The sequence below is a fragment of the Quercus lobata genome, chromosome 6 (assembly GCF_001633185.2).
Source record: "Quercus lobata isolate SW786 chromosome 6, ValleyOak3.0 Primary Assembly, whole genome shotgun sequence".
NCBI lineage: Eukaryota > Viridiplantae > Streptophyta > Magnoliopsida > Fagales > Fagaceae > Quercus > Quercus lobata.
Window position 1 is genome coordinate 40,940,844 of NC_044909.1, and position 65,986 is coordinate 41,006,829.

Here is a 65,986-nt window from a genome sequence, read left to right on the forward strand (position 1 = left end):
TCAACATCCTTTCCGAGCTCAAACTTAGTAAGGAAAAAATCAAACCCCAAGTCAATGCAATCCATACCTCCTTTCAAGTTCCACATGCTCCTAAGCTTTGAAACCAAGAAAGAGTAAGCTATCTTTCTCCCAAAAGGTTTGATAATGAGAGTTTGGTACCATGGTGCTCGCATGCGGGTTTTTTCTTTTCTGGAAAAACACACTTTGATGTTATCATCTTGAGCATCCTCATCTTCTTGATCGGATTCAACTTCTTCCTGCATAGCACTGTGAGAGTGCTTCTTTTCGTAACACTCAAGCCCAAGGATCCCGGGCCGAATAGTTGTTGTTTGGTGAACCGGGCTTTGATTCACCGCAGCTAACGGGCTATTTAAGAATCAAGTGGTGCACAGGGCATGCTTCCTACAATACATATAAACTGACAAACAAGGATATTTTTATTGAACAACAAATCAAAAACAGCAAAGTAAATGCACAGAACAAAATAATAAAGGCACAAAGTAATGTTTAGGGATCCTTAAATCAGTGGAAAGTGTTTCATTGAATTTTCTCTATTATGATTACAGTATGCTCACTAAGATGTGATACAAGGTTCAAGCAAGCTCAAAAATTACAGTCTTAAATGGTTATTCTAACCTTTAAGACTTGCAAAGTTTGATTCCTTTTGAATCCGAGTATGTGCTATAGTGGCTTTTTTTAAGATACCAGGAAGTAATTTTACTAATTTTCTCTGAGTTTTCTCTCCTTGATAGAATTTTATCAATGGTTCTCCCATTTTCAAATTCTCTGCCCCTCTTGGCTATCCTTCTCCCCTTTTTATAGTGATATTTTGGAGTCCCAAGGGAACTATTGATTCCCCTATTTTGCCCTCTGGTCACCAGGGCATGTATTGTGCCCATCGCTTAGTAGGCTTAGTTTCCCTGTTCTTCATCCTTTCCTTCCTTTTAGTTTTATTTCTTTGAAAGTCCATGGCTGACTACCTATTTCGGAACATGCTGAAGTCACGCCTTTCCCGATCCAACTTTTGGCAGCTCTTCTTCTTTATCTTTTTTCTCAAACGGGCGGAATCCCATTCTGCTGGTTTGAAAGTTTTCTGCTGCTATTCTCTTTTTTATACCTCTTCATTCTGGTTTCTCGAGGTACTACCCACTTGCGCCATGAGAGGTCGCAGATTCTCTCCCCTTTTCTTGCTGGGTCGTTTGGCGCTTGAGAAGGACGTGGCTTCTCCTCTGTTTCTTATGTTTCTTTTTTGTCTTTTTCTTTCAAACTGTCTTAATCTTTTGTTGACTGTGCTTACACATCTAGGGGGATTCAAGCCTTTTGGTGGTCTCTGAGGATCCCGGCTCAGCTTTCTTCTTCAATCCTCTGACATGGGCTTCTTTTCCTTTTCTTTCTTCTTTTCTCATAAACTTCTGGGCTTCCCTTTTTCTTCTTGATGCTTTTTCTTTGGACTTCAAGCCTCTTGGGCTTACCATTTCTTCTTTTTTTTGTGGCCCCCTTGCGCTTATTTCTTTGGGCTTGGGTACTGTGACTTTTTAGACCTCAACAAGCACTATCAAAACCAAAGGCTTTTTCAAAGGCTCCAGGGAAAGAACCCACAAGTTTGTCTCTGTAACTTCCTATCCTTGCCATGTGATTTTCATTCCTATCCCCTGTATTTTGATGACTCTCCTTAAATTTCTTGGTACTACACGATAAAGTGTCTTCTTCCTCTTCAGAATGTTCCAACCTTTCTCTCTCCATAATACAATGTATTTGACTATGAGGGCCTAGACATTACTTCCCTTTATGTGTAAATTGTAATAGTTAAAATTTATATACAGTATCTTATATGCAGTACATTAGGTATCCCAATTAAATTTAAATACTTGGATGCATTGACATATAAATTACAAATTGTGGGTTTTTTTTTTTTTTTTTTGAAGAATAGTTACAATCAATCCTTCTAAGTGTTTCAATTTAATTGAAAAATCTAACATGCTTTATCTACGTAATTGAAACTCTCTTAAAAAAAAATTGTACCTAATTTTATCCTATTGTAACTGTTTTTTACTTTAAATGACCATCAAGTTAACCAAATGTGTAATTATTGATATCATTATCATACCTACAATTGTCCCCAATCCTCATGTTGTGGGTTCAACTCATCTCCCCCTCCCACCACCGCACACCCTTGGTGCGATGGTCACTCCACAAGTATAAGTGCTTGTAGAATGTGGGGGGTAAGAGCATTAGCATGCCAAATCTAAGGACAATTTGGCATTTTAAGTCTTAAAACCGTTTGCATCAGAGAATGGTAAAGCCAACTATTGCAAATTTTTTTGCAATAGTGCTACAGTACAATTCTAAAGTTTGAATTGTACTGTAGCAGTATTCTAAAAAATATATATATATATATTTTATTCTGCTCTGACTCTCCCACTCTCTCAACTCTGTCCTCCTCGTCTCTCTCTCTTTCTCCCTCTCCCTTTCTTCTCTCCTAATGTTGTTTGCTTCGATGGGTTCGATATGGCTTCGATGGGGCTTTGATGGGGCTTCGATGGGTTTGTTCCGACGTGGGTGTGGTTTGCTCCGATCGGTGTATCATGGGTCAAGTGGTGGATCGACATAGTGGGCTGTGGGTTATGGGTTATGGGTTTTGGATTTGGGTTGATCTGGGCATTTTTCTCGGTTGATTATGTGGCTTAGATGTTTTCTGGGTATTTTCTAGGTTGATCGGTGTATCATGGGTCAAGCTCCAATCGAAGTGGCTTCGACGTTTTTCTGGGTTGATCAGTGTATCATGGGTCAAGCTCCGATCGATGTGGCTTCGACGTTTTTCTGGGTTGATCATCGGCGTTTTTCTGGGTATTTTCGACAGCCTAGGTTTCAAATCGACGGCGTGGGTTTCTGATCGGTGGCTTGGGTTTGCTGATTGGTGGCTTGGGTGGTGGGTCTGGTGGCCATTGTTGGCTCCAATTGCTTTGATGGTTTGTGTGTGTGTGGCTCTATTGATGGTTTGGTGGTTTGTGTTTATGTGTGTGGCTTTGTTGATGGTTTGTGTGTGTGTGTGTGTGTGTATGGCTCTGTGTGTGTGGTGATGGGTTTGGATAGGTTGATCGGTGCATCATGGGTCTCCGTGTGTGTGTGGCTTTATGTGTTGAACCAGTGCTAGAGGTTAAGGGAGAAAGAGAGGAAAAAAAATGACTGTTGGAAAGCCCAGAAAAATGTGATTCAATCACGCCTAGTCTGAAAAAAAGTAATGGTTAGAAATAAATAATAAAGAAAAATTAAAAAATAATATTTTAATAAAAATAAAGTTTTGGGATGCTGAAAGTATTGTAAAATGGTATGGTATAAGTAATAAAGTGGCTTTTTGAGATGGTAAAATAGAATATGATAGAATTCTCTAATGCTGATGCTCTAACGGTCGGGGTTCAAGTCTCGAGGAGGGAGTTTCACATACATATTCATATAGATTAGGTTAGAGTAATATTTCTATCTTGTATATATATAAAATAAAAAAAAAAATTAAAAAAAAAACTCGTCTCCCCTTCCCCTCTGACCCAAATAATAATAATATCAATAAAGACATCGTTGTTATAAACCATTGAAAAACATTTGAATCACATACAAATGATACCATAACCTTTTTCATACCTTAAATTGCATATAAGGGAAAGGAAAATATAAAAAAATAAGAAGATAGAAAGGGGAAGTATACTTCGTAAGATACCATCATGACTCCAATATTAAAATGAAAAGATACATTAAGATAAACTATTCTTTCGTTTCAACTTAAATATGCTGTTTATTTGTCTATTAATTTATTTTTTGGAATGTCTAAAAGTTATTTCCATTCTTTAAAAAGTGGAAGTTCTTATTTATTTAATTTTAGAAAAAGATATTCTTACTTTTTAAAATAAAAAATAAGGGCTTTTTTTTTTTTTTTTTTTTTTTTTTAAGGATGAAGTTTTTCTCAAATCTAATTTGAAAAATGGTAATACTACATAGACAAGCCTTTTTTACAACATTCTTCACACTTGTGAAGTGGAAGACACATTTTTTTACATAGACTCACTACATTTTCGTCCCACCACTTATAATTGATCACTACAGCAATTGTGGAAAAAGTCACTATGGAAGCATTTTTGCTTGATAAATCTCTTTCAAGCTACTAACACGACAATTCTAATAATCATTTGTATGTATTTTAATCATATAACTTATTATTAAGTTATATAAATAAATCACAACCCTATTAAATAAGTTATATGATAAAAATATACGTGTATGATCATCAAATTGCCATGTAAAATTTTAAGGGTTCTGAATTGGTTTGAAAGAAAATTTTATTGATATTATTAAGAAATAAGATAGTTTTCAATATTGTTTATTAGTAGTATATTTTCACCGAATACATTTTTGCAAGACAAAATGAAAATTTAAACATTTTCTAAGTTTATAACTTTAACAAATAAAATATACTAAAGTACACTTTTGGTACTTAATGTTTCTATTTAGACATTTATGTTTCAAAATTTTCATTTTAACTTTTCGTGTTTAATTTTGTTTTCATATTGGCTATTTATATTTTAAAGCTTTCATATTGGCCATTTAGTTAAACATTTTCTAAGTTTGTAACTTTAATTTCATTTTTTATTTTGCCATTATAAAAATAAAAAATTTGAAATATTAAAAGGCAATATGAAATGAATTAAAGTAGCTTATGACTTTTAATTAATAATGATCATTCTTTAATGTTAGTTAGTTAAGAGATTAATTGGTTTCTTTTGAAGTGCCTTTAATAGGTGTAAAAAAAAAGTTTATCAAACTCAACAAACCAGAACCCGCTTATCAATTTCAAACTTGGAACAAAATCTCTTTATTTAGTACGGATTCCATGAAAATATGAAGCAAATACTCTTTATGACGATGTAAACATAGTTAGAAAATGGTACGGATTACTGAGGAAGGGTCAAACCTCCAAAAATGTAGTTAAAGAATAAAGCTTACTGGCACAGCAAAAAATGCTGGTTGTGGCCTCACGTGCGACATGGGAGTGGACTCCTCTGACAAAAAAGCAATCAGAGCTTTTGTTAAGAAATATAAATAATATACAATTTTTATCACAAAGCATCACCAAGATATATGAAAAATAAATAAAGAAAAAGCAGTAGTTTTGCTTGAATTCACACTTTTATTATTTATAATTTGTCACGTTTATGACAAAAATTATATAATTAATTGTATTCTCGCATTTGCTTTTGTTAATTGTTTACCTATGTAATCATTTTTAATAATCTTCAGTGTTTTTTTTTTAACATTTTGACAGTCCCAACCTCAGACCCAACCATCCATTCCATCCCGTAAAAGAGCACTGTCAGAATTTTGGTTCGAATCTCCAACACTCCTTCTCTTTCCTCACCCTCTCTAATGGCGCGTGGTTTTTGCCTCTCATCATTTTCAATTGTAAACTATAAACCCCGCCCACAATTTCCTAAGTCATACACAGTACAAACTCTCTCTCTCTCTCTCTCTCTCTCTCTCTCTCTCAGTTTCAAAGCCAAAGTACTACATCACTTTGGTTCTATAAAGACACGCAACAGATGCAACAAACCCAATAAAGGAAAAAACTGAAACAAGCCCATAACCTTAAGCAATTCTCTCTCTCTCTCTCTCTCTCTATCTCTCTGTAAAGTAATAATGGGGGATATGTACGAGTATGACAAAAAGTCTTCCTGTTCATCTTCAACTTCAGCTCCTCAGCCTCATCTTCAGCAGCTTCCTTCAACTTCTGCAAGTGCTCCAGATGAAATCTCGCTTTTTCTTCATCAAATCCTTCTTCGTTCATCTCCTTCTTCTTCATCTTCTCTCATGGCCAACGCAGTTAAACAAGGGACATCGAATGTAAATCCTGACCGTACTTGCCGATCAGCTCTTCTCCAAGATGGGATCTCGGCCGTTGAGTCTCTAAGTGGTATCAGCGCTGGCTCTGGTGGTGTTTTCCTCTCCAATGTGTCAACCTCTTCACTTGGAGGAGCGAGTGAGAATGAGACTGATGAGTATGATTGTGAAAGCGAGGTATGGTACTTTACTTTGTACTTCTTAAAGTTTGGAGCTTTCTGTCTGTCTGTCTGTTTTTTGTTTGGTTGCTCAGAAAAAATTTGATGTGTCTCTTTCTTTGGCGGGCTTGAGGAAAAGAAAAAAGTTGACTCTTTGATCGCTTAAACATGTGTTTTGCGTGTTATTGTAATTGGGTTTTGTAGAGTTTCTCAACTTTCTAGGAATACCATGTTGTCGTGGTGATGGAGTTTGCATTTCGGTTAGTCCTCCGTTTGGTCTCTGGGAAAATATGTGAAAAGCAAAGGAATTAGAAATTCTTGTTCTTTTTTTATATTTTGGGACCCGGGAAAAGTGTATAGCTCAAAATTGGTATAGTTGACCAAGGTTTTTAGTTTGTAGAAAATTTTAACCAAGAGATCATAAAATTCATAGTGTTAGATATAGAACTTTACTTGGGTTCCTCTGCTATCAGACAGTGAACTAAAATTAATTTTTGTTCTAAGCCAATGGTGATTTCTGAGCGCAGGAGGGTCTTGAAGCGTTGGTGGAAGATGTGCCTGACAAACCAGTTTATCCTCGTGGTTCATCAAAGAGAAGCAGAGCTGCAGAAGTTCATAATTTGTCTGAAAAGGTTGTCTTGCATTTTGAGCATTTTTTTTTTTTCCTTTTAAATTTGCGATAGGGTGTAGTTTTAATTTTGTTCATTTTCCCTATGTTTATGTTTTTTGGTTTTTATGTGTGGGGTTGTTGGGCAGAGGAGGAGGAGCAGGATTAATGAGAAAATGAAGGCATTGCAAAATCTGATTCCAAATTCTAATAAGGTACACAAATACATACGCTACCAACTTTGGTCTTTACAAAGTTTGATTGGTTCCAATTTATTAGGATTGATTTTTTTCTTTTTTAAATGTCGGCAGACAGATAAGGCTTCGATGCTTGATGAAGCTATTGAATACCTAAAGCAGCTTCAGCTCCAAGTACAGGTTTGTGGCGCTCTCTCTAAAACTTGCATCCTTTGTCAACAAAAGGATTCATATTGTCTTTCTAGCTTTCTTATTGTTTCATGGATATCTTATAATTTAATGTCGAGCACATATGTGAATTGGTGCATACCGGTTTGCACCCATTTCATATGATTTTATAGTGGAAAAATTTCTGTGTAACTTTCTTAATGTAAGGGTCATAATCTAAGATTTTTATGGGAAAAAAAATGTAATCTGATCTCAAAAGCTTCAAATAATAGTATAATTATAAGAGTGATGCTAGAAGATTTTACAACCGCCAGGGGAGGATGCAAATTTTTTTTACCTCAGATACAGAGGGTAACTGTACCATGAGAACTTTGAATGCTGGAAGCCTGTAGCACCTTTGTTAATTAATATATTTTATCCTTTTTTTAATAAAAAAATTTGTGATGTATTTTGTGGTACTAATAAATCCAGTAAGTGTGTTATTGTGACTTGACAATTCAGCAGCCCCATCAATTTGTAGGTCTTTTGCAGTATCTGAACCATTAGTTGAAATAAGTCATACAACAACACAAGTGACATTATTTATGTTCTTACGCCCTTAGAAGGGCGTAAAAGAACCCATATACAAGTGAAACGGGTCACACTGTCACAGACACTCACTGCTCAGTTTTTTATAACCCAATTTAAAAGTTTCCAATAGCATTAAGGACATCTGCTAAAGAAGATAAGCATTTAACCTGGCGATATTCAAGTCTTCATCACTCTCAAATCTCCTTACTTGAATTGGAAAGACTGGGGGCTAATCGTTTTCAAAGAGTTTTTGTTGAAGCTGAAAGAATGGAGTCCATGTGAGAAGCTCTTGCATGCCACCCCTCTCTCTCGGTAATAAATTTTTAATTATCTGTACCAATTTCTTCAGAGGGTTGATAAGGACAACATCTAGACTATTGCCCCTTGTTGCTAGGTTGGATGATGTAGTCAATTGATGATCAACTTTGAAAGTGATGAAATCTCAGACAATGAATCCTTACATCCAATTGCAGTATCACAAACTCTTTGATTCCCTATTTCAGCCCTGTTGGCATAGCACTTAATTATCTTCCTCTCGTAAGCTGAGTACATTCCTAGTCCTGCCACTTATTTCCATCCGAAGCGTAAATAGATTGAATTTTTTAGGCTCTGTGATATGTCCAACGCAGTTCTTTCAATAGCTTGCAGATTTCTACACCAAAATAGTTTTTTCTTCATTGTAAAAAATATCAATAATTACATCTGGAAGTTATTTATGCATTATGCAGTTTTTCCAATTTTACAATAACTGAAGCCGACTGAGAAATCTGTGTTAAAAAATTATCAGAGGAAGCCATTGGGAAAAAGGTTGTAACCCAGTGCACCAGGCTCCCAATTCTGTGGGGTCTGTATCAAAAGACATGTATGCTTAATTGCTGAGCTCAAATGCTGTTTGAGTTAGGTGTTGTTTTGTTTCTTACCTTGAATGTTGAATATCTCAGTTAAGGCTTGTTCCTCTGCATAGAAATGCCAAAACAAACACGCTTTTGACAACATACTAAGTTAATTCTAATTTGTTTTCATTGTGATTCACATTTCAGATGTTATCAATGAGAAACGGGTTGAGTTTGCATCCTATGTGCTTACCAGGAGCACTGCAGCCCATCCAGTTCCCCCAGATGAGAATGGACTTTGGTGAGGAATATAGGCCCCTGCATTTGGACATGACAGGCACAAATCCTTTGAACAAAGAAACCCCATTGCATGATGCATTCACTCTACCCAACCAATGCACTGCATCAAACCAGCCATCAGTATCTAATATGTCAAATATAATAAATTCAGAAACCTCATTTGGGCCTATTCAGGCTCCTTTAGGACCCTTTCAACTGCACACCTCATCTGAGGTAAGTTAAAACCTCCTTGAATAGAGCATGCGATCAGGGAAATGATGCTAGCCATCTTACATTTGTTAAATGTGAAGGATCTTTGCAGGGAAGACATTTTGCAGCATCAGCAATCAATTGTGAACCATCCCGATACCAATCCAGTAGGTGGGTCTCCAGGTCTCATTTCTTTTGTGTAGTTGAAAGATATGCTTGCTGCATATAGGAGCTAGATCCAAGGGGTGACATATATATTTTGATGCTTGCAGTATTCTTATGCCCTTGGTCTGACATGTAAACTTTTTGGGTGTCTGAAATGTGTTTGTTTGTTGAAAGAAATTGACATGGGAGCCCCAGCATCAGTATCACTTCCCTTTAATACACAAGCATCTAATCTAAAGGACAGTGGCTCTCTCCAAACATGCATTTCGGGAAGAGAGCGGTCAGAAGGTTTGCTTCTAAGGAATATAGAGCACAACCTTATACTTACACCACATTTGAGGTAAGTATACTTTGAAGCATGGTTTCTTATGTTTTCTTCATGATATGCATGCCTTAACTTTTATTCATGTGTACTTTTTACCAGCATGAACACAGGAAGAAGTGCCTCCAATGACGATGCGAAGATGGAAAAATGAGAGTTTTGAAGTTTGCTAAACTGTTTGTCACTCCTTAACTTTTTGAATATGGTTTAGCTAGCCTAGCTTTTGTAATTCTTCATATTTGCTTAAGATAGACTGGTATTTTTAACTTATCTTAAGTTGAGCTGCGATTGAGCAGAATTTGTCTGTCTCTTCAATGCATTGGGGTTGGGCAATGCTTGTAGAACTAATGGTACAAAATGGGAGATGAGCCATATATAAAGTTATCCTCAAGCTGAGAATTGTGTCCATCTATGAGGATATAGGTATATGAAAAAATGTTAAAGTTATTGGTTTTAGCCTTTAAGCTGAAAATGATGCATGATTATTGCCATTCAGTTGTACGTGTAGTTGGGTAAACCTGTCAATGACAATGGCAAAAACCTAACTAGGTGTCATCAAGGCACCAACTACCCCATGCTATTGCCATTATCAGTGTGATGATTTTCTAAGACCGTGTGTGTATTGAATTTGTATTACTAATCTTTTATGGCCTTTCTTGGATGTGTTTGGGGATTCTTAAATTTGCATGATTAATCTTTTTAATTTTTATTTGTTGAAGACATGGTTCACTGGATCTTAAGACGAATGCAGCCCTATTGAGGCTATGTTGCCATGGGTTACATAGGTGGTCCAATTGGTATTCTTAACTTTTGTCAGAGGTTGGGAGTGGAATAATAAGAGGCTGTTTGGATGGTTTGTTTCCATAACTCATAACTCAAAAATGGTGAAACTCATAGCTCAATATCCGTTTGACTGCACAATAACTTTGTTTTCATAACTCTATTTCCATAATTCTATTTCTATCACTCAATTATCTGATTTTTGAGTTATGACTTATGAAAATTAAAAACGCATTTTAGCTATTTTCAGTTTCCATAAATCATAATTCAATGACATTTCTGTAAATAACACTACATGGAGGGACCTATTGTCAGTTACAGTCGTAACTTTTGGCCATTTTTTTTTTCACACTGGGATCGGTGCGTGCGTTTCTTCATATTCTTTTTTTCCTTTTTCCTTTCACACTAGGTGGCTTCTTCATCCTCTTGCTTGCGGTTTTTTTTTTTTTTTTTTCTTCTTCTTCTTCTTTCACTGGGTTCGGTTTTTTGGTTTTTATTTTTTTGTTCTTTCACTGGGTTCTTTTTTTGGTTGGGTTTTTTTGTTCTTCATCGGGTTTTTGGGTTCAGTTCTTTCACTTTTTTTTTCTTTTTTTTGTTCTTTCATTGGGTTCTTTTTTTGGTTGGATTTTTCTGGGTTCAGTGTTTTTTTTTTTTTTTGGGTTTGGTGAGTTTGGATACCAAAAAAGAAAAAAAAAAAAAAAAACTGCACCAAGTGACAGGTATGGGACTCACAAATAGTGTGAAAAATATTGAGTGATGATGCCAAATGGGTGTAAAAAATTAAGTGATGAATGATGGAAATTAAATGACGGAAATTGAATGATGAAATTTTTGCATCCAAACAGCCTCTACCTGCTTTCCCTTACACTTTCAAGATCAATTGTTTTAGAGGTCATATAACCAGTGTAGGAGCTAGAAATTTAATTTCCTTATAAAGGGCCCAGCTAAAATATAACAAAAATCTTTGAGTGAAAAAAAAAAATTTATTAAATTGTGTGTAAGTATGCCTTTTAACACAATTCAACGTGTTAATTATGAATAATTTTCTGGTATCTTTATGATTTGTTTTAGAGATAATGACACTTGACAATAATTTATAATTTGTTATAGGGTCTGGTACTTTGGCTTATCTCCAGTATTTTTTTTAACTGAAATCTCATTTTGTTTTAATGATAAACTATCACATCACCTACTAACTAAATAAAATATAGAGATTAAAATTCACAATCACTTGCTAATGTATATTTAAAACAACAGGAGATGTCAAATTTAAAAAATACTGAAAGTAAATCAAATCCATTGTTATATATGTTAGTAAGTTATGTTACACTGAGCAGTAATCTCATGGTTTTGTTTCATTTTTATTTCACGTCAAATTCAATGAGTTTTTTAATTTTCATTTGTTTTTTGTCAGGCAGTACTAGGTTCACGGATATTTTGTTATATTCATTCATAACTTCATGTCACATTAAACAGTAACTCCATGATTCAATCAATCTTTTAATTATATTTTTTTTTTCATGTGGATTTCGCATGTTGCATGAACACGCATTTTTTGTTTTTTTATTTCCATTTATTGTCATTTTGGACAACTAGTAACATGGTTATATATGATTGTAACTTTTTCACATTTGTTGATAACTAATGTCATATAAAACAATAATTCCATGTATCATACCCTTAAAAACATTAGAGGCTACCATGAAAGAACCCATGTTAATATTTCATATATATAGTAAAATTTATATCAAAATAATCTTTTTATGACTTTTACAATAGATATAATCTTTTATAAATTAACTTTATGGCACAAGTGTGTCATGTTAAGCAACAGACAAACAAACTAGCACATATATTATCTCAATATATCAAGGGTGTTGTTAATTTTGTAACTTAGATAGAGGAAAATCTTAACATGATCCAGCTCTTTGCTCAAGATGTATTGAATTTCTCTTCTTCTAAATGAAAGTTAAAAAAAAAGGGGGTAAGCACACGCCTAAAAAGGAAAGTGGCGGCTTTTGCTTTTATAAGAGTTTTTAGAAGGGATAGGCTAATATATTTGTAGGGGCACATGTTTTTTCATGCACCTTCTTGGAGTGATGTGCATATGGCACAACAGAATATTAAAAATGCAACTAAGGGGTGGTTTGGATCCCATGTTTCTGCATTGCGTTTTCTGCTACGCGCGTTTTCCTTTCTTTTTTTTTTTTTTTCTTTTTTTTTTTTTTCACTTCAGCCACACCTTTTGACTAAGTCAACAGTGAACGGTGCACTCGTGTACTGTTCACAGGTCCTACAAATTACATTTTTCAGTAACTTTTTCATTAAAAATGAGTCCCATAATACTATTCACACATTTAAAAATTATTTTGTTATAGTGTTTTCAATTTTCGGTTTCAACAAAATAAGTTTTATCCAAACAGACCCTAAGGCCTATTTGGATATTACTTATTTACTGAAAACTGAAAATTTATTACTGAAAATATTATAATAAAATAATTTTTAAAATTGTGAATAGTATTGTAAGACCAAAAAATGTATGAGTATATTTTTTTTTTTTTTGCTGAATTTGGTAGTCTCACGAAGAGTGATATGGGACAAAAAAACGCCAAAAGCAGCACGCAGTTCGGTGCCATCCAAACTTTTGTGGAATATGCTTGTGATTCTTGTCACATTGGATTTATAAATCATTGACTTGGAAGTTGACCCTTGACTGGGTAGCTTTGCCAAATTTAATGTTGAGAATGGCATGGCAAGCAGGTCTTGTAGTGTTTCACTTTTCAATTTCATGGAGTTTAAAAAAGACACAATTATTGGTGCTTGAAAATGAAGTCAGTGAGGCACAAATGGAAGAATTTGTATCAGTTTTTTTTTAGAATCCTTAAAAGATAGCCAAGTACAATTATAATACATAGAAGACAGCATGAGCATTTTATAGTGCATGAGCCACTAAAACAAGAATAAAGCTGAAAAAGAATATGGTTTTTGTCTTAAATGTTAGTGGTTGCTGCTATGCTATGTGGCGAATATATCCATTATTTTCAGCTAAGCACAGCTCTGAGCAAGAGGGTATATACCCTTTGTTCAATGCAAGATCAGTAAATTCCTTGACAATAAATTGAAAGATTGCTTCTGAGATATTGACCATTTTTTGTGTTTCAACTTTCATCCCAAGAGACAACCATTACTTCCAACTCGTCTATCTCTATCAGACCAGAGGATAAATAAAATAATTAAAAAAGAAAATTGAAAAACAATCAACTTCTCTAAAATTTAGTCTCTTCGTCACGATGAAAGGTTACCGATTCATTGGTTTCGTTTTGTTCAATTTTAGCATAATGATGTAGCGGAATAAATTGTGAAACAAGAGTCAGTGATACAGCTCTATTCTGATCTATGGGTTATCAAGCCACGATCAAGACGAAGAGAATGGAATAAAAGAGTACTACAACAATTCCTAATGAAAACTTACAAGTTTCATTATAATAATCAAAGGGATAATACAAAACTCAATGTCATCCCAAGGTCCCCTTACACACTTCTATGGTAAAAGCCCATTTATCGTCAGTGAGCCGTACAGTCTTCATGTACTCTAGACAAAACCTGCGAAACAGTAACAAAGAAGACCGGTCAAATACCCTCTGAAGGTTAAGTTAGAAAACTTTCACAACTCTAGGGTGCCAGAACTGAGATAAATTATGTGTACCTTGATTTGTGAGAGTTTTGGAGGTTTTTATAGTGGTGTAGAGTTGATCTTCATTTCTTGGTAGAGAAGATCTTTCCTTGTAGGGAAAATCCTCATTAATGTACGTACTTTGCGAGATCCTTTCCTTGTAGGGATTCCTTCGATTAGGGTTAACTGTGGGATACAAGAAATTTCCTTACATAGATATCCGTGGGGGTTAAGTTAAGCCAGGCTGGACCCGTCGACCTCTTTAATCCTGTCAGCCTCTCCACATCTATCAGCCATCTGCTCCGTCCTAGCATTCCTGTCGGCCTATGGAGACGCCTGTCGAGTCTCCTTTGTGGGGTCGTCTCGTATGGTGTCGTCGGCCTAACTCTTCCGTTAGTTTTCGTGAAGCTGACGAGTATGTGGGTGCCGACGACCTTCTTGCGCGATGTTTTAGGGGTATTAAATTTATGGCTAAAATATCCCTATCAGCTGCCCCTTACTTCGTGGTACTGTCAGCTTTGGCTAACAGGCCACGAAGTATTAGAGTATTTATGACCATTAATTAGGTGTTTTATCTATGAGTGTGTCATTAAATGGTGTAGGCATCCTTGAGCTTAAATGCCAGGAGACTCGTGGCACTCATTGGTTGGCCTCGTTTCCAATCATAAGCGTCACTTCGTTTGTCGTGACTCTTTGCTCTATAAATAGTTCATCACCTCTTTTCATTTTCCTTATTTCATCTTTGCAAATCTTGAGAGAGAGAGCTGTCATTTCGTCATTTTTGCTGAAGTCTATTTGCTGATCCCATCACCTCTACAAACTCGTCTATTAAGGCTGTGTTTGGTTCGCGTAAAACCATTTCCAGAAAATATTCTATTTTCCGGAAATGCTATTTTCCGGAAAGGAAAACGTTTTCATGTGTTTAGCTGTCACAAAATTCATTTTACGGAAAATTAATTTTGGTGTTTGGTTCATTTAAACATTTTACCAGAAAATGTATCAAATCCGGCAAAACACTCGCAATCGACGATCGCAATCGCGCTGCTCGTCGATCGACAAGCGCGCTCGTCGGACGCGCACCGCTCGTCGATCGACGAGCGGTGCGATCGTCCGACGAGTGTGCTCGTCAATCGACGAGAGACGAGCGCGCTCGTCGATCACGATCGTCGATCGCGCCGCTCGATTGACGATCGCACAGTGCGATCTCATCGATCGCAATCGTGCACCGCACCGCTCGTCGGCGCGGCGCAACGCGATCTGGGCTCTCTCTCTCTGATCTTCTCTCTCTCTCTCTCTCTCTCTCTCTCTCTCTCTCTCTCTCTCTCTCTCTCTCTCTCTCTCTTTCTGAAAGTGATTTGAAGTGAAAATGAGGGGAGAAAATGATTTCCGGGTCAAGGGTGAAAATATTGGTCAACCGGAAGTCATTTTCCGGAAAACGATATTTTCCGTGATAGCCAAACACTCTAGTTTTACGGAAAATGATTTCCGGAAACAGTTTTCACCTAATTCAAACACACCCTAACCTTGTAAGTCTTCTTCTCTTTTTCATTCCTTTTTTATTTTCGTTTTTCTAGTTGGTCGTTATTTATGTAGAAAGACCCATCAACTAGGTTCTTAGAATACCTATGTCGCTTATAGGTGAATAGATATCAGGAGATAATGAAGCGATGAGTGAGTAGTTGTCATCAGTCCGTGAGGGAGCGGGCTACGACGAAGTCTTCCTGTTAGGTCATGGGCCCAAGGAAGGCTTGTTGTGGTCGTCAGAGAGGGAATCGTCTGCCCATTCTCCTGTTAACGAGGAGGGAGACTTTGACGAAGAAGAAGTAGAGGAAAAAGAAGGAGATGAGGATGAGTACGACGAGGGTAAAGGAGAGAATGAAGGGGAGTTCAAGGGAGAAGATGACGAAGATGAGAATGAGAATGACGAGGGAGCTTCTATGGGGGAAAGTTCAGGAAGCCCAAGGGATGGTCATAACCGTCCCTTCATCTTTCCCGCAATATGGACCGTCAATGATTTTAAGCCAACGATGACGACCAAAACTTTTAATAACTTAAGGGATCGTTACCAAATCCCTGATAAGATTCCAATCCGTCTGCCTGGGAAGTATGAAAAGCGCTACTCTGGGAAGACCGCGGACGTCGGCATGTATGACGCCATGTTTGGGGCAGGATTGAGATTGCCTTTGACGGCGCTACATCGTCAGTTGGCTATTTTCCTTGGTTTATCCATCAATCAAATTTCCACAAATGCTTGGAGGATATTCATAGGGGCTGAAATCCTCTAGGGTCGTCTTAGTGGGGGGAACCATCAGCTTACTCTGGACAAGTTCTTTTGGTGCTACAAACCCCAACATATCTCCTCGTCTCAGGGGATATACCATTTTGCAACGAGGAAGAAGACACTTAGGCTAGTTCCGGACATGCCAGACTCCAATAGAAATTAGAAGGGTAGATACTTTTTGTTCAATGGATGGACTAGGTATGCCGTCGGAAAGAGTGGGTGATGATGCCTCATGATTTTGACAATACTTGGGGTATTGTCAAGGATTCAGGTCTAGCACCGTCCGTCCTTTCACTTTTTCTTTATTTATTTGTCTAAGTTTTTAACGCCGTCTGCCTTTTCTCTTTTCAACTAGCATTTTTCCACGTATAATCGACGAGCAGGAGGCTTTCTTCCATTAGGTTCTTGAGATACCCTTTGACGAAAGGAAGTGCAGGGACCTGATCACCCTGATACACCACACGCCTATTGTGATGGTCCTATGCCGACGCCTGCAGCTCTTAAATTAAACACATACTCCCGACGGCGTAAGTTTCTATTCCCTAGCTTCTTTCTTCCCTTTTTTCTTATTTTCGTCTACTAATCTATCGTTCGTCTCTTACCCTTGGTAGAAATGGAGGCAGCGAGGCAAAAAGCCTTGGTAAGGGCGTCAGTTGTGGCGCACAAGAAAGAGGGGCCTCCTTGTTAGCTCTTAAGGGCGTCGGCAAAGGAACGTCCAAGTGGAAGAGCAACGAGAAGGATGACCGTCCGCTCAAGAAAGGATCAGGCGTTCCTACTGTTGAAAAACAGCCAAAGTAGTGGTCACCCCCCAAGTCCAGCCATGGAGCTGGTAAAGGTCTAATGATTTTGGCTGGTCCCGTCACCTAGGGAAGTGAACGTCTTCTTCTCACGCATAAGGAACATGTTGTTGAGATGATTGAGTCAATCATCAAGGAGACGAACTTGGACCTTTGTGTTGAGTAGTTGACGGAGGACCTAGGGGCATCAGGTCTCTTCAACCTAACCAATGAATGTTTTTCTCATACTTTGTTCTATTTCGTATTTTCTTCTCTTGCTGACGGTTGTTTTTGCTTCTAGGCATCGGTGCGCATGAAGGCGCTCTAAGACAGGTGTGTCACCGGTGAGGGAGTGATCTGTCGGCTCTGAGAGCGTTAAGATATCCAAAATAAGGAAATGGATCAATACAAGGAGGCCATCCACACCCTTAACAAGGAGCTGACGGTCGTTACTGAAAAACTGAAGTAAGAATCCATTCTTTGAGAAAAGGCGTAGAAGGCCAAGGTGAATCTAGAGGCGGAGCTGACGACCATTTACGGGTAGGTCGAGAAGGCCAGGGCTGATGCCATAGAAGAGTTCAAGGCTTCCCAGCCTTTTATCGATGCATGCGCGGTGTACTATGGTGACAGGTTTGAAGATTGCCTAAAGCAGGTGGGGTCCATCTACCCAAACTTGGACTTATCTAAGGTCACCATGGATGACTCGATGCCGATGACTCCGGCATTTGGCGATGACAATTCCATTCATACAGAGCAGGACTCGAAAGACGACGGCGTGGTCCTTGCTCAACCTACCTTTGAGAAGCTCGTCACTCCTTTGGTCTTGTTTGCTAAGGATCCTTCTGCTCATGACGCCCTGAATTTTGCTGCACAGGACGCCCCGAACTCCTCTACTCAAGACACCCAGAACCCAACTGCCCAGGATGCCTCGAACGTTTAGCTTTAATTCTTAGTTTTTTATGTGTCCACTCTTATTTCCAAACAATAGTAACGCCCTTGTTTTTGGACTTTGTTGTAAACACTTTTTATTTATGGTGTCTATTTAAGATTTTACATCCGTCACTTTTAGTATTTTTTTACTATGTGTTGATCTTTACTTTGAGATATGCGTATGTCCGTTCATCTTTTAGGATGTACTTGTCCCCTAAAGGACTTGGTGAATAATTAGGATGAACCAGTCCACTTTGGCGTACTCGTCCACCTATAGACTTAACGATGAACTCGTCCACTTGTAGACCTAATGATAAACTCATCCACTTGGGCATCTAATGATGGACTTGTCCACTTGGGGACTTGATGATAAATTCATCCTTTAGTGGACTTAATAATAAACACGTCCAATTGTGGACTTAATAATGAATTCATCCTTTGGTGGACTTTATAATAAACTCGTCCACTTGTAGACTTAATAATTTCAAGACATCCCTATAGGATGAACTTGTCCCCTTGTGGACTTAATAATGAACTCGTCCACTTATGAACTTGATAATTTCAAGGTATCCCTATGGGATGAATTTGTCCACTTGTGGACTTAATAATAAACTCATCCACTTGTAGACTTAATAATTCAAGGTATCCCTATAGGACGAACTCGTCCACTTGTGGATTTAATAATTTCAAGGTAACCCTATGAGATGAATTCGTCCACTTGTGGACTTAATAATAAACTCGTCCATTTGTAGACTTACTAATTTCAAGGTATCCCTATGGGATGAACTCGTCCATTTGTGGACTTAATAATAAACTCGTCCACTTGTGGACTTAATAATTTCAAGGCATCCTCATGGGATGAACTCGTCTACTTGTAGACTTAATAATGAATTCGTCCATTTGTGGACTAGATAATTTCAAGGTATCCCTATGGGATGAGCTCGTCCATTTATGGACTTTAGTCACAGATATAGTTTCGTATACACATACACACAGGTCATATCTGAATAACTCCTCCTATTATGATAGATGTGTGCATAAGTGAAAATTTGTTCTTGAAAGAATAAAAAGCTGCCTTTTGGGCTTAGAAAGTACTATAGATAGTAAAAATTAACTAAAAGGAAGTAAACTGGAAATGAAGAGTGTTATTCTTTGTGTCGTTGTCTACTAGTAGTGTTTCTTCAAGTGCTCTGTGTTCCACAGATAGTACAACTTTTGTCCGTCTAGCGTTTTCAGGTGGTAGGTTCCCTTCCTTTACCATGAAGCGATTCTGTAAGGTCCTTCCCAATTAGGTCCTACCTTTCCCTAGGAGGGATCTCTTGTAGTGTCTGTCACTTTTCTCAAGACGAGATTTCCAACCTGAAAGTCTATGTGCTTGACTCTCGAGTTGTAGTGCTTGGCCATGAGGTTCTAGTACCACGCTAATCTTTATTCAGCCGCTGCTCTAACCTCATCCACCCAGTCAAGTTGCAAATGCATAGCTTCATCATTCTTGCTCTCATCATGATTTCCCACTCTGTAGCTTGTAAGTTCGACCTCAGTTGGGATGGCAGCCTCGCTTCTGTATGCTAGTCGAAACGGTGTCTCTTCTTGACCCCCAATTGCGAGTAAAAATCTCTAAACTAGTCGTTGTCAAATTGCTTCCCGTTGTCTGAGACCAGTACTCTAGGTATGCCATACCTACAAATAATGTTCCTCCATACAAAGTTTCGTATATTCTTCTTTGTGATAATGGCCAGGGCTTCAGTTTCCACCCATTTGGTAAAGTAATCTATGCTAACCATTAGGAACTTCAGCTGTCTCATCGCTATTGGAAATGAGCCCATGATGTCCAAATCTCATTAAGCAAAAGGCCACGGGGCCGTCATTGGAGTGAGCTCTTCTAAGGGTTGTCTGATGACGTGGTTGAACCTTTAACATTTATCGCATGCTTTGACATAGGCTTGGGCATCCTTCTGCATGGTAAGCCAATAATATCTAGCCTGAATCAACTTGTGCACTAACGACCGTGACCCGAAATGGTTCTCGCAAATCCGTTCATGGACTTCTTTCATGACATAGTCTGCTTCTTCGAGGCCTAAGCACCTTAGGTACAGGTGGGAGAAGCCTCTTTTGTACAAGACATCCTTTATCAAGACGAAACATGCTGCTTGGACCTTCAACTTTCTTGCGGCCTCCTTACCGTCAGGTAGTGTGCCGTCTTTCAAATAAGAAACTATCAGTGTGGTCCAATTGCTTCTTAAGTCTATTTCCTGCACTTCGACGCCATCTATCAAACGTAAGAGCTGAACAAAAGAAAGTACTTTATTAGGGATGATCATGTGTTCTGCTGATGCGGCTTTCACAAGACGGTCGGCCTGCTCGTTCAAAAGAAAGCTTGCCTATCTGTTTCCTTACTTGCTCCAAGTATTTCTTCATTCTTTTCCCTTTGCATTCGTAGTCACCATTCACTTGGCTTGTGACCACCTAAGAATTGCAGTATAGAACCACACTTGTGGCCCCTGCTGCTTTGGTGAGATCCAGTCTTGCCACTAGGGCCTCGTATTTTGCTTCATTATTGATCGCAGGGAAGTCGAGATGAACCATACACTCGATCTCATTGCCTTCTAGAGAACGAAGCACTATACCTACTCCATCAACCTGCATGTTAGACGATCCATCCGTGTGAATACTTCATTGGGATGTTCTCCTGCCCCCTGGCCTTCCATGTTGGTGAATTCCATAATGAAGTTAGTGACCACCTGTACCTTTATGGCAATACGCGGGCAATACTGCACGTCGAATTTGCTCAACTCTATTGCCCATAGTGTCATCCGTCCAGCCACTTTAGGGTTACTCATTGCCCACCATAAAGGCTTGTTTGTCAAAACGACCACAATATGGGCCTGGAATTATGGTTTGAGTTTACGGGCTGCTATAACTAAAGCGAAGGCGAGCTTTTCCATTGAAGGGTACCTCTCCTCTGTGCCACGGAGTGCCCAGCTAGTGTAGTACACGGGCTTCTGCAACTTGTCTTCTTCACTAACTAAGATCGCACTGACAGCTGCTGGGGATACAACCAAGTAGAAGAATAGTTATTCCCCTAGTTTGGAGGGACTTAGCAACGGCGGGGAAGAGAGGTAGGCCTTTAGATCTTCAAATGCTTGTTGACACTCAGCTATCTATTCAAAAGACCTCTTTAGCATGTGGAAGAAAGGTAGGCACTTGTCTATTGCCCTTGATACGAACCTATTCAGCGCAACCACCTTGCCGTTGAGGTTTTGTACTTCTTTCATGTTCCTTGGTGGTGCCATCTCCATTATGGCCCGGATCTTGTTTGGGTTGACTTCGATACCTTTCTGAGACACCATGAACCCCAGGAACTTTCCAGCCGACACCCCGAATGCTCACTTGCTTGGGTTGAGCTTCATTTTGTAAAAGCAGAGGGTGTCGAAGGTCTCATTGAAGTCGTCCAAATGGTCGTCCTCCCTTCGGCTTTTTACCAGCATGTCGTCTACGTAAACTTGGACGTTTCTTTCAATTTGATGCGCAAACATTTTTTTCATGAGCCTCTGATACGTCGCGCCCGCGTTCTTGAGACTGAACGACATCACCTTATAGCAAAAGAGGACTTAACTGGTGACAAATAAAGTTTTCTCTTGATTAGCTTCATCCAATTTGATCTGATTGTAATAAAAAAATGCGTACATGAAGCTCAATAACTGGTGTCTTGCCATCGAGTCTACTAGGATGTCAATCCGCGGGAGGGAGTAGTTATCCTTGGGGCATGCCTTGTTCAAGTCCGTGAAATCTACACGCATCCTCCAATTCCCGTTGGCTTTCTTAACCATTACTACATTGGCCAGTCTGTCGAGGTAGTACATCTCCCTGATGAACTCTGCATCTTGTAATTTGCGAACTTCTTCCGCTATAGCCCTATCTTGCTCTTAGGCGAACACTCGTTTCTTTTGAGGGATAGGTGGAAAAGAGTGTGACACATTCAACCTGTACATCATGACTGAAGGGTCGATCCCTAACATGTCTTCATGACTCCAAGCAAAGACATTCTGGTTTTCTCTTAGGAATGCTGTGAGCGCCTGATGGACTAGCGGATTGGCGAAGGTGCTAATCCTAGTTGTTTGCTCGGGCCTAGAGTTATCGAGAAGTATTTCCTCCAATCCTTCAACGGGCTCAGCGAGCGCCCTCTGTTCTTCAATGTTCATGGTTTGCAAATGGTCATCCATCTCCATCATTGCTATATAGCACTCTTGTGCTACCACTTGATCCCCACGTACGTTTCCTACTCCATACTCGATGGGGAATTTGATCATCAAGTGATAGTTTGAAGTCACAGCCTTCCATGAGTTGAGAGTAGGTCAGCCCAGTATGGCATTGTAAACAGACAAGCAGTCGACAACAAGGAATGTAACGACCTTAGTAATTTGCTGAGGGTAGTCACCAACCGTCACGAGCAATGTGACCATGATGAGGGGGTATACCCTTGTTCCTCCGAACCCAACGAGCGGCGCGTTGGCTGGTATGAGTTGCTCTCTCTTAATCCTTATCTGTTAGAATGCCGGGTAGTAAAGGATATCAACAAAGCTTCCATTATTAACCAAGACCCGATGAGTGTTATAGTCCCTTACCCGAATACTAACAACGAGTGCATCATCATGTAAGTGGTGGAGGCGTTGAGCGTCTTCTTCCGAGAATCCAATTATAGGGTTGTTGACCCGCACCATTTTCGGGACGAAGCCTATTAGCTGGACGTTCTGAACCATCCTAAGGTAAGTCTTACGGGGTACCCCCTATAATCATCCTTATGTCCCCTATGGGTGGCCTGAGGCACTCGTTATCCCTTCTAGCAACCTGCTCCTGTGGTGGATCTGTCATTTCTTTGTTGACGAATCACTATAGTTTTCCTTGTCTAACAAGGGCTTCAAACTGCTGCTTCAAGTCATGGCATTCAGATGTGTCGTGACCGTGGTCCCGATAAAAACAACAATATTTGTCCCTAGACCTCTTGCTGGGATATCCCTTTTACTTGTCAGGCCATGTCAAGGCCGTGTCATCCTTGATTTGCATTAACACCTGATCAATCGGGGCAGTCAACGGGGTGAAGTTAGTGAACCTTCCAGTGGGGGTTAAAGTGTTTGTCCTCCCGTCGGTCTTCAGTTCTAGTCATCTTCCGTCCTCTCTCTTGCCAGGTATCTTTTTGCCTTTCCCTCTTCTTGGGTTTCTCCTCTCGGGCTAGTAGCTCGTCCTTTACGTTCATGTATTTAGTAGCTCGATAAAGCACATCTGTCATAGTTTTTGGGTCGTTCTTGTATAAAGAGAACAAAAACTTCCCCTTCTGTAGACCATTGGTAAATGCAGCAACTAGTATCTTGTCATAAGCTTCGTCTATCGAGAGAGCTTTCTTGTTGAAATGGGTTATGTAAGACCTTAGTGTCTCATCCTCTCTTTGCTTGATGCTCATCAAGTATGCAATGGACTTCTTATACCTATGTCCCCCGATAAAGTGCGAGGCAAACTGCGCGCTCAGCTCCTTAAAGGTACCGATGGAGTTGGGCATCAATCTTCTTAACCACATCCTCACAGGACCCTTCAGCATAGTTGGGAAGGCTCGGCACATGATCTCATTTGCCACACCTTGTAAATGCATAAGGGTTTTAAATGACTCCAGGTGATCCAAGGGATCCTTTGACCCGTCATAGGCTTCTATCTACGGCATATAGAACTTTGCAGGAAGGGGGAACGAAGTGACCGGTGTTGTGAAAGGCGAGTCTATCTGATGGACCAACTCGTCAAGTTCATTTGACACCCGCCCCTTGAGGGCACTCATCACGAAGTTCATCATTTCCTTCATCATCTGCATCTCCACAACCATATGTGGTGGTGCCGTATCTGTGACCGACGGATAGTTGGTATCTTGTCACTCCTGCCTACTTGGGGTATGGCTGCCCTCCAGTCCTTCTTAGTCACTCCTTTCAGCGCTGGTGCCCTCTTGCTCCTCCTCGTGACTGTTGGGCCTAGCATCCCTTTAGTGCAGCTATTCTTACAGGTCGTGGTTCTGCTTGGTAAAGTGTTCCACTGCCATGGTTAGGGTTTGTACTTGTCTTTTGAGAGCAGCAGTGTGTGTCTCTTCTCTGGTATGGTTATTGGTTACCATCGAGCGAGTGAGTACCATACAACTCTTTGTTTGAGAAGTGGTAATATGGCTATTACTGTTTTACTCTCTACGTTTCCCACAGACGGCGCCAACTAATGATGTCAAAAATCATCAGTGATCTGCACAGTCCTCACGTGCTCTAAACAGAACTTGCGAAACAGAAATAAAGAAGACCTTGCAGAGAGTACTGGTGTGGTACCATCTAAATACCCTTCGAAGGTTAAGTTAGAAAACTTTCACAACTCTAAAGTGTCAAAACTGGGTAAATTATGCGTACCTTGATTTGTGAGGGATTTGGGGTTTTTATAGTAATGTAGAGCTGACCTTCGTTTCTTGGTGGAGAAGATTGTTCTTTCTAGGGAAGATCCTCATTAATACACGTACTTTGCGGGATCCTTTCCTTGTAGGGATTCCTTCGATTAAGGTTAACTGTGGGATACAAGAAATTTCCTTACATAGATATCCGTGCAGGTCAAGTTAAGCCAGGTTGGACTCGTCGGCTTCTTTAACCCCGTCAACCTCTCCACATCCGTCAGCCATCCACTCCGTCCTAGCATTCCCGTCGACATATGGAGACGCATGTCGAGTCTCCTTTGTGGGGTCGTCCTGTATGGTGTCATCGGCCTGACTCTTCCGTTAGTTTTCGTGAAGCTAACAGGTATGTGGGTGCCAACAACCTTCTTGCGTGATGTTTAGGGGGTATTAAATTTATGGCTAAAATATCCTTATCAGAAAGGAAATCAATTTAAACATCCTAATTTGAATTCAACTTCAACTAAGACTCTTAATCAACACAAATACTAGTGTTTGAAGTGCAAACCAATTTTAAGGATGTTGTTCTTGTTTGGAAATTGCTCAAGAACAATTATAATTTGATCAAAATGGTTGGGTTCGATAGTTGTTGCCTAATTTAATAGGATTTTGTTAGGACATATGTAAATCATGTTAGGAATATATGTCATTATGGAATTGACTAAGCCTTTGACAAAACGCATTTTACTTGTATTTAGGTAGATCTAGGATGAGTTTAGTACTTCAAGGAACAAGAGTTCAAGTTTAGTATTGAAGCCATACAAATCTGTCCAAGAAACAAGTGAAGAAGTGCTGATTCAAGAAGTGTTGATTTATTAAAGCTCAATAGCTCGCAAGTGAAGAAGTGCTGATTTATTAAAGCTCAATAGCTCTCGATAGCTTGCAATAAATACAAAAATCAGTTTTTCAGATCTAATTTTTGGTCCATGTTTATGTATTTGTGTAGGGTTTCTTTTCTCACAATCCTAGACATATATATATATATATATAAGGCTTATTTTAAAGGTCGTCACATAAGAGAATACAAGGAAAACACATGAAAAATGTGACCGATGCCTTATTCTCTTTAAAGGAAGCTACTGCGTCTTTTGCGCCTTAGGATTTTGTAACCAAGTGCTTCTTGATCTTCATTGTTGATGAAGTGAATAACTTTACAGCCAACATCCTCTTCAAGTTGGTGTGTTAGTCACGTACTGGGAGCCGTGCATCTTTGGTTAGTCACGTACTGAGATGTAGAAAAAGGTAGCGTTTATATATTGAAGAGTTCAAATGTTCTAAAGCGGTAGAAGGTTTCTGCAGTAAGTTCATCTACGAGAATTGTAGAGTCTAGGGACAAAAGTTTTGTACTAGATCTGAAACTTCTCTTTACTATAGTGGATTGCCTTTCGGGAAGGTTTCCCCCCAGGTTTTTTACTGTGAAACTAGTTTGTTTCATTGATTTTCCTGAGTCATCATATCTTGTCTTATTTATTTTTCCGCTGCATGATTTTGACATGATATTGATGTTAGTTTGTTTTAACGAAATTCATTCATAATGAATCTAATTAACAACTTTGGTTTAAAACTTGTTAATTCTATCAACCGGAGTCTAAATTTCCCAATAAGTGGTATTAGAGTGGGTACACTCTGATTGGATTAATTTCTTGAGTGTGATCCTTGACCCTCGTTGTCATGGATCGTGGACAATCTCTTTTGATTCTTCCTTTATTTGATGGCACTAATTATGCGTACTGGAAAGTTCGTATAAAAGTTTTTTTGTAGGCTTTAGGTGAACAGGTATGGCAAGTTGTTAAAGTTGGTTGGATTAAGCCAAAGGAAGCGCTAATGGATTGGGATGAATCAACAATCATAGCGGAAAATTTCAACAGTAAGGCTTTGAGTGCTTTGTTTTGTGGGGTGACTAATGAGGAATTCAAGAAAATATCATCCACGGAAGTTGCCAAGAAAGCATGGACCATTCTTGAGACCACGTATGAAGGTACCAAGGTAGTAAAGACTGTGAAGTTTCAAAGACTCACTAGTAGTTTTGAAGAAATAAGGATGGAGGAGGATGAGACCTTTGATGAGTTCTATGCTAAACTCAAGGATATTGTGAATTCTGCCTTCAATCTTGGAGAATCTATAGCAGAATTCAAAATTGTGAGGAAAATCCTTAGGTTCTTACCTGAAAGATTCCATGCCAAGATCACTGCCATTGAAAAAGTGAAGGACATTGATCAAATTCCTTTAACTGAGCTTGTAGGGAATCTTCAAATCTATGAGATGAAATTAGGTTTAATGGGAAAAGGTGGAAAGAGTAGAAACTTGGCTCTTAAGGGTATAGAGGAAGAGATTGAGGACTCTAAAGATGAAGATGAAAGTGAAGATGAAGATGAAGATGAAGATGAGGATGAGGATGAGGATCTAACCTTCATAACTTATGAGATTATCAAGCTTCTTCAATTTAGGAAAAAGGATAAGGGTAAACCTCCTAGGAAATCTAAATCCTCTAGGAAGGGCAAGAATGAGAAACCCCTCATCCAATGCCATGAGTGCAAAGGTTTTGGTCATATGAGGATAGAGTGCCCAAACAACCTTATGAAAGAAAAGACCAAGAAGTTAAAAGATAAAGGGTTGGTTGCTACTTGGAGTGATACTAAGAATGGCTCTTCTGATGAGTATGTGGATGAATGTAGTCATTTTATGGATTTTGTTGCCACAACTGATAAGGTGACTGTGGAGAGTGCTAGTGATAATGAGGATTCTTCTGATGATGAAGTACCCAAGAAGTTTACCCTTCAAGAAGTTTATGATAAACTATACACTGAATTCATAAAATCTGAAAAGACTTTTCATCACTGTAGAAAAGAGTTTAATGAGGAAAAAATTGAAAAAGCTGATCTATTGGTCAAATTAGATGAGACTCCAAGGTTGGTTGAGACTCTTGTTGTGGAGAACATCTTATTAGAAGAGAAGGTCAAGAATCTTCAAGTTGAGCTTAGTCAAGCTAGAACTCAAATAGAGAGGATGTCTAGTGCAAAGCTTGATGAGGTGTTGAGTACTCAAAAGCCTAGTTCTAACAAGACTGGCTTAGGATATGCGATCTCCTTCAACTCCTCCTCTTCCATGGCTTCTGGATCAAGGACTGTCTTTGTGCCCTAATCTGAGAAAAGTGATAAAGGTATAAAATCCAAAACTGATTTGGCTAAATTTAAATCCTTTGTTAGACCTCATGTTTGTCACCATTGTGGTATTTCTGGACACATTCGTCCTAATTGCTTTAAGTTGTATCCTCAAAGAAAATGTCCAAACGGTCACAGGTTTTCACTCAAGGACCTACACTTTTGTTTGGAGAGTTATTAAAAGTCTTGAGCTTTTTAACTCAATTTCAGGAGAATTATAATTCTTCTATGTCCTTTAGTAGACATACTAGGACACGTGTCTTTTCATCTTTACGGCTAACGACTCGTGTTGTGTGGGTGAGAAAGGAGCCTAAGACTTAATTATCTTTTCTGTTTGCCCTCTGCTTTAATTCTTTCTATCTAAAGTAGGACTCTCTTTGCTTGATTTCTTATCTGCTTTTGGAATTATGCTTTCACACATCTACACCTTTCTATCATGCCTTTACGCATTTGCATTTTTCTTTCATGCTTTCATCATGTTTGTCTGTTTTCGTTTGGTTGTTTAGTTTTTATTTTGTTTTGTTTAAAAAAAAAAATCAGAAAAATACAAAACAGTGTGTATTTTGTGTACATTGGTACTTGTGTACCTTGGATGGCCATTGAAACAAAGTTTTATAAACTTTGTATCTTTTGTAGTTTAGATGAGTATCTCTACACACAACTAAGCAAGTAAGTTTTGTGGCTCGTGTTTGTGATGAGTAAGATTAAGTAATCTCTTATACTTAACACTCATATCACTCTTTTTAATGGGAATGACAAGAAAATTCTAAGAGAAATGCATAAATAACCATCTCACCACTGTTGCTCGCCAATCATGAAATGACATTTGTATGTTTTGGCATAGCAAAAGTAGAATGTCAAATGCTTAACATCATTGGGTATTTCTTTTCTCTCTCTTATATACCCATGTATGGTTTGCTTAAAAAAAAATATGCAAAGAAAAGTAAAAAGCAAAAAGAATCAAATACTTTATATATGATTACAAGCGTGTATTCTAGGAGATGTGAGAGTTATAGGATGTACCTCGAAAGTGATAGTCTCCATCAAACAGTTACAATTGTGTGTGAGTTAAAGTGATTTCTCATATCTCAAATCGTCATAACATGAAGACACTTATGCAATCTGGCGATATTTTTCACACACAACACGCAATATTCTTTGCTACTTTTGATACATATGCAAGTACAATGTGATTTGACCATCACAAGGAATACATGTGTTACTGTATGCTCACTAAGCTGTCTTGACTTGTTTTTGAAATATAAAATTGGTTAGACTTATTTAGTGTGTGTGTGTGTTTTGGATCTAAATGCTTGACATTTTTCTTGTTGAGAGATGTTTTTGAAAGCTTAAAATGTTGTTTGGATCTTTGGTTGAGTAGCTTGCTTGATTGCAATCTTTTTTTGTGTGTTTTTCTTCTCTTTGAAAAAAAAAATTTTTTATCAAGCTCGGCAGCTTCTCGATCCATCGAGAAACTTTTTGTCTGCTCGATAAATGCTCGATAACTGTTCAATCCATTAAAGTTGGCTTCTACTCGATAGCTACTCGACAGTTTCTCGATTTGTCGAGATCCTCTTGCATGCATTGTTTTTTCACATGTTTTGCATCTTTCTATTGTCTTGTCATCCATAGTATCTTGTTTCATTACATTCATGCATTTATATGGATTCTTTGTACCCCTTTGATCATCTTTATGTTTCTTAGGTGAAACTTTCTAGTTTCTTGTACCCTTTGTCAATCATGACAAAAAGGGGAGAAATTGTGAAGAATATGTGGTTTCTTTTTAAGATTCTACATGTTAGGGAGGAGAAATACATGCCCTTGTAAGGGGGAGATGTGTTTTATCTTGTTAGGGGAAGTGCTTACTTTCTTCTTCTTGTACACCAATCTTGTGACCATGTTTACATACATTGTACTTATCTTTGATATATATATATATGATGTATGTCTTCTTCACCTATCTTTACATGTGTTGTTTCTTTTCTTTTTTTATGCACATGTTTCTTATTTACTGTATGCAATCTATTATTTCTGTTTCACATTAAGATGCCATGATGAGTTTTGTTTAAAGTGTTTTAGAAATACAGGTTGTCAAAGTTTTTTTACCATAAACTCTCTTCTTGTAAAGTTTTTCAAGAGTTTGTGTTAGGATAGATTTTATTATATTCAACAAGTGAGTATGAGTTGAGTAATTTATGACTTCTCTCATATATTCATTTGTTTGTTGTGGTTTTTTCACGGATTGCCAATGGGGGAGATTGTTAGGACATATGTAAATCATGTTAGGAACATATGTCATTATGAAATTGGCTAATCCTTTGACAAAATGCACTTTACATGTATTTGGATAATCTAGGGGTGGTTTAATACTTCAAGGAACAAGAGTTCAAGTCTAGTATTGAAACCATGCAAATCTGTCCAAGAAACAAGTGAAGAAATGCTGATTCAAGAAGTGCTAATTCATTAAAACTCGATAGCTCTCGATAGCTCGCAAGTGAAGAAGTGCTGATTCATTAAAGCTTAATAGTTCTCGATAGCTCGCAACAGATACAAAAAGCAGTTTTTCACATCTGATTTTCGGCTCATACTTATGTATTTGTGTAAGGTTTATTTTCTCACAACCTTAGACATATATAAAGCTTATTTTAAAAGCCGTCACATAAGAGAATACAAGGAAAACACATGAAAAAGGTGACCGATGCCTTATTCTCTCTGAAGGAAGCCACTACATCTTTTGCACCTTAGGGTTTTGTAACCAAGTGCTTCTTGATCTTCATTGTTGTGAAGTAAAGAACTTTGCAACCAACATCCTCTTCAAGTTGGTGTTTTAATCACGTACTGGGATCCGTGTAAGAAAAATGTGGCATTCATATATTGAAGAGTTCAGAGGTTCTGAAGTAGTAGAAGGTTTCTGCTGTAAATTCATTTACGGGAATTATAGAGTCGAGGGACAAAGGTTTTGTACTAGATCTAAAACTTCTCTTTACTATAGTAGATTGCTTTTCAGGAAGGTTTCCCCCCAGGTTTTTACTGTAAAACTAGTTTGTTTCATTGGTTTTCCTGGGTCATCATATTTGGTCTTATTTACTTTTTCATTGCATGATTTTGACATGATATTGATGTTGGTTTGTTTTAACAAAATTTATTCATAATAAATCTAATTAACAACTTGCGTTTAAAATTTGTTAATTCTATCAATCGGGGTCTAAATTTCCCAACGGATTTAAACATGCACAAAAGCTATCAAAGGGAGTGAGAGAATTAAATGAAAGACCTTAATTGAATAAATTTGAAACTTAGAGAGAACTCAATTAAATGAAAGTAACGTTAGAGGACTTAAATGAATTTTAGTCAAACATAAAGAATGCAATATGCATTTTAGTCTATTAATACAACTCACTTGATATTATAATAACATAAGTACAATGTCACTTTTTTTTAGAGAGTTTCAACTTATGGCCTCCGCTCTTGATGATAGCTCTTTATCATAAGTCTAAGACACCAATCAGTTTTTAGTGTAAGCGGAGATTGAACTCCAAATCTCTTATACAACCATCAGAGACTTTACCAGTTGAGCTAACTGAAACCCACAAATACAATGTCACTTGATTATAATAGAACACAAAACGATATGACACAAGTACAAATTGAATTTGACAAAGATTAGAGTACAAGGCCTACTCCTAATTGATAAGCCTACTAAATTAAGTTACAAGAACCTACTCCTAGATAGTAGGGGTTCCCTATGAACATGGATTGATCTCCCTTAATTAGAGGATTACACTGTTGAAAGATTTGTTGGAAAGAATTTGTTTGTAGACTTTAATCTTTCATTAGTAGACAATAGGTGGTAATTATTTTCCTTCAATAACTACCCACAAATCAAGGAGGGTGGTTTATGTGTAGGAAATAACTACTACTTAGAAGTATTATCTTAAAATATACCCTCATATGTTTTGACTTCGGCTGAAGATAGATACGATCTTCTTAATTGTTGTTTTGACTTTTGCTGAAGATAGATATGATCTTCTCTCTTTTTTATTTTGACTTGAGAGGATACGATCTTCTTAATTGTTGTTTTAATTTCAGCTGAAGATGGATACGATATTCTTAATTGTCACTTATCCAAATCTCTTTAAAAAAAGGAATGTTATCTTTTTGATGTGCTGGCTTCCTAATATTTCTCACTAATTTCTATTGTGGATTGCCATAATCTCCTCGATTCTTGCCAATTTCCAAATCTTTAGGATTACTGTCTTAGAACTCGTCTTTCTACCCCAAGGTGGGATAGATACATGACTTTTTGGAAAAGCTTGTTTGATTCGTCTAACCTGTTTTTGTTTATTTGTAATAAAATAAAATAAAAACGAGGTCTTTGCTTTTAAGAGAGAAAAAACTAAAATTATAAAGTCCATTATGGAGTAAAGTGTACACCAAAATGTTGTTGAAATTCAATGTTTCGAAATCTTTGAAGTCATAAGCTTAGTCAAATTCAATTGAGTTGTCGACCAAAGAAAGAAGAAAGAAATTCCGAATCAAAAGCAAATTAGTCTGATTCAAAACTGTAGAATCTAAGGTAAATTGTCCAGGAAGATGTACCAAGGGAGTCAAAACGTGTCTAACGGGCTTAAATTTTCAAAATGCGTATCAAACGGATACAAAGAACAAAAATGCCAATGGTACCTGGCCAGGATTTGACACACCAAAATATCAAAAATAAAATAAAATAAATGCTGAAACACATTTACCAATTCTTTGCTTCCACTCAAAAAAAAAAAAATGATAAGTTAATTCTGTAATCCTGATATGAAAGCCTCTACCGAAATTTATAGTTGTATTGTGCACATTCAAATATCATCCCAAAAAATAATTATTAGAAATATGATTGAGAAAATTAGAGACATGACAAAATTTTCACAACAACATTGTTTTTGAGCTGCGGTGGATTTTGGTATAAATTCTCTTCTTTTTTAATTATTATTTTTTATATATAAAATGTGATAATTATGATAGTTATTATTTATTAATAGTCTTTTATTTATTTTCTAAATATGAAAGTCAATTATCATTGTAGTTATTAATAGGTAATTAAGGTAGTTATTAATAGTTTTATTTTAATTATGACAAAAATAATATTAGAGACTTTAAATATAAAATAAAAATTTAAGTGGAATTATATTATTAGAGTTTCAAGAAATTTAAAATTCCACACCAACTAAAATTATATTACAACAAATTTCAAGAATTTTAAAAAATTATTTATTTTAATGAGTTTATTTATCAATTTTTTTTTTAATAGGATAAAACTCCTATAGTCTTATGTGTTAAGTGTCCCATGTGAGGAGGGAAGAAAATAAACCGGTGCATATTTTAGGTTAATATGCCAAATGATTAGATAGTAAGGTAGCTTGAGTAAACCCAGCGGGGTTGGCCAAGTGGTTGGGCACTCGGTTTTAAAGTGACTGTCTTGAGTTTGACTAGAAGCTCATTAGTTCAAGTCTGGACACCAACACTTTGAAAAAACTCCATGGGCCAGCGATTTACCATATTATGGGTCCACCCATCGCAAACAGTGATTAGTCTCTGATTGAAAGTTTTGAGGAAACACTGTGGGAAACCAAAAAGGTAGCTTGAGTAGAGGAGGATCCAATTATTATTGAATCAACATTGACTTGTGGTGTATTAAATTTATCTTCATCTTAATAAAGTTATGAGCCTTTCAAAAGAATTTGCAAAAAAAAAAATCTTTATATTAAAATCTTTAATTAATTTGCACCTCGCATTGACTCACTACTAGTTGGTAAGCTAAGAATATTCAAGAGTGATATTATAAATTATAAATTATAAATTATCATCATTGGTTAAGGAAGTTGGTTTAAAAGCAAGTTCATGTACATTGAACTTATGGCTAAATAAATATACTTTTGTACTTTTCAAAAAAAAGAAAAATGAAAACAAGCAAAGCCAATAAATGATTATACGAGACAGGCACATGCGTCTAATGTCTCGCTGGCATATGGATCGACCCACATGTCAGATATGGGCACATGCGCCTCTCTCACAATATACTTACTCTATGCAATGTAAGGTCCATGAGAGAAATACGGCAGGCTGTGCATCACACGCAAAAGATGACGTGAGCGACTAGGATCACTCTCAGCCACATCAGACCTTGTACTACCTTTTTTGTTCTTACCATACAAAATTTAAGGAAAAAAAATTTTTTTTTTATTTTTAAATTTATGTTTTTGGTTCTTAACTGTCTCTCCCAACAACTCGCACCGTGAACTTCAAGGCACAAACCCATGTTTTTCCTTTCGTCTATTCTATGGTTCGTGTCTCCGTGATTTTCACGTTCGCGTTTCACAGTCTAAGTCGTTCACAAGGTCACATGTATATAAATACATAGATAAATCGCATAAACCTTAAAGCCCACAAAAAAAAAAAAAACCAAGACAAAGGAGCAAGAAACAACAACAACAACTACTACGAAGAAGGAGAAGAACAAGCCCTAGGAATCGTTGAGAGAGAGAGAAATGGAGAGAGCGACAACGAACGGTCCGAACGGAGCGCACTCGGGTCGGGTTGGACCCACCAACCCGATGGTCACGCCTCTCCTCACAGATCAATACCAGTTCACCATGTTCTACGCTTATTGGAAAGCCGGGAAACACAACGAGCGAGCCGTGTAAGTTCTTTCTTTTCTTATGCTCTGTTTGGTTCCTAGGAAAAAAAAATCAAGAAGAAGACATATTTATTAAGTTTAGGTTCCAAGATTTGAAATTTTGAATTCTCGAACTGCTTAAGCCGCCAAAAGGAGAGAAAGTTGTTAATGTGTTTGTTTGAGTGGATTTATTCTATTCAGTATTGTACAAACTAATTTATAAATTTGAAATTCACCGTTAGTTAATCCATCATTTTTAAACCTTGCTTTAGTGTTTTGTTTTTGTTTTTGTTTTTTGTTTTTTTTTTTTTTAAGATAGAGATTTTATTAATTGATTATTTAAATTTAAGTTGCGGGTTGACTATTTAGAATGAGAGACACTGAGCATTTCCACTGCTATGTTGAAAAGTCTAATAATTTAACCATGTACATAGTAACTTAATTTTTTGGTTTTTGGGTGTGGAAAATTTGTCAATTATCGTTAAGTAACGAATCTTTCTTTTCCAATTGAATAACACATGTCTAATTTCTTGCTAAAATCAATGGTTTGTATTTACCCCACTTGACTGGATTCCGGATTGATTAAAGAAGGGTTTTTTCAAGTGAAAAATGGATTTTTAATCAGTTAGTTATTGGAAGCTTTCAAGAAGCCCCACTTTGCCATTAGCATCTCATATTCTTTGTCCCTAAGCCGATAATTCTGTTGTTGCTTCCATATGGTGTGGCTATCGCCTTCAGGTTTGACTTATATTTTCGGAGAAACCCCTTTGGCGGTGAATATACGATCTTTGCTGGTTTAGAAGAATGCATAAGATTCATTTCTACTTTCAAATTCACAGAGGAGGAGATTGCTTTTGTACGGGAATCCTTACCTCCTTCATGTGAGGTAAACTACATTATATAACTCCTTGGTGGTATAATATTCTGATTTTAATTCAGTAGAGGTAACTATATGGGTCTTTCAATAATATACCAATCTATTATTAGTATTATAGACTATACATATAAGACTGGCATTTTTTACCTTTACAATACGTATGAAGTGAGCCGAGTTAATCTTTTCTCCTTTTCATGTTATTGACATACTAAGAACAACAGGTGGGTTTTACATATATTTATGCGTAGATAAAGGAGAAATGCCAAAAGTTATGCATAATTATAATTGTGTAGAACAACATAATTGTTAGTTAATGTTTTTCTCAGAATCGTTGCAAGAAAGAACAACAGTGTCTTCCTGGTGGTGCTAAAAGTTTTGAAAGCATGCAAAGCAGTGCATCATTCAACATAAATGTTATTGGATTGTGCTGCTAGGCTATCATAGTTTGTGAAGCGCATTAATTGCATAATACCTAATAGGTGCCACTATCTGGAGATTCTAAGTGCTTTGGATGTGAACAATGGTTGGGAGGAGCTTTACCTTGCATTATCTTAGTTTTCCAATTGTTTTTGTTCTTCACCTTTGCACATCATTTTATTACATTTTTTGTTCCCCTCAGTAGTAATATAAAATCAGGTGAATCTCCAGATTGATAAGAAAGAACTCAAAATGAAGATTTGAAACTCATGATCTCTTTTTGGCGGTAGTCTCAAAATGCAATTTTGAGATATTTTGGTGCTGTGTTTAGTCCATGAATCCTAGCAACAACATAAGTGGCTGACTAATCCATTTCTATTTTATAAACTATAGGATGGATTCTTCGACTATCTTAGAGAAATTGACTGTTCTGATGTTGAAGTATATGCTGTTTCAGAGGGATCAGTTGTTTTCCCAAAAGTACCGTTGCTAAGAGTTGAAGGGCCTGTTGCTGTAAGTACCATGAAACTGGTTTTCTCCACATTTTTACATTTTTCATAAAATTCATGTCATGTTTCAATGCAAATTTCACAAGGATAGAATAGGAATTTAATTACAAGATGTTTTACTAATTAAAAAATGTTCCAATGCTAATTTCTTCTCAAGACAACATATGTCTTACATAATACTGCTTTTTCAGGTGGTTCAATTGCTGGAAACTCCATTTTTAAATCTTATTAATTATGCGTCATTAGTTGCTACCAATGCTGCAAGGCATCGATTTGTTGCTGGAAAATCAAAAATACTTCTTGAGTTTGGGCTTCGACGAGCTCAGGTTGCTGATTTGTTTTTATTTGTTTTGAAGTGCTTATCTGTGTTTATGTTAATCAGAAGGATGTCAAAATTTTGTATGTAGGGACCTGATGGTGGAATAGGGGCATCAAAATATTGCTACCTTGGAGGGTTTGATGCAACAAGGTAGTATCAGATGAAATTATCACTACTTGCATTTTTAACTTCAATATTTTTCATCAATATATGTTTCCTATTGGAGTTCGGCAGAATTTACATACTTTCTATGGTATATGTCAAATGATACACTGTTTTAGTGTTGCTTGTCTATGCTAAGTTTCACACCTCTGTATTCCAAATCAACTCCTAAATTTTTGGATGATAAATTTGGTTAAACAATGCATGTCTCAAACATCATAATTTTTGTGTTTATTTTAACAGTGTTTGCATTTCTTCAAATGATGAAGTGCATTTGTATAATTAAATTTAATTGATCCCGAAATTAATGCTTCCATGTAAACTCACAAGTAAAATATGTTGTTGTAAATTGTTCACTGAAATTCATAGAGTTGAATAAGGGATAACAGTAATCTCTTTTGAATCGTCGTGTTTTTTGACTTAGCTCGCTAAATGTTTTTATTTGACCATTAAATCTCATCTGGCTAGATTGACTCGAGGAAAAGAAAAGATATAAATGTCCCCCTTTTTGCTCAGTTTGGGGATTACTAGAGCCTCATTCTCTTTATTTTCTTCAGTGCTTTTGCTGTTGACCTGAGTTAATGTTTGATACAGCTTCTCTGTTTCTGTATTGTTTATTGACAGCAATGTTGCAGCTGGGAAGTTATTTGGAATACCACTTCGTGGAACACATTCCCATGCCTTTGTTAGCTCATTTATGGTTTGTATTTCTTGCAGTGGATTTCATTACATCTTTTTATGCCATTTGCAAAGAGTAAACTTTGATGTGATGTACATAAACTTGATTATACCAAGTTTGTGCTTTGAGAAATATGTTTACTTTGTGGTTGATTTTTTTTCCCCAATTAAAAATGATATTACTTTGCCGTAGATTTATGTCTACCTTCACACATGAAGCCATTCTTTGTCTGATTAATTCAGTGATTTGCAGAGCCCTGATGAGATCATAGATAAATCACTTCATAGCAGTGATGGGTCAAGTATCTGTGAGGATTTTGTAAGTCTAGTCCAGAAATGGTTAAGCAAAATTCAGGTATAGTTTTTGGCCATCAAATTTCATTGTTGTGTATTATATGGTTTATCAATGTGTCCATGTTATTCTTGCTTAGTTAGGAAGAGCTCAGTTTATATACTACTATTTTGAACTACCACCTAAGCTATTACTTGTACGAGCATTAAACTTGGGCATCATCATTTACTTTTCAATACATACCAATTGCGTCTGATAGATTTAGGTTAAGATGCAATTTTGTAGACTAGTTGGGGGGGGGGGCATTGGTTGAGCCCTTGAGGTGATGAGAAAACGCTGATGAGATATGGTTGAGTAAAGGATGTGAAGTTGAAAGAGTTGTGTGGCAAAAATAGGATTAGTGCAGCTGGGATGTAAATGCTTTGTTGAGTTTAGAGCGTATAAACTTTGGTTTTATGATTCTTTTCTTTTTATTTCTCTTTACTTATTAGAAAAGTATATGCTATGGTTTTTCTTTTAGATGATGTCCCATATTTGCACATGCATGCATGTATAGTTTGTAATGCATGAATTTTATACCACCTTATATTGCTAGTAATATTTTTGTTTTGCCCTTATGAATTCATTAAAATCATGATAACACTAAAATCTGTGCTTGCTTTGCAGTGGTCAGGTTCATCACATGGAGCATTTGGTGAGACAAATCAAAGCGAGCTAGCAGCTTTCACATCATATGCCTTGGCATTCCCTAATAACTTTTTAGCTCTTGTAGACACATATGATGTAAGTGAAAATTTTGCTAATTACCTTCAGATGTTTAAATAATGTGGATGAGATCTACCTATCTTGCCTTGTTTCCTCATCATGTTTTAGCATCTGCTTTCAAAGTTTTATGTGTTGTAGATGATGCTTGACCTAGAATCTTAACCTTCCTCATTCCATCTCTCTCTCTCTCTCTCATTATCAAATTTGGCTGGACTGGGTGCTCAGGCTGGTCATTTTTTGTTTAAAGATATGGACTATGTTGCATTTGTCTGTAAGAGCTAAATCACCCCCCCCCCCCCCCACCTTCTTCTTCTTAAAAAAAAAAAAAACAAAGGCAGCTCTATAACTTGGTCCCAATCTTTTGAAGGAGATCTTGAACTTTTTGTGTCCCACACACTAGTCTGATGACTATGGTGTGTGAAATCTTAAGGTCATGTTTGTTAGGGAGGATCGGAAACTAGAAGGATCGAAAAGAAGGAAAGTAGAGATTATTGTTTTCCTTCATGAGTGTTGGGTAGAGGGGATAGAAAAGCTGTAAGAGAGAAAATGCATATAACTTTCCCTTGTTTGGTTGGTTGTGGGGGGGGGGGGGGGAGAGGGGAATGAATGAAAGAAATAATAATTGAGTTGATTACCATAATACCTCTATTATGTAAGAAACTATTTTTTATATTATTTTCATAGTATTTAAAATTTATTACAACAATATATTGTATTCACATGGGGGGAAAACTGTAATTCTCCCTATTTTCCTTCCTCTTTTCTCTCCATTTTTGGGGGGATTAAATTTTTTGGGCCCACATGGAAAATGCCTCCCATCCCTTTTCCAATCTCCAAGTTTTCCTTCATACAGAACCTACAAAAATTTTAATCTCTTTCCCATTTTCCATCCTCTAAAATCCTCCCAACTAAATGGACTCTAATGGTTCACCAAGTTTTGCTTGGACAACTATATATTTGTTAATATTTAAGTTTTTTTTTTTTTTTTTCTAACTTATTTTTCAAAAAAGTCACTACATTGAATCTTTGAATTTTACAATGGTATAAAGTGCTACTTCTCAGTTCTTGGTTGTACTATTGTTTGTGGATAGTAATACTGGTCAATATGTGCTATATGTTCTTTTGTTTTTCATGTCAAAAGACTACGATTTCCACTCTTTTATCAGCTATACTTCATTTAGTTGCAATCTGTATATACTTGTTTAAAATTCCATTATTTAATATCATGTCATTGACATTCATTGTGCCAGGTTATCAGGAGTGGGATCCCAAACTTTTGTGCAGTTGCTTTAGCACTTAGTGATCTGGGGTATGTCTGAAAGGTTTTGATGCGCATTCACATATTAAATCTCTTGATGTGAGCACGATCAATGAAGATATCTTTCATTTTTCAGTTGTTACTCCATCCATCCCCTTTTAGTTGAGGAGTAATGTTTTTGTTGCTTTAAAAATTGAACAAATCAATTGGTGAACTGGAACCATCAGTACAATAACAAATGAGATCAAATAGTAGTAACAGCAATGAGAACAATAACAAAAGATGACGATGACTACAACAATAATTGTTTCAAAGATTATGGTCAGACTTCCATTGTTCAAATGTAAAATTTGGCCAGTGAGATCTAGCACAAATGACACCTCCTCCTCTTATATGAGTAAGGTGGAGGGTAAGGTTGTGGGTTCAAGACCCTCTGGGTGGGTGGGTAAGGTTGTGAGTTCAAGACCCTTTGGGTGGGTGGGTAATTACAAAGAAATAAATGTTGAATTTTTTGTGTAATGTTGTTTCAAAGCAAAATGAGGAAGGAAACAAGAAAATGGCTTAATCTTAGAAGACAATGTGGTAGTGCATATCCTTCCAAGGGGTTAAAGACAAATTGTAGTGCTGAAAACATTAAGCATGTAAAAACTGTTCGTTCCTTTTATCTCAAGGTGAGTTAACTGTCTAGTTTACAACTTTATTTTCAAGCATGCCTTGGGTGTGATTCAGAAGTATCCTGGAGGCCACCAAACCATGGCACCCTTCCCCTCCTCAAAAAAATCTAGACTCCCCCAGGAAAAGACTACTTTGTTGTGGGGTGTACTTTATTGGCAGCACCATTAAACAAATGGTTACTGGTTCACCATTTGTCATTCTTAACCATTGTGTAGGCTTTAATTAACAATTTTTTTGGGATGAAAGTAATGCACTTTTGCTTGTCCATTGCAAATTACAGTTTTCCTTCAAGCAAGCTGCCTATACTTCTGCTTCTGATGAGCCAATTTATTTTCATATCATGTGTTTTTTTCCATATTGCTATTATCTCTTTCTCTTTCTTTTTTCTTTTTTCTTTTTTTCCAGACATTGTATTGTTTTGCAGTTTTAAGGACTTCATGTTCTTAAAATCTTGAAGACTCCTTGCTTCAGTGATTTGATCCTTGTGAATAGTAAAATATTTCTATTTCTAGTATGAATTTGGATGATGTGCTGTGCAGGTACAAAGCAACAGGGATTAGGTTGGACTCTGGTGACCTAGCATATTTGTCTTGCGAGGCCCGGAAGTTTTTTGTTGCCATTGAGAACGACTTTGGAGTGCCTGGTTTTGGAAAGACAGCAATAACAGCTAGTAATGACCTCAATGAGGAAACTTTAGATGCTTTAAACAAACAGGTATTGATTTTAAAACAATTTGGTTTAAGTAAATTATATTCACTTATTGTCTCAGATCTGTACCAAATGCATGCAAAACCCTGAGAGAGTTTGTATAATAGAAGTCTTCAACTGTTTAGAATTTTCTGTATTTCATCTTTGCTCCAAGTAGGATGACCAAATTAGATTATGATATGCTACTAAGCAACAGAGATCTCTCCATTGACAAGAGTGTTGCAAGGCAGTTATCTCATTCAGCTAGCATGCTGAGTAAACGATACATTTAGCTGTTGTCCTTTGCTGATTTCATTATAATATACTCACCCATAGCTCTGGTTTTTCTGGGTTGTCTTATTATCCCATTATGTTATAAGTATGCAGAAAGCTGTCTTAGATCCTGAAAAGTCCTAGAGAAATGTTACTGTTGTAATCTCTTTTTGAACCAAGATTGTAGTTACCTGACAAATTGATCACTTCTATTCTATACTTTCTCAAAAAGCTCAATTCCCATAGAAAAACATTGCAGGGAGAGTTTTTTTAACTGCTCATAATGCGTGTATACATGATATTCACCTGAGCAGGTAGTTACTTGATACTCGCACATTCAACACGTAAGTTCTTTCAATAGTTCATAGCTTGCTCAAGTGAATGTCAATTCAGCTTAGTATGTTGTATATTTTTCTCTCATGTCTCAATCTTTCCCAGGATATCTCTATTTATTTTTATCTCAGATTCTACGCCTTTCTATCTCTTACGTTTCTTCTTGTCTATATTTTCTTTTCACCTCCTTTCTCATAAATAAAAAGAATAAAATATTTTCCCAAAATTTTATGCATCCTAAGTGTTTGCTGAATTAGGATGTTATATCTAGATTCAAATTATATCAAAATTGAATTGTGTTCTCTGTGCAGGGTCATGAGGTTGATGCATTTGGAATAGGAACCCATCTGGTTACATGCTTTGCTCAACCTGCTTTAGGTTGTGTTTTCAAGCTCGTTGAGATAAATGATCAACCACGCATTAAACTTTCTGAAGATGTCTCAAAGGTTTGATCATGCTGTCAAGAAATCTCAAGAGAACATCTACTTCACCTCTTAATGTTTTTCTTATTTGGTTCTAGGTCTCTATTCCATGTAAGAAACGGTGCTTCAGGTTGTATGGGAAAGAAGGTTATCCCCTAGTAGACATAATGACGGGGGAAAATGAGCCATCCCCAAAGGTATCTTGTCAACTTGGTCTTTCCATTAATCATCCTGTGTGTGTGTTTTTATCATATTAATTATATTGTATACATTACAACTCTTCTTGGTAAATAGATGTTGGTTTTGTCATGCATATACATGTACTCTTTTATCATGATTCATATGAGCTGTAATTAGGATTAGGCAGCCTGAGAATATTTTTTAATCACCATGTCAACTTCTGGATTTTGGCTTTATTGGGTCTTATGGAGTAACAGAATGGAATGCAATAAGAAAGGTCTCTTTTTCATTTCCTTTTCAAACAAGTAATTCAATTTTTTATTTTGGTGTGGAAAAAAAATTGGAAGAATTAATCTACCATGCCATGCTCTGGGGTAGTTGGTCTGATGGTGCTTAAATATATGTTTTATCTTGATTCTCCTCCTGATAAGGGTGGCTAAAATACACCCTCATACATATTTTATGATTTGAATCCTTTTATCAAATATGAATAATTTTGAACTTTTGATGAGGAATACTGCATCCAGCTACACTTTCCTTTATGAAGCATTAGTGTTACCTATAGATGATGCAGTTCTTTGCTTTTATTCTTTTACTTTTTTTGATTTGTAATTAAAATTTCTCACATTGTATAGTAGTCTCTAGTTTATACAAGTAGAAAAACTGTTAAAAAAAGGGAAAGAAAAATCGTAACCTGCTACCTCTGCTTCAGGTGTATTAAGTAGATAATTTGGTAGTGTCTCAGCACTCAGCAGTGTTTGGGGTGGGGAAGACCATAAGTAGAATTGAGAGGTTAGCAGTTCAGGAGATGTACATGTACCCTGAAACAAACACATGGACTTCCAAATGAAAGAGCTGGTATATAATAGGGGATGGAATAATGACAATGTTCTGTGGCTGCCTCATTTTTAAATCTGTTCTAATAATAAATATTTTCACTGATTTTTTTTTCCCTTTTTGAACTTCCCTCCTGGTGGCAGTCAAAGTAAAAAACTCAATTTGACTCCACTTGTGTCATGCTTTGTTTCTTAATTTTTACACTGCTAGCCCTAATCTGGGATAGAGAAGGGTTGCAGTAGGTTGATAGAAAATGTAAAAATAGTCACATCTTATGATCTTGAATCATTTTGAAGGTGTTCCTGAGTATATGACCTTGTATAGGATTGACAAATAGCCATGTTCAATTAATTTGGATTTAAGGCTCAACTAATTGAGTTATTTGGTCAGAGTTACCAATGCATTGACTACTATATAGCCTGATTGCAACTTGTTTTCTTATGTACCCTCTTTATTGCTTGCCTTTTCAATTCTATATAAGAGCTTACAGCACACCCCATATTGAATCTTGTAAGCAGGAAGGTTTCATGTTGTGTCTTTTCTAACATACAGGTTGGAGAAAGAATCCTTTGTCGTCACCCTTTCAATGAATCTAAGAGAGCATATGTGGTGCCACAGCGTGTTGAGGAGCTTCTGAAGTGTTACTGGCCTGGAACGTCAGGTGGGTGCCTAGGAATATGTGATGATCTTTAATGATAAACAGCATCAAATAAATGATTTTGACTTTTTGAGTCCTTACCCTATTTTTCTTCACAAAGTTGTGTGTGTGCATGCACATGTGCATCTTTTTATTGGGAAAGTTTCCTAGAATAGTATCCACCGATCTTGCTCTGACATCCAACTGGTCCAAAACCATTTTTCTTGTGCAAATAATGTTTTACATCTTCAGGACTTAATCAAAATATTAGGTTTGTAGTCTTGGTATTTAGTGACTTGCAAATTGTCTTTGGAGGACAAGAAAGGGTCATCAGCATTTTATCAGCTACATACTTTGGATGCAGCCTGTGACTGATAATGCATTTTGTTTAGTGTCTAAACAATTTATAAACTCAAAGTTTTGTTTCTTGAAGATAAAGCAAAAGAAGATTTACCACCTCTTAAGGACATCAGGAAACGGTGCATGGAACAACTCGAGCAAATGCGTCCCGACCACATGAGGAGACTGAACCCAACACCATACAAGGTAGTACATACTTAGATTTTTCGCATATATCAATTTTTATACTATTGCTACTATTAACTGCTTCTTAGAAAAATGGTTTGAAACTTTTGACCTTTGCTGCTTAGCAGGTGAGTGTAAGTGCAAAATTGTATGACTTCATTCACTTCCTATGGCTCAACGAGGCACCTGTTGGGGAGCTACAGTAAGGATATCAAGATGGATTGCATGAAGTAGGGTACAATTGCAGGGAAACTAATTATTTTAATAAGTTTGAAGGAATTTCAAATAGTCAGCCCATACACATGTCCATATTACATATGTACATGAGATTGAGAAACAATTCTCTGTTCTTTTGTTTTATTTAATAAAATAATTGGGTTTTTTTCTTTCTTTCTTGCTTGTAAGAGAAAAGTTACTAAAATAATTGTTTTCTAGCTCCCATCTCTCTCATACAAATCACTTTGTGAGCCTCGTCGTTAACTCAAACCATTGCAAGTGGGAGCTGTAATTCGAAGTGGATGTGGCCCGGAAACTTGGTGGGCTGAAGTGTGAACTTTGGTTTCATTCTTCATGTAGCCGAACTCCGAATCCCAAAAAATGAGAGAGAGAGATTGCCTAAGACATCCAGTGATACCCAAAAAAATTATATTACAAAAATCTACTTTATCTATTTTACATTATCACATTAACAATACACCTTACATTACTACATTATCTTACTATTTTATTTAAATATTAGGAGAAAATACATTGTACCCCCTAAATTATACCATTTTTTATGTCTACTTCCTAAACTATGAGGATACACACTTCCTAAACTATTACCCACATAACACTTGTCCCGTTAAACTATGAGAGTGTACACTTCCCCCCTAAATTATTACTCATGTAACACTTTGCACCCCATCCTATGAATAATAATTTAGGGAAGCAAATATGCATTCCCATAGTTTAAGAGAATAAGTACAAAAGAGATATAGTTTAAGGGGTAATATATGCATTCTCATAATTCAGAAGGGATAAGTGTAAAAGAGGGTATAGTTTGAAGAGTAAATTGTAATTTTTTCAAAGTATTATTATTCTTATTCTGAAAAGAGAAAATTGAGAGATTGCTGTAGTGGAGGGAACATGAAAAGTCTAAAGAGAGTGTTTTATGAGATTAAAATAATTGGGGGTAGAATAAATAATACTAGTATTTATTTAAGATATAGATGTTGCTACCGTGGATAATTATTTTGAGATGTTACTGTAGCAAAATGCAAAAGTATTAACGTTGCATTACAGGGTGTGGGGATCTTTTTATGCATTTGGTGCTACAATGAAATGCATAATAGATAATTGAATGTAAATGCTTTAAGTTTCTTTTAAAAAGACAAACAAACAAATTTTAAAACAGTTTCAAATAACAAATATAAATAATTTAATCTAGAATATCTAATATAATGTATCAACTATACTTTATTAAAAAATAATCGCATCATTTTAAGAATAGTTTGGAGGTTGGAACTAACATTTACAAGTCTCATCTCATCTACTATTTTTATTTTTCACTTAACTAAAAATAACAAATTATCATATTTTTCCAAAAATCGAGCAGCTCTGCGCCTAGTTCAGGTTTATAGCTTGAGCTAATAGTCATAAGATTATATTGCAGCTCAGAACTTCCTTTACTATCAACGATATATAATAAAAAGTGTCACTACGATTAAAACTATGTGCCATGTGCTTATAAATATCAACAGTATACAAATGATTTTTAATTCACCAAACTTGTTGAGTTTTACAAGCTCTCTTTGATTTTCCAGGCCCTATATTGTATAAATTTATGTCCAATATATACAAAGCAGAAGGTAAAAGAAGAATAATCTAAACTAACATTAACGCGCCAAGATCTGCATCATTTAGAAATTCAGACTGTGATGATAAAATCCTGCAGCTGTACCCACCCATAGGCACAACGATCCCGTATCCCTTGAACAGTTGATGCAGCCAACTGGACCATCGGCCGAATTTTGGCCAACTCTCTCTCAAGCGGTAGTCTAGTGCTACCCTCCATCTGCAAGGCCAAATAGCAATAAAAATTACTTGACGCATAAATTAATAATAGTGAAATTATAAAAATGGAGTGCAAAAGGAAATAACCTTTTCTATGCAGCGTACAGTGTCTAACAAATGGCAGAAATATGCCAGCTGCTTGTACAAATCTGCTTCAGTGTACTAGTGAAGGTATATTTTACACCCAAAAATACAGTAGAAATTAGTAATGGTGTTGTCTAATCATTAGATAGGAAAATAAATAAATAAATAAAAGAGAGGAGATTATTGCTAGAGCATTTTTTGTTATTGCCCAGAGCAACTTCAGGCATGCAATGTTTTACATTGTCGTGGCCATAACAAAATATGCCCTTAACATTGTTCACTAAGTTTGTGATGGATAGATACCTTTCTAATGAGACGTCCATTACAGCGAGGATAGTTTGGACAAACTGTTCCTTTCTCAGAATCACCAACCAGCTGGAGGTTGAGACTGCGTGTGGTGTATTTGCAAGTTTCATCATCACACTAAAAAAGAAAAAAATTAACCTATAATAAGAGCTCATTAGCAATAACAAAAATTATCACTACTACATAGTCCGATGTTTTCCGTAGTAATCTGCAAGCAGTAGCTTACGGTCATTACGCCCTTGTAGTACTTTGACACAAACCCCTCTGCTTGCCTTTTGACCTGGCAGTTAAGCATATTTTCAGTAAATATTCCACAAGATTTCCAAATTCCAAAACTCAAGCATGGGCTCTCAAGCAGTGTAAATATTGGACAAAAATAAATTTATATAATCTAATGTGTATAGATAAATGTTTAGACTATACACACTCCAAGGTTAAACTAAAATCAGGCAATCTAGAGTTTCAAAGCAAGTGCAGAAGATATGAGGTTCTCATTAATTTTTAGTTCAAGATACTACAGTTAACGTAAATACCTGGTTGGCAATCAGTGCAGGAGATATTCTACCCACTGTGCCTTCTTCTGGGCATTTGGGACAGCGCAACCTTTGCCAAAAATTGCAGGGGGGTTCCTCTACTTGTGGCTTTGCTGGCTTATCACTGATTGACATACAAAGGGAACTGAAGACAGCTGGACAGTCAAAAGTACCAGAGCAACTGGGACATGACAAGATCAAAGGCTCACAACCCCGATATCTGCAAGTCAATTAAATTAAATTCACCATAAGCATACATTCAATAGTTTCATTTTCAGAAGTTCTGCTCGGTTTTGATTCGTAACCTAGAAATTAGTAAACATCATGAAAGGTCAGGGAGACAGCAGACAACTTTAAATAATGAAAATGGAAATATTCAAAATTAGGGGGGAAGAGAGAGAGAGGAGGAGAAGAAGAAGAAATAAGGATGAACCAGAATGGGGTAAAACTAATGCATGTTCTTTAATGATGTATTACATCTACAATATTCAAGAATAATTCCCAACTTGACATGGTAACAAGCACGATCTTGAACAAAATATAAGCATTAAAATAAGTAGTTCAACAAATTGAGAATAATGACACATGACACACCTCTCCTCATCATCTACGGCGAATAAGAGTGAGCTGGAAGGATCATTGTTGACAGCTTCACTTGATTTGTTTTGAAACTAGAAGAAAGCATAGTTCACATGTCAGGAATACAATGAAGAGAAAATAAAACATATCTGGCCACCAGATGTCAAGCTGAATGGTTTACCTTAGATGAGTCCAGCCCTAAGCAGTCAGCCAAGCGTTCTGGGCTTGTACCTTGAATTGAAGCACAAAGCCGTGATACCACAGGATGAATCTGCAAGGGGAAACCAAGCTTTCAATCAAACCTTAGAATGGAAGTGAAAAATGACCATAATTGTTTGACATGGGAATCTGCCAAAGAAAACAAAACCTGCTGTGATAAGTAGTAATCAATGTCAATCATCCATTTCCCATCTTCTCTTTTCAGTTCATCAGGATGTCTAGCACGCTGAGCAATCCCTGTTGAACTAGCTGAACCAGTCCCCTGTCCACACAGAAGGAGAAATTATAGAAAAATGACATCTAAAACGCAAGAGCAGTATTTTCTCAGAGGTCAGCTACTGCTCATTCAACAACAAAAAACACAAATCAATGCATCTCAAACCTGCTCACAGCATATTATATAAGGGACTGTATCACCAACACTGCAGCCTGCAGTGTAACCACTTTGCTTCAACCGTTGTGCCACCTAGATAGGTGGAATGCATTAAATAAATAGGATAAGAAAATTTCAATTAATTGTGGAATGTGGGACTGAACTCACTTGAACATGTGGTTGGTTTTTGGCATCTGGGTAGGCTTCAGGGGGTTTAGTCAATGTCTTTGTGATGATGTATTTCTCAAGTGACACTTGTCCATTTCTCATATCTTCTTGTACCTGTTTAACATAGACTATATGATCAATTTAAGAATGACAATGGTTTTAAAGCATGAAGACACTGGTCAGTTCAACCCAATGATCATCTCAACGTGAAATTAGAGGGTATTTCCATCTTCCAAAGAAGTTGAGTTAATGATAACTTCACTTGTGTAAGATCCCTTAAAAACTTCGAGCACCTCGGCCACAATCAAACCCACATCAGCCAAAATGCCAAAGGAAGAGATAAGTTCAAAAATAAAATGTCATATCAAAGTTCTTCTATTCCAAATACAATCAATGATTGACATGTCACAAGCTTACTGGGATGAGCCTGTCCAATTAAAGAATTTAAATTGGTTCGTCAACAATTTGTGGCAGTCTTAAGATTTGGGTTCAATGGTAGTCAAATGACATAATCTAGGCTTCGGCTCAAGTATCATAGCAGTGCAATCATTGACTCTACATTCCACCTCTCCCAAGAAGTTCATCAGAAAAAAACAGTCATTGCAATGGGAGAATAAAAATGACCATACCTTCATTAGAGAGTTATGTATTGATTCAACAACATCCTCACATGACCTGGGAGCGTAAGAGCCAAAACATGTAACAAAACAGATAAGTAAACCAGATATTATCTTGGATTGCTAGCTCAGAACAATTTAAAAAATAATGATCATAATTTCATTTTACCCTCCCGACAAAATTTGACTTAGGCAAAAATCCCCCAACTCCTTTGATAGTAAGCTCCAGTCACGACGAACCATATCAAGACCCTTGCGTTCAATAACCTGCACCAACAATATAAACCCATTGCCGCATTTTCCTAAACGGAACAACTAAAACCCAAAGGGCATTGTTTTATAACCTCGTATGGAGACCCATCCTTAAGCTGCTGCACTTTGACAGCTGCATATTTCTTTTTCTTGAGAAGCAGCATTCTCTTGTACAAACCATCAAGATCAATTTCTAAACACCTATACTTCTTGTTAACCTAGAGAGAAAGAGACAGAGAAAACACACCTTAATAGAACACAAGACAAAAAACAGAGGAAAAAAAATGAAAATAATTCTCTTATATTCAGTTTCTAATTCTCTATCCAAGTCATTTGGAGAGCGAACATTTCCCAAAGAAACATTTAAATTGTAGGTCTCCTATCCTGCTCCAACATGTTTATAGCACAGGATAGCAAAAGGGTAATTATATTGAATCTAGTATCATCAAGAATATATCAAGTGGGCCACAAGTATAATTTTTTAACCATAAGATACTAAGCTAATATCCTACTGGTTCCAGGTTCAAAAATAAAGTTTCACCTCTTGGATGACTTTCTCTGCAATTGCTTTTGCTTTTGGAATATCATCAAGCCCACTGTAAATCATAATGGAATCTGTATCACCATATATTACCTGACAGATACAGAGCAAAACATCTTTTAAGAGCTATGTTCAACATTTAATTGATAAAAAGCAGATCTGAACATTAGAGGACAACAGTCAACTTCTAAATTTCAATACAAGAAATGACCTCCAAGTTCAAATTATTCTGAACAAGATCAACTGTACTCTGCAGAATCTCCCTTCCCTGCACAACAATTATTTGAGTTGCTCAATACTTAATAGAAGCACTAAATATAGAAGATAAAATCTCTGTTTAATTGAGAGAAGTTGCAATTTATGTATTTGCTACAAGTATCTCTCTTACTTGTAGTGTTATAAGCTCTGCCAGTGGCTTCGCATAAAATCGTGAATTGGAAAACCCCAGGCACCCATACATACTGCCGAACATAGTTGACCAAATAAAGTGAAAAAGAATGAATGAAAGAGTCAAGTCTTGAAGGTATTAATGGGAGAATTAGAACACGAAAGGTGCAACAAAAAAATACAAACCTGTTTGCAGTGAGCTTTAATGCTTGTTGCAGAATGTCTAGTTGCTGGACTTTGAGACCAGATTCAGTCCTCATCAATTGCTTCACCCTTTTCCTCCTTCCTACCAGATATTTCAGCAACTACAAAAACGCAAATGAGATAAACAATCTGCACCTACTATTTTAGATAATAAAAGGAAGCAAAGTACAGTACACTTCCACTCCATACTATATCAAAGTCCAATGCCACTACAAACAGTGAGCTTGGTTACAGTGTAACTGTTAATGAACCAGAATAAAGTCCCCTTGTTTTATTCAACTGTTTACACACGCAAATTCTTATAAACAAGCATTATGATAATTATTTAAGACTGTATCTTTAGAAAAGGATAAATCCATACTTGAAATCCAGAAAATATCATATCTATCCACAATATTCAAAAGGATTTTTTTTCCACAATATCAATGACTGCATTTGGTACAGCAGGACATAAGTTCTAAAAAAGGGTCCCAAATACTCTTTACTTACCCTCCTGTTCACAGCATCAGAAGTTCAAAAATCCATTCTAATATTCTAGATACTCCAAATTCATTCCAATATAATACAAACCTCAAATGATGGTAAAACAGGTTCCTTCGCTCCTTAAATCAGGCTGGTCACATACTAATCACATTATATTGTTCCAACAATGCATATTGAGCCTCTCAAAATAAGCCGAATAGCATTTTTTCTAGTCCCATTAAGAGCATTTGCACCAGCTCGTGCAAAAATTTCTGTATATTTTAGCATAAGAACTTACTTTTTCTATTTTACATACTCACTTTTCAAAACACCCCACATCAGATTATCTATTTTACATTACATTTCATTAAAATATCAATTTTTCTTGATTTTTAAAGTTGTTTCTTTTTCTTCACGCATAACAACCACCATCCACTCACTTCCTTCGTTCTCAAGATACGTAAAGAAAAAATAAAAAACTAAATGCAAAATGAATAATATAAATGTAAATTTACACAATTATATACTAACTAATGTGGGTCATTTTTAGGCAAAACTGTTCAAATTTTACACCTTTTTCTATTATACCCCTATGGGCTACTTTTTTGTTGTCCCAGGGAAACTATTTGCACTGATGGTACACTACTCCTTCAACTTCACAGCTTATAAGGCAGCAAGTGGGGGGAATTGTCTTCGATGTGAGACTGCAAAAAGTATCCCAGGGAATACGCAAATAGTTTCCCTAGTACAACAAAAAAGTAGCCCACAACACCCATTGATGTGAGGGCTCTAAATCTTAGAAAGTACATGAAGAAATGCGAAAGAACAAATCAAAAGAGAAACAAGTCACTAGATGTGGTTGTAAGTACCATCATATGCAGAAATTGGGAAATTCAGTTTAAAATCATATTGACATCCAAATCATGATAGCACGAAACCACATCTAGTGAGTGAATCATCATATCACAAAGTTCAACTATGCTGAGAAAATAATAAACAGACTGATGATTCATTGTGTCTGATGTGATTGTACCTCAGGTAGCACTCCTGTCGTTTTACTAGATGGTAAGCGGGGAACTAATCCATCCAAAGATCTCTCAACTGTTGTGAAGCAGATATTGTATTCCTATTAAATAAGTGAAAGATAACAAAATAACACAGATCAGAAACAATTTTCATCACTTAGAGAGAGAGAGAGAGAGAGAGAGAGAGAAGATATTATAGCAGACAAGTGGAAGGCATAAAGTGGGGGAATGGATGCAAACCTGAATGATAGAAGGGTAAAGACTATTGAAATCCAGAAGTAATATATACTTGTCATATAAACCCTTCTTTGGCTCCAAGACCAAGCCACCTGCATAGGCTGGACCTTTTTTGCCTTTTCCATGATCACTATGGGGGACATCATTATCAATATTTGCATCATCCACTTCCAATTCATCAAAATTTCCATCCTCAACACCATGGTTAATTCTTCGTTTTGTTAATTTTGTCTCCTTCATAGGATATGACATCTTGTCCGGGACAATATATTTCTTTGCATGAAATGCATGCAATAAAAGATATTCTACTCTCTGTGCTCTAGCACCCTGAAAAAAGTACAATTGAGATGTAAAGAAAATGTCATTGGTCAGATTGTGCAAGGAAACACATTGTGAGGATTCACCTGAAGAGTTTTTCCCCAGAGATTACCACTGATACTAGTCAGCTGACGTGTGAGGGGCAGAACACTCAAGTGAAACATGAGTTCCATAGACAGCCAAGCATCTGTCTCACCGTATTCAATCTGTATGTATTTAAATAAAATAATTAAAAGTTAAAATAGAGAGACCTAATACTATGAGAACCAGCACAAAGGGATCAAAATTTTCCAGTTAGACAAAGCTACTGTAGAACCATTATCTGGATTCTAAGAACTCATCTCACTTAGCTAGGCTAGATCCTCAATTGAACAAGTGGATTGCACACCCACCAAGAGACAAGGCTCTAACATCACTAACAAACATTATGATCTGTCAAAGTCCTATAGTGGTTAACATGACAAAAATGACAAAAAGAACAAGTATTTAAAGTAAAAATTTAGAACCTACGAGTTCCATGAGAGATTCTGAAGTTTGAAGCATTCTAGGAATATCATGTGGAGTGATCTCCTTCCGATCTTTGTTCAGCTGAGTCTTTGCAAGTTGTGTCAAAGAATAACTGACCTGGAAGAATCAAGGTTGCATATATGAAATAATAACCAGCATTACCACATGTTATGATTTCCACCACATGTTATGATTTCCAAGACAAGCATCATACCTCTTTTAATAGGTCACGGGAACACAAATATGTATCACATAAGAGCCGACCAGCAATGCAAGACATGATTCCTGGACTTGCCCCAGACCCAAACATGTTGCTTCTTTTTACAAGCCTAGGCATCACAGAACGCTTGAGGCGACCTATTTTGGACCACATACTGCTAGGTACTCTGCAAGTCTGTAATTCAAATATGAGCTTTTTTTCTTTTTTCCTTTTTTGAAAATGGCAGCTCATTATATATGTTTCATATGGATATAGCAGCAGAATTTGCATTCTAAAGAAACTCATAAGGGCATCTTTACATGATGGTAAAATTATGATACATGCAAACCAGTGAGCTCTAGCTCAAATGACACTTCCTTGATAATGTTATGGGATGAAGGGTAAGGTCGTGGCTTCAAACCCCTTTGGGTGAATGTGTGAATTACCGATCAAAAAATTATGATATTTGAAACTTAATATTTCAATGAAACTGCATCTGGCCAGCGGTTGGTTTCGCTGGGCATTCTTGAAGATGCAATTTGACAGTAAATATCATATTCCTTGTTATAAACTACAAAAATGACATGGTCATCATTTCTCCTATACTTATTTGAACACTAATATAAGACATGTATTATGGATATGATTAAATTCTTTTGATTAAAAAAAAAAACATTGAAAAAAAGTTCCCACCTGAGCTCTGTGGAGAAGTACATCCAGATCAAACCCCGATATATTATGTCCAACCAGAACATCACTATCCAACTTGTATAATTCAATCATCAACCTATTTAACAAAGCCCTTTCACTGCACAACAGAAAAATGAAAATACCATAACTACAGGAACTAAAATTTAATTTTAGTAGCAAAACACCATACCTTTTAAGAAGACACAGAGAAATTAATTGAAAACACATCATGCAGGTAAAACCTACCTGCTTTCAGAGCTTATAACATTTGATCCAGCCTTTGAGTTTCTATCAGTAGCCTCTTTAGCAAATCCCATTGGAAATATGTTCCCATCAAGCTTGCGGACAACAGTAAAATGGCTAAGCATACCAGGTCTCTTCCATTCTGAGGCCAACATTGGAGTGTCAATCTGTATGGTCAAACAGCACAAGTAGTGGATTATATTATCACATTGCAACAGCTTATTTAAGATATATTAGAATCAACATACTCAGTAACTTCACAATACTATTAGCAGTTTGAGTATAAGAATAATTGAAACTGAACCTCAACTTCAGTCAAAATTTTGCTGACAATAGAAGAGGAACATGTCAATGGAACTTTATGAACATCAATTATATAGAAATTTCCTCCAAAATTTTGGTCTTTCTGATAGTAAAATTTATTTTTCAAGCTGTAAGTGTAACACTTCATAAAAATTACTCAATAGCCTTAACCAAAAAACCACCAATACTTTTATCCTTTTTCTTTTTTTGTGGATAAGTAAACTCAAGCATCAACGTGTCAACTTTTTCGTACTAAATTTGCACCACTCAACTAAACATAAAATACTGACTACTCCATCACACATAAGTGATTATTATTTGTTTATATTGTGTATATTGTGTAAGACTTTTTTTCTTTTTTGAGAAAGAGTTTCAACCTATGGCGTCCGCTTCTAATGATAGCTCTTTATCATCAGACCAAGATACTAATCAGTTTTTAGTGTAGGCAAGAATTGAACCCCAGATCTCTTATACAACTATCAGAGACTTTTTTTTTTGTTGATATATCAACAGTTGGGGGTGAGAGGACTTCAATATATATTGAGCCATGAGGTTCTTGGCCATGTGTAAGACCATATTACCAGAAATACAAGTGCAAGAAGTAATTAATTTCATCATCTCTGTGAGCCCAAATTTTGACTCAATTTAGCACATCAACAATAGTACTGCTTACAAACAAAGGCTCTAGAACAAACCTTGGCCTTGTGACAGCAAACAACAGATGCGGAGACAATTTCATTTATGTTCTGCTTTTCATTGATAATAGTTTTCAAATTTATTGCTGTAACAACCACTGGAGGAATCTCCTTTGATGAAGATGACATCTGTATGTCTTTTGGAGAGTCAACAGTCACCTCAAATTTGCACCAGCTCACCTGTGTAAATTATAACCAAGCTGTTACAGCTGAAAATGAGAGCACACACACACGCATATGCATGAGAGAGAGATAGACAGACAGACAGACTTCATAAGCATTAACTAAACAACTTAAACGTCAAGTACCACGACTTAGAAATCTCACCCGTTGAGGAGTTGGACAACTGGAAAATTTTGAAACTGATAACCAGGAAGGCCCCTTAATCTTCCTTTTAATAAGAAAAAGCTCCAAAGCACTGCATATGGGGATATAGTCAGTTCACTATTTCATGGATGCATTAATTCTTAAGTAGACCACAACTATTATAAAAATATAATTACAGAAAAAATTTATCAAAAATAATGAATTTTGATGATAATTAAGATAATTCAACATTAGTAGTGAACTTCAAGTTAACTTGTGAACAATAAACAAAAGAAAGATCTGTCATAGAATGGGTTTGCAACAACAAGAAACAACAGAAAGAAACAGAGAACCCAAGGTTTCACCACCTAAGGTTGCATGGAATCACCACCAAGCTATAGAGGAACATCTGTAATCAAATTTTTTATTAAATGTACCATCCAAAACCATTTTTGAAGCCTATTTAATTTTAAATAGGCTTCAAGGATTACATTAAAGCACAATTACATCTGAAGAAATTCTCAATCAAAGTAAAAGCCAAATTCAAAATTTAAAAAGAAATTTGCTTCAAATTTCTAAAATAAAATATGGTATCTCAAAATAACAAACTCTAAAATAATTTTGGTGGTGCTCTGTGTCATTCTCCCCTTGTTAGAGAAAACTCGACATTGAGTTTTGAAATGCTAAAGGATAAAAACTTTGCACTTGACACTTTCACCAACTCTTGAAACACTTATGACAGCACTAAAAAGAAAGAAACCTTCTACTCCACCAACTCATTAAATTCATCTAGAATAATGAAGTCGATGTGTGGAGTTAGTATTGCAAATGTCAGAACCTTATCTTGATCCTCTATTACAATATGCTTGGTTGGGAGAAAGAGGATAGAAAATATTTGTGTTTTCTACCATGTGTGTTTAGTAGAGAGGAAAAAAAAGTGGAAGCATGGCGAGTTAATTACTATTATACCCTTATTATTTTTAAAGAGTGCAGGTAATCTTGACATTTTACCTTCTTCAAGTTTTCTCTCCATTTTGGAGAGAACATTTGTGGGCCAGGAGAGAAAACTCCCCCACCCCCATTATCCATTCACCCTATTTTCTCCCCTTACCAAACAAGAGGAAATAGCATTTTCTCTCCTCTTTTCCCTCCTCCATTTTACATCCTCCCTTAAAAAACTCCAACCAAACGCACTGTTAGTATCAGGCCTTTTCACTTCACACGCCACAGAGGAAAGATGAGAAGCAAATGCACCAAACTCATTATTCACAACCTGTGCACCCTATAATTATTGGCTTTCTTGTTTTATTTTCTCCTCATCAAGTAGTGATTCTTCAACAGGCTGTATTAGGTCTGCCACACTTGGTCTAGGTTTTCTTAAGTCTAATCTGTTGGCATTTATATTTCTTTTTCAGCAATAAGTTTTGGTGGTTCTTAATGTTCCTTTATCACCAGAATTTCATTACCAACACTATTGTATTGTCTCCCATATGTGAGGTTGTGGTTTCATTGCTGAAGGTCATACTTTGGAAGGAAGGAGCCACTGACTTGATATTTTCAGTCAAGTCTTGGATGACTTTCAGTATGGCTTGATACCAAAGTGGGCTTAAGACTAGAAACTGTCTTTTTCAAATTGTGTGACATGGCCAATAAAAGGCATGTTCCCCTGACTTTGACTGTTTCATTGATTTGAAAAATCGCCCTAATAGAATCAGGACATGTATTTCTCTTTATGGGATTAAAAAACATATTTCTCTCTAACTTTTTCTTTCATTTCTGCCCAATCAGTTAGGCTTATTTTTTCTAAATTTAAAGCTCTCAATGCGATACCAGTAATTGTTAGCTCAACCTATGAGTTTCATTATAGCAAACCTAACCTTCTTATCACCCAATAAACCTACTTGCTCAAAGAATCGGTCTATCTAATAACCAATCACTGAAGATCAATGGATCTTGACATCCATCAAAAGTAAAATGCTTCTAACATAACCATCATGCACTAAAATAATAAGCATCAAAATCATCTAAGAAGCATACATGAGACACCAGTGTCTGTTTGGAAACAGCTTATCTAGCTTTTTAATTAAGACTTTTTTGCTGAAAGTATGCTAAAGTATATTTGTACTTTAAAAAAGTGAGATTTTAAAAAGCTGTACATAAAAACTAAAAGTTAAAAACTGACCTTATAAGCTAAAGCCAAACGGACAGACATGAGGAATCAAATTGCTGATTTGAAAAAAAAAAAAAAAAAAAGGTTTGCTGCCTACATCAAAATCCATCTGAGAAGCATACATGAGACACTAGGAATGAGGAACCAGCTCAGCATACTTATATTATACCTGCAATGAGTTCCTAGCAGAGCAGAGAAAGATTCCCCTTTTAAATCCACTGGAAGTGGCGGGTCCTGGAAGAATAAAAGATAAGCATTACTTTGTAAAATACAGCAGTAATCTCCCAAACTCATGACTAATTAGAAAGAAACACAAATTAAATTAAAAAATTATCTAAAGAAAGAAAGAAAACAATACATAAACCATTGACATATGAAAAAACCAACATGCATGTCAATGTTCTAAACCATATTGCTGATTTGATTCAAAGGTTTTGAGTAATATACCTTGAATGGATAATTGATCTTAAGTACATAATTCTCCCCCATAGGTATGTCAGATCGCTCAAATGCATATTTCCTCTGTAACATGTATACATGAAACAAAACAAGCGACAAAGCAGAATGAAGAAAAGGAAAGAAATTTTTTTTTGTAAGACAATTGTTGTATATAAATTTGACAATGCGCGTCAGAATGATTCAATTTGCAGACCTTAACCGGTGCCATGCTAAAAGCTGAGACATTGATATCTAACAACTTCTTTGCAATTTCACTCTTTAATCCTGAAGCCAAATGCTACAAATATGAAGAAAAAAAAAAACTTGAATAAATAACGACATCAATGGTAGCAAACAAGGAAAATAAAAAGAAATCATAAAGGACCAAAGAGGAAAACAAATATATATACAATTCTATATTATTTACAAAAACATATCTTACTTGCAGCCTTGTATGGAAAACTGTGGGAGAAACCCGAGATTCTGCCAAATCTTTCTCAAGCTTTATCATCTCTTCACTGTGAAACAAAGAGCCATTTGGAATTGCATAGACACATCTTTGCATGTTCTTTACAACAACACAGCAACTATGGTATGTACTTCCTGCTTTGACCTAAATGGCAGCAAAAGGTATTTACAGTCTAGTTCATTGTTTCATCTATATTTATAAGAGTCATACATTGAAGCAACAAAGCTCATCTATATATATATAACGTCCATGATGAAAGATGCTTGAATGAGAAAAAGGCAAAGTAAACCAACAAGCACTAGAAATCTCAAATGATACATATGACAGGCTAAAGTATCAACTTTTCAAGCTTTATTACTAAATAAATACAAAACTAGGAACCAAATGAAAATGTATGATTACATTCCTTCATGTTCTTCAACAAATGAACAGCAGTCTCCATTGACCTTAGAGCTTAATGAAATAACATATGCCAAGATTCAAGCTTACAGAAGAGATCCCAATCTGCAACAATAGCATGATAGAGCAAACACCAAATGGATAGAACATGCTGAGTCAAAAACTAGGAAGTAAAAAAGATAAATATTCCATAAAAAAGTGCAAACATCACTCCAATTTTGAATTGTGCAATACTCAACTTACACAATTTTCAAATTCTACAAAATGCCATGGGGCCAAAAAAATCAGCAAACTGAAGTATTTAAATATGCATCACTTGCCTTGGAAAAGAACTCATCAATCCTTAGGGATAGTAATCAAGCAAAGACTTTTAACAAAGCTAAGTAACAATAAATACACCCAAAATAAAATTTATAAAAAAAACCCCCAAGTCATTGCCTTTGTTTTGCTCACTTTGTTCAACATCAAAAAAGTCACAATCTTCTATCACCATAATTTCATGCAATGCACAATGATATAATTCACATAGAATGCTTTCAATATTATATGACAAAATACCAATATCACCATTGTGTTACCTTCCCAAACAGATATACGACGCCCATATTAGCACCATAAAACTCCTCGTGCGCATCAAGAATGTAGAAAGGCATTGAACCATCTGAGTCCAGATCGAAATCCGTCTTCTCTTCACAGCTTGAACCATTACTGACCTCCTTTGCAACACCACCATCAATGCTCCCATTTCCTCCACTCCTCACTGCCTGCCATCCTGCAGTCGCACTCAAGGCCGGATTGTTCTCTTCTTTTTTAATCTTTGCATTCAAAGCATAACCCTTATTCTCTTCCTTCTTGACCACCGTTTCCGCATTCATTTCAACACCATTCTCCATCTTCTCCTCAATTAAACCTTCTTTACTTGAAAATTTATCCAATTCCACAATTGGGTCCTCACATTTCAATCCTCCCCCACCTTCAGATTCCTCAATCAAACCCACCTTCTCATCCTCCTCACGATTTCGCTCCAAATTCAACACAGAATCACCATTGGCAACAACCCCACTTGCCAATTCACTCCTATCTACAAAATCAGCTCCTCCAACATATAAATTCTCGCTCTTAACACCACTAACCGGAGCAAAACTCTTGGAAACCGGCACCGAACCCGAATGCAATTGCAATTGCGGTTGCGGTTGCGACCTTCTACGCCACTCTCTATCGTTCTCATCCGGTGCAAACTCTGCAATCACATCATCAACAATACTATCACAACCCGAAAACCCTTTCGCCTTCTCATCCTTGCCCTTTTTGAACACTGACGATGTGAACATCGACGAGAGCCTCTGTTTCCCCATCATAGCTGCGGCGGCCGATAAAGAAGCAGAAGAAGCGGAGGGTTTCTTCGGCTGTGGCTCCCTCTTCTCTGCCTTCTTCCGCTTCGGCCTCTCCGGTTCGCCGTCCGACTCACCGGACGATAAAGGGAGGCTGGACTTAGACCAGTCCTCTTCCTCGCCCTCGTCGCCATAGCCGAGGCCGTCGTCGTCGACAATAAAAGCCCTAGCCTCCTCTCGCCGCTTGGCCACGAGTGCATCGTACTCGTCCTCTTCGACGGTGTCGTAAATCGGTTTCTCCAGCTTGATCTGGAACTCTACGCCGGCGCCGGACTCTGATCGGCGGGATCCGCCCTGACGAAGGGCTTTCAGACGCTCTAAAGCCTCGTGGCGCGCCGTCGCCTCTGGGCCTCGGGCCCGCCGTCGAGCGGAAGCTGCAGATTGCTCGTCCGCCATTGTCTACTCTGGTTTTGTGAGTGCGAGTGTGAGTGTGTTTCTCTCTTCGAATCTGAGACTGAGAGGCACTTTCTTTTCCTTTTCTCACTCTCTTTCTTTCTGAAATCGTTGGGGCGAAATGGGAAATGGACTTCAATGGGTGTAAAATGGCGGGAAAATTTTGTGGTTTTGGGCGCGAATGTTTCTAATGGCAATGGATGACTTTTTTCTTTTTTCTTTTTTCTTTTTTCTTTTTTTTTTCTTGCTTTTGAGCTAAAACAATGGCTGACATTGGGAATTGGACTCACATAGTACCCTCTCAATTTGAGGTCAACCCTACTTTTTCAACTCAAATTTATGGGATTTTTATATGATTTTGTTAACCCTTTTTTGTTTGGAATCAAAATATTTATTAAAAAAAAAATCATTTTCATGCGTTTATTTGTAAGTTAAATAGGGTTAAATTTGTAAAATACTTTCTGTAAACAGTACAATCTCTTAAATAAAGTTGTAAAATATTTTACTATTACAAATTTAATAAGAACATTGTACCCAAAAAAAAAAAAAAAAGTGACTTCTTTTACTCCATTTGGTCACTAGGTTAATGACCTCGTGGACTAAGCAATCTGGTGGTCGAAGTCGCTGCTCTAGCAATCAGTGCTAAGGGCCTAGTCACTGGAGTCATCGTCCTGACGACCATTATGATGGTCTAATCGCTTGAAACACTATTCCAACAACTAGTATCAGAGGTCATAACTTAAGACACCATTCTGGTGATTGGTGTTGCCGATTTGGTCGTCGGATACACTGCTTAGGTAGCAGTCATAGGAGCCACTATTCCGACAATTTGGTCACCAAACCTCTTGCACTAGCAACTCTAGTAGCTTGCATGAACAATTTTACTTTTTATACTACACCTGAAATTTGTTTTACTGAAAATGTTTACATGTCAAATTTTTTACTTGTAAAATATTTTACTTCAACACAAACGAAGTGTTAACAACAGTAGTGGTTAAGGTGCATTTAATACTTTATCAAATAATCTTTTTTTTAAATAAAGTCAAACTATACACATATAAAAATAAATTAAAAAATAAGAAAAAAACACACACGCATGCACAATGAAAATATAAGCCAATAAATTATTAATAACAAATGTAATTTTTTCTAAAAAATATATTATAACTCATAATCGAACATCTATTAATCCTTAACATGTGCCTTTAGAATACTAGTTAACAGGACCCTTTTGATATATGTAATAGGACAATGATTATCACACGTAGTATACTAGCATGTACATACACACTATGCCACACAAGTTGAAATTGTGTTTTGAAAAAAAATTATAAATTTGTTTCTTTCAAAACACAATTTCACCATTCACAATTTTATTTGAAATTGTGTTTTCAAAACATGATTATAATATTTTAAGTGAGTGTATACTAGCAGTGTGTGATAAGTTGTGTGTAACAATTATTTTTTTTGTACGTAATAACTTCACACACAATTACCAAAAATATTTGGAGTGTATAATCCCTCCCTCCCCCCCCCCCACAATGTGAAAAGACCCTCGAGTAGGACCAGTTACAAACTAACCACAGGGCTATCAATTTTTTATGGGCAAATTACAACTTACCCACTTGTGATTTGACTAAAATTTAAGTTGTCTACTTGTGGTTTGAAATTTAACACTTTACCCATCTAAGGTTAACTCAATCAGAGTTCCGTAACCCACATCTATTAAAAATAGAGTTAAATATGTAATTTTGCTCCAATTTAATGCCTCTCTCTTCCCAAAACAAAAAACACATACAAAAACAAGACAAAACAATCTCAAAAATGGAGGGTTTTGTAAAAATTAATACTTGGAACCTATATTCAAAACTCCTAACGAACAATTGCAAAAATGTAACAAATCAAACAAAAAAAAACCAACAAAAAATCTAAGCACTTAGCAATAAAAATGTGGCATTGATCTTTCTCTTAACTCGCATAGATGTTGAACAAGAAGAACATATACCCAAAAAAATAAGACCCAATTCAACTCCAGAAATCTCATATTACCCTTCTCTCTCTTGCTTGGAGTGATTGTTGTGGATGGTTGAAGTGAATTTGAAGACAAAGAAAGCTTACTGACATCCAGAGACTGTGGAATTGAATCCATGCTTGGAGTATGTAAATTACCTCCTTTTGCAATGGATTAAGGTGTTTTTAATAGAGCGTAGTGTAGCGAATGATGGTGACTAGTATTAAGTAAGTCATAGGAATTTTATTACGAAAATTTTACTCTTATTATTTTTTAATGCTAAGACATCTGCTTTTTCACCTAATTGATCCCTTGCATCCTGTTGAAATTGCTTGCTCCTTAAATTAGTACTGTTGCCTTAGCTATTTTTCATAATTTATTTTCGTTAGGAATATTAACTTAAATTGTTGTCTTCCATAAGTAGGATGCCCTTTATCCAAGAGATTTGAATGTTGACTTTTTTCTTTGTTATTGAACCCTTCTTTCTCATTTTGCTTCATGGGTTTCTTTCCTTTTTTCTTTGTTTGAGGTTCCCAGTTGTGGGTTTTTCTGATTTGAAGTTCTTTGTTTAAGGTTCATTAGCAACTTTTGACTAAAGCTTGACTTTATCTCCCCTCTGTTTTGGTGGGTTTTGTGTGCATTTATTTGTTTGTTTTTTAATTTGGAGTGGAAGGCTTGGCAGTGAAGAATAGTGCTTGTAGAAAGATTCGTCTCCAACATAATGAAAGAATTTCTTTTGGCCGGAGCTTTAATGAATGGGATGTGGGGGAGAATAGATTATGATGGTTCTTAATTTTTGCAAAACCCTCCCTTTTTTTATCTTGTTTTGTCTTGTTTTTGTGTGTGTTTTTTGTTTTGGGAAGAGAGAAACATAAAAATGGAGCAAAATTACATATTTAACCCTATTTTTGACAGAGGTGAGTTACTGAATTCTAGTTGAGTTAACTTCAGGTGAGTAAAATGTCAAATTTCAAACCATAAGTAGGCAATTTAAATTTTGGTCAAACCACAGGTGGGTAAATGGTAATTTGCCAATTTTTTTTATTTATTGACTCCTAAGATTCTAGAATTATACAAATCGACTTGCCCATCTCAATTCTGTTAACTACTTCCATTCATAGTTTCATTTAATAATTTTGTGAAAAAACTCTATCATCATGCAAAGAACCATAAAACTCAAACAAGCATAGCACAATATGGAGATTTAAGAGATTTTCTCCATTATTTTGTGTAAGGTATGTCAAGAACTTTGTAACTCAATTAATCGACATCTCTTAATATTTTCAAATAAGATATTCAGGATTCAAATTTTTCCTTCCCGTTTTAACTATCAAATTACTAAAAAAAAAAGAATAAATTGTACGGGGCTTATGTGTTGTGGCCATTAATGTATGTTGGTATTGAAGCTTGTGACAACAAGTACCTAGAAATGTAGTGTTTGAGCTTCAACATTGAGTTGATGTGTATTAATGTGGTGATTTGTAATGGATTGATATGTTAATGCCTTGAAAATTAGGTTTTGACCATGAATTTTCATGTTTTAGCTAGCTTAATTTAGAGAATGAATGAATGTTTTGCAAGGTGGCTATAACTAAGGGAAAGATAAAAAGACTCACGTGGGTGTGGGTTTCTTAATTTATAGAGAAAATTTTCTTAGAGTTCGTAGACTTTAAGTTACGGAACTTCATTTTTTTAAAATGATAAAAAATATATTTATCTTATAAAAAATCGAATTAGTGATATATGTTTCTTTTAATAATAAGTTTGAAAGTTAGGAAAAAATTGGCCTTTGCCCTTTTTTAAAAAAAATCTAGCATTTTGTTATATTTCCCAAACTAATTAGGGAAATATTCATATTTTGAAACTTGATTTTCTCAAAATCAAATAAAACCTTATAGTAGCGTTTTTAAAGAGCTTATAGTGACGTTTTAAGGACCTATAGTGGCGTTTTTTAACTCAATCTCCATGAAGTCGAGTTATAGGTAAAAAGAAGGAAAACAATTGTATGTAACTCGACTTTATGGAGATCAAGTTAAAAAACGTCATTATAGGTCCTTAAAACGTCACTACAGGCTCCTTAAAACGCCACTATAGGGCTCTAGAACTTTTTTTTTTTTATAACTTGATTTTGAGAAAATCGAATTTCAAAAAAGGGACATTTCCTTAATTAATTTGGAAAATGAGGCAAAATGCTGGATTTTTTTTTTAAAGGGGCATTTGCCCATTTTCTCCTCGAAAGTTATACATGTTTTGAAAACAACTAATTAATTTTAGCCGTAAATACCATTTTGTAAAAAATCATAATTATATTGTAAAGCTTATCAAATATATGCATGTTCACCATCATTTTGAACTGAATCATTGAAAATCATGACATTAATTGATTATAATTATTATTTTTAATGGCCAATCAATTAACATTGATCATATTCATTAATGTCCACTTTTAAAGTCACTACTTACTTGATGACAACTTTCAAATTTTATCCAAATAATAACAACTTTACCTTTAGATTCCAAGGTGATCTATTTTCATGTAAATTTTGTCATATGTCAAATTTTAAAATTTTTAAAACATGTAGGATATATATTTTTCCCTTGGGTATGTTAAGTGATCATTTTACCCCTCTTTAAGTTTTAATGAAAATGATTTTTCTAAAGTTGTAAAATGTAGTATTTACACTTGAAAATCAATGTCATCTGACCCAAAAAGTGACAGGATCCATTAGATATCAAAGGAAGCAAATGCAATAAATTTGAATAATTATTTTGGACACGATTTATTAAAAAAAAAAAAGCCTAAAGAATTTTTTTTTTTTAAATTCCCAATATTTGTTGGGATAGGCCAGATCTGATATCTGGAGAAAAAAAAGAGAAGAGACTAAATTGATTATGCTAAGAACTCATACTCACCATAATCAACTAATTAAAGAGAAAGATATTCAGAACCAAGTTCTCCCAAACAAGCTGCCAAATGTGTTTTAGTTGGATGATCTCATCGTTTGTTTCTAATGTTTTATTATAAGGGAATTGATTTACATGTCATTTCTTGAGAGCCTCATGAGATGAGAAATTTGCAATAGATTAAGAGCAAAAATTGCTTAATCTGTTTGGTTTTGTTTACTGTAGACTTTTACAGATAAAGAGCAGTTTATAACAAGTAGACAAGTAGTAATCGCTAAACATGTATAAGATATTGGTTTCTACATTTTTGTATTTATAGTTAAATCCTCTTAATTCCATGCAAGCCTTTAGCTTAAGCATCCAGTTCAAACAGTCAAATAGACCAGTTACGTGCTAATTAAATTATGATCAACCTGGCGGCTTGGTGTTTAATTAATCTTGCATAGATCGTATTGGAATTAATTTGCATGTACCAATATATTCTCTACATGCAAATTCCAATACGTATTTCCAATATCTTATCTGCATGCAAATTCCAT

General features: G+C 36.2%; 3 protein-coding genes across 5 annotated transcripts; 2 read left to right on the forward strand and 1 right to left on the reverse strand.

Annotated features, from left to right (window-relative positions):
- Positions 1-5,512: 5,512 nt before the first annotated feature.
- Positions 5,513-10,004, forward strand: LOC115995012 (transcription factor SPATULA). 2 transcript variants are annotated; one of them, XM_031119407.1, is made up of 8 exons: positions 5,514-6,063; positions 6,572-6,676; positions 6,801-6,866; positions 6,963-7,028; positions 8,627-8,932; positions 9,010-9,079; positions 9,248-9,413; positions 9,498-10,004. In XM_031119407.1, the coding sequence occupies exons 1-8, from the start codon at positions 5,686-5,688 to the stop codon at positions 9,547-9,549; spliced, it is 1,209 nt and encodes a 402-aa protein (XP_030975267.1). In that variant the 5' UTR covers positions 5,514-5,685; the 3' UTR covers positions 9,550-10,004. The 2 variants fall into 2 exon arrangements, with proteins under 2 accessions (XP_030975268.1, XP_030975267.1); XM_031119408.1 differs by lacking the exon at positions 9,498-10,004 and having other exon boundaries at positions 5,513-6,063; positions 9,181-9,341.
- Positions 10,005-33,702: 23,698 nt separating this feature from the next.
- Positions 33,703-44,359, forward strand: LOC115994792 (nicotinate phosphoribosyltransferase 1-like). 2 transcript variants are annotated; one of them, XM_031119056.1, is made up of 15 exons: positions 33,703-34,147; positions 34,862-35,009; positions 35,811-35,930; positions 36,118-36,252; positions 36,334-36,395; positions 37,032-37,107; positions 37,339-37,440; positions 38,044-38,160; positions 39,393-39,451; positions 40,615-40,789; positions 41,680-41,814; positions 41,889-41,987; positions 43,360-43,468; positions 43,878-43,990; positions 44,095-44,359. In XM_031119056.1, exons 1-15 carry the CDS (start codon positions 33,996-33,998, stop codon positions 44,173-44,175), a joined length of 1,683 nt encoding a protein of 560 aa, XP_030974916.1. In that variant the 5' UTR covers positions 33,703-33,995; the 3' UTR covers positions 44,176-44,359. The 2 variants fall into 2 exon arrangements, with proteins under 2 accessions (XP_030974916.1, XP_030974917.1); XM_031119057.1 differs by having other exon boundaries at positions 33,704-34,147; positions 44,098-44,359.
- A 1,310-nt stretch (positions 44,360-45,669) lies between these two features.
- On the reverse strand, positions 45,670-60,743 carry LOC115994374 (DNA polymerase alpha catalytic subunit). Its single transcript, XM_031118500.1, has 31 exons — positions 59,327-60,743; positions 58,323-58,493; positions 58,095-58,178; positions 57,890-57,964; positions 57,612-57,676; positions 55,294-55,384; positions 54,967-55,146; positions 53,972-54,135; positions 53,729-53,843; positions 53,051-53,230; positions 52,840-52,953; positions 52,416-52,535; positions 52,015-52,338; positions 51,783-51,875; positions 50,270-50,388; positions 50,085-50,157; positions 49,908-49,964; positions 49,697-49,789; positions 49,248-49,373; positions 49,073-49,170; positions 48,916-48,961; positions 48,287-48,400; positions 48,128-48,211; positions 47,894-48,007; positions 47,708-47,797; positions 47,542-47,618; positions 46,948-47,167; positions 46,641-46,694; positions 46,412-46,531; positions 46,112-46,186; positions 45,670-46,025 (listed from the first exon to the last, which is right to left on the reverse strand). Exons 1-31 carry the CDS (start codon positions 60,533-60,535, stop codon positions 45,879-45,881), a joined length of 4,692 nt encoding a protein of 1,563 aa, XP_030974360.1. The 5' UTR covers positions 60,536-60,743; the 3' UTR covers positions 45,670-45,878.
- Positions 60,744-65,986: the final 5,243 nt, after the last annotated feature.

What these genes read in the sequence shown, in the direction of transcription:
- LOC115995012 (XM_031119407.1), top strand. Translation starts at nt 5,686, where the DNA reads ATGGGGGATATGTACGAGTATGACAAAAAGTCTTCCTGTTCATCTTCA. An exon ending in AGTATGATTGTGAAAGCGAG is followed by an intron (nt 6,064 to 6,571) that starts GTATGGTACTTT and finishes TTCTGAGCGCAG; the next exon opens with GAGGGTCTTGAAGCGTTGGT. An exon ending in AGCTTCAGCTCCAAGTACAG is followed by an intron (nt 7,029 to 8,626) that starts GTTTGTGGCGCT and finishes TTCACATTTCAG; the next exon opens with ATGTTATCAATGAGAAACGG.
- LOC115994792 (XM_031119056.1), top strand. Translation starts at nt 33,996, where the DNA reads ATGGAGAGAGCGACAACGAACGGTCCGAACGGAGCGCACTCGGGTCGG. An exon ending in GAGTTGAAGGGCCTGTTGCT is followed by an intron (nt 35,931 to 36,117) that starts GTAAGTACCATG and finishes CTGCTTTTTCAG; the next exon opens with GTGGTTCAATTGCTGGAAAC. An exon ending in AATGGTTAAGCAAAATTCAG is followed by an intron (nt 37,441 to 38,043) that starts GTATAGTTTTTG and finishes CTTGCTTTGCAG; the next exon opens with TGGTCAGGTTCATCACATGG.
- LOC115994374 (XM_031118500.1), bottom strand. Translation starts at nt 60,535, where the DNA reads ATGGCGGACGAGCAATCTGCAGCTTCCGCTCGACGGCGGGCCCGAGGC. An exon ending in AGATCAATTATCCATTCAAG is followed by an intron (nt 57,677 to 57,889) that starts GTATATTACTCA and finishes TTATTCTTCCAG; the next exon opens with GACCCGCCACTTCCAGTGGA. An exon ending in CAGAGCTTATAACACTACAA is followed by an intron (nt 49,965 to 50,084) that starts GTAAGAGAGATA and finishes ATTGTTGTGCAG; the next exon opens with GGAAGGGAGATTCTGCAGAG.